Source organism: Cheilinus undulatus, linkage group 21 (assembly GCF_018320785.1).
Source record: "Cheilinus undulatus linkage group 21, ASM1832078v1, whole genome shotgun sequence".
Classification (NCBI taxonomy): domain Eukaryota; kingdom Metazoa; phylum Chordata; class Actinopteri; order Labriformes; family Labridae; genus Cheilinus; species Cheilinus undulatus.
In genome coordinates, this window is record NC_054885.1 from 14,268,943 (window position 1) to 14,324,802 (window position 55,860).

Consider the following 55,860-nt stretch of genomic DNA (forward strand, 5'->3'; position numbering starts at 1 on the left):
ATAAAGCATGCTACATACCTGGCAGGTCAAACTTTCACTTCTCTGTTGCCTTACAATATTATTCCTATTGTCAAGATGATTATTCTTAAACCTGGTCCGAACTACCTTATGACAAAATTTGCCTCTCCTGCATGGCTACAGTAGTGTGTTCAGCTCTCTATCCATCCATAAAGAAATTCATTTCCTTACGTTGGACACCGGAAGGTATCAACTGTGTGTTTACATTTCTCTGAAAAGAAGTCACGTACGGAACTGGGAATGAGGTTTTAAAGTAGCACACTACAGGAAAAAAATGGTGCAAAATATTAAAATGTAAAAGAGCAAATAAAAGGAAGAAAGGAGCAGTAAAAACAGTCAAAGGCAAAAAATAAAAAGAAAAGGGAACATGGCAAAATCAGAAAAAGGAGGACAACAACTGGCAACAAAGCAAATAAAAAGTTGCAAAACAGCAGTAAAGTAGAACTACATACTGGAATTTTTCTACTCAACTACTTTTGATGGTCAGTGAAAAGCAGTGGGCAAGAAAAAATGACTGAGGTGGTTTTTGTGGTAGTGTGACCGGTAGAGATCTTACTCCTTTAATGTGAAGGTACAGTGTGTTTTGTAATGAATGTTGGATTGCAGAGGTATTTCAGAGCATAGGAGTCATTATGATGCATACATGAATGAAAAAGTAAAAGGGATGTTGGATTGGAAAGTGATTGTACAGATGTATAAAGCACCCTGCATTGTCTGCCACATCATCTTTTTGATTTCTCATGGAGGGACTTCTTGGGTCAAAGTGGACCATTTTGCAAAGTTTGAAGAGAATACCTCAAAGCAGTGTTACTTAACCCTGCTCAACCAAAGAGCCAAGCTGTTGAAAAATGCCTTTGTAAGAGCAAAATGATGAAAGGTGGCAAAAATTGGTTAGTGTCAACAAAAATGACTTTTAAGCGGCAAAATGGTCAAAAAGTGGTAACAAATGGTTGGAAAGGGGCAACTTAGGCATAAAATGAACACAATTTGGTGAAAAGTTGCAAAAATGGATGAGAAGTGACCAAAAAATATATGTACAGCTAACAAGAATTGGCAAAATATGGCAAAAATGAGATGAAGGTGACTAAAATGGGTTAAAAAAAATAGCAGCAAAAAGGTGGGTAAATGAGCAAAAAGCAGGAAAGTGTGGCTAAACTGGGGGAAATAATTGCAAATAATAAAAAGCAGGATAAAAGTGGCAAAAACTGGTGAAAAAGGGCAAAAACAGGATGAAATGGGCAAAAAGTGGCAAAAATTGGCTAAAAGCGGCAAAAATTTATTAAAAGTGTAAAAAAAAGTGTAACAAAATTGCAACTAAGGGCAATGGAAATATACAGACATGAATAAAGGTTGACAGTTAAGTTTGACAGTCAAAGCTGTAGTTGTGTGGGGAAAAACAGATTATTGTGACTTGCAAAGGATAATTACTGAGGTCAAAGTTTCCCTTTTTTAAGTTTTTTTTTTTGTGTATGATATATAAAATTAACACATAAAAGAGCCAGAAATCATCACAAAAGAGTCACATGTGGCTCAAGAGCCATGTCTGGAGTGACATGCATTTTTCTTGGCTTTATCTACTTTTAATTGTTCAAGTGTCAATGTGTAAGTGTCTGTATCTTTTTCTGCATTGTATAGTGTCTTTGAGTTTTATGAAAAGCGCTTTATAAATTAACAGTATTATTATTGTTATTATTGTTATTATTGACACTGCCTTAATCCTTGAGATATCCTGTTTACAGCAAAGTAAACATGAGGTCCAATAACCTTAAACTTTGACCAATCACATCCAAAAGGAAATTTGTTCATCTTTGAGTCAGAGTTGGCATTTGTGCAAGATTTGAAGAAAATCCCTCAAAGTATTCTTGAGGTATGGCATTCACAATAGTGGCTAAGAAGTACATTACATTCGTATAATGTCATGAAGACAGTTTTATCCAGGGGACATAAGTAAATCTGTGACACAGGACCTTGCATTGGATACCCACAGTGCCTAACCTTGCAAAGCAGATACACCCATTTCTTTGTTTTTCACTGGCGAATCCATCTTGCAAAGCTCCCATCTGAACCGTTTGGGCCCAGTTAGAAAGTGACAGGACCAATCAGCGATGAGGGGCAGCACTTTCAGGCACAGCAGAGTCGTGACGCAAACAAGCAGCAGCAAGAGCTGGTGCAGTAATGGAGGAAGAGATCAGCAAGGATGCTGCTAAAGCACCAGTTTTATCAGAACTTGATGACAATTCTTCGTTAAAAGAAGAACAAAGAACAGCAGTGAGTTGTTTTCTTTTCAAAAACGACTGAAGTCCAGTACTTACATGTCAATAGTCACCATGTTTCGCATTAGTCCTCAGTAGCTGCGCTCAAGCAGCTTGATAGCGGCTACATCACGTGTTTTGTTGCTCTGATTGGTCCGTAGAGATGTGACAGACAGAACGTTCATCCAATCACACTCCGAGTTTTTTTTGAAATCCTCTGCCTTTTCTCAAATGTTTCCTTAGGGGGTTTCCCAGATGGATGTGTGAAACATATCCATCTGGCCTGTCAGGTTAAACAGTGCCCACACTAGGACTCAAACCCCCCACCTTCCTGTATCAAAGTCAGCGATGTAAACCGCTGGTCTATCCAGGCAGCGTGCTGAAAGACTGATGGATGGATGGTGGGAAGAACAACCTGAAAACATAATGCCTCCAGCCCTCACAATCATTGGCATGGAGGCATAGAAATTGGAAGGAAGCTAAATAAAAGCAGACCAGAGCACACAAAATACAGGCCAGGGATTAAAATAAAAACAGATCAGGGAGCAAAAAAAGAGATTTTATGAGTCAAACGCATTCATCTAAATCAGGTGGATATTGAAACTTTTTGGTTTTATTACACCATTTATGGCTTTTATGTCTGCCGTGACTTTGCTCTTTCTCCTTTGCACAAGATAAGGCCAACACCTAAAATCTGGTAAACATTTGGTTAGCTTTGTTATAACTCTGTTAATGAGAATAAAACAGAAAAAAACAAAGAAAATGCTTAAAAGAATGTGTTTTCCATCTAACCCTGATTTATTCTCTTTTCTTTTCAGCGACCTCCACTACCAAGACTTCTTTCCTCCGGATACTACAGGAGAGATTTCCTGTTATCTCTCTGTTGTTGTCTCTCGCTGATCAGATTCTGATTCATCTACACTTGACAGCTCTTGCCAAGACTCCCACCAGGATTTCAAAATGAAAAAAAAAAGTGGGCTAGAAAAACAATGAGGCCTGGTTTGATTGAGGCTTCATCTTTCTGTCCTGCAGACGCTCTTATTACTCAAACAGGAAACAGCAACTGTGTGAGTCCCAGCCTGGAAAAGAATGATAGAAAATCCTGTGTCCTAATCGAAACAGAATGTATTTTATTGTTTTCTGTTTCACTAGTTCGCTCCATGTTTGAAGTGAAGAAGATTTTCTGTGCCTCTATTTCTGTGACTGTGCGACATGCTTGCTTTGTTATCAATTATGATGGATGGTGTTAAATGTATGTATGAGGACAGGATGAGCTTTGGCTGGATTTATCTGAAGTGACCTCATTAGTAATTAATTAGACCTGTACGTCATGTATTGTACCACATGTGGCAGGTAGAGTTAATCTCTTAAGGGTTGATGCTGATCTCACATGGATCAAATAAAGCACTGAGATGCATTTTCGTTTGCTTCTGGATTCTACCTAAGTGCATTCCTGATGTTATCATGTCCGGTCTGCCTACTATTAAGAGGCTCCATGACTTAGAATGTAGTTTCTGCCTCGATTAAGGCTCCTTTTGAGGAAGTTGGTGTTGATTTTGAGGCTGCCCTTTGGACATCAGCACAAAAGAAATCTCATCCTGTAGTCCTTGAACAGTTTTTATGTCTGCAGCAAATCTACAACAAAGCATACGCCTCAGGTTCGTGTAGTCCTGAACCTTCATGGAAGCCTATGCAGGTAGCCGATGTGCACGTCTCAAAAATGAAACTATGCTTCAAAATAATGAAGATCGCAGGCCCTGTTTTTGGCCCACTGTGTGACTGCCAATCTGAGTATTGTCTACAGGCATGTAGTGTGTACTCTAGAGTGAGATAGTTGGCTGCAGATGACATACCACTTCGTCATATCTATTTGCTAACAGCCCAAATATTGAAAGTGCATTTCCTCATCTACATCTCTCAGTGGCTGAACAAGCACAAAAAAATCCTGTCATTTGCCTTCGCTGCTGTCTCCTCCGATGTCTCCTCTCTTGTATTTTTGCCAAAACTGCTGTGTAATCGCTGCTGCAATATTTATCTTTTCTGGCATAATGTGCTCCGTTTCAGTTGCCATTATATTCTGGAGTCACACAAGCAGAGAATGTAAGGGGTCCAAACTGGCAATAGAAGTAACCTATTGTATGGCCCATTAGTATTTTGGCAGAGTATTGCAGAGCAATGCAGACACACAGTATGTAGTGCTCACAATGGCATTGGCTACAATGCTGTAGATCTAAGGATGTGCATGATCAGCCAGCTAAGCATTTAAAGTCAGATCCCTTGGTATTCCCAATAGAATTACAAGTCTTCAATCTCATGTAAACAATTGCCTACAGATAGCATCGATAGCATCTTGTAGAAACAGTACAGTTTAGCATTGAACTGATGTAGAAAATGGGGATAAAGTAGTTCATCAGCACTGAGTGATGATTTTCAGGTCAGGAATGTAAGCCTGCAAAGAGAATCGAAGGTCAACTGTGCTAAGGTTAGCTAAATTCTGTTACCAACTTCACACTGTTATGGTGTGAAGTTGACTTGTCAGCTACTGTGAATTACCTAACTTTTAGGCATGTAGGGTGCTAAGAATTCACCGCAGAAGGGCGGGCAGAGTCATGTCATGTGTGTCGCTCAGCAGCCAAGGTCGGGCTTGATGGCATGTCTTTTGTCAGGACCGTCTCACCAGTTGTAACACGCCTGGAGACCATCAGGCCATGTTTACTTGCCACATGTACCCCTTATTCTGCTTTAAATGACTTCTCATGCCCCTGGTAATATGCAAGGACATCCGGAGCATGACCAGGGTTGACCCTCCCGACAGTGCCCTCAGGTAGATTAATCACCACAGCTACGCAATGATGTAGTGGTGTGTGCAGAAGTGGGTAGGCCTTGTCCACACGGAGACAAAAACTATATACTGCTGTTTCGTTTTGAAAACGTTTTCCATAAACACAGGATCGTTTCAGGAAAAGTCCACATAAGCAGGGAACCACTGAAAATGGCTGAACTTGTGTAGTATATATGCCAAGCCTGTCAGTGGCGCTGTAACGCTGCCTTGGAAATGCACCAAAAAGAGAGAAGAAGATTACGGAGCATGCATATAAAGCACGAACATAACCCTGTAACCCGCCATTGTTGTTTTGGCTTGACCCCTGATTGCAGCTTAATTGGGCTACACTATGTATGATGTAATAGTTTCAGGAAAGATACGGTTGGCTGTCCACATGGAGACAAAACAGTAGATGAATACAAATTTGTTCAATCTGGGTCCTGGTTACAAGAAGTAGCGTTTACGGCCTCCCAAAACTTGGATTCCATGGGGATGAACTGCCGATACGACAAAAATCTTTTGCGTATACTTCAGAATTAGTCTCCATGTGGACGGGGCCTCAATTTATGCACTCCTTAGAAGTGGGTATACTCGTCATTTTAAAGTGGGTCTACTCAATGGTGACAAAAAATAAGTGGGCATACTCTGTATACCCTGCATATAGCCTGCATTCCATCTACGCTGTACTTCAGCCTCAATTTTTGGCCCAAACATGCCTAAAAGTTCTGCATAGTACTGTAACTGACATTTTTATTTGCATTTAATGACGTGAATTTACTCACCTAGGAACATCCCTTGTAGAATCAATGCAAAAGTACAAGAACCAGGCACTCATTGAAAAAATGTAAATGATGTCATCTACCCCGTGGCAGCATTAACTAACTTTAAAAATGATAATATAACAACAATAAAACTCTTTGCTGCTGCTCTTCTATGCTTTTGTATCACATAAAGACATGTTTATTTCCATCTTAAAGTTTTTTACAGGAGCTTTAAAGAACTTTTTGAAATGGTTGGATTTGCTTAACGGTCTTCAGTCTGAATAAAAGTTTTAAAAAGTAATGATTCACAACATCCCACACTCAGTCCAAAATTTCAGGGGTTAATCCATTTAATTTCCAATCTCATTTGATGGAAACAGTTTTACAAGTCACTAGACAAAGCTAATTTTCTTACAGTAAAGGGTTAATTCATCTCATTATCCTAAGAAAACAAAGGGGTGATTCCCCTGATAATTGGATAATTGAACAAACACTAGGATGCTCCTCTGCAAGTGTTTTCCTCCTTAATGGACTTGGTAATCTTGTCTTCAATCACTTGTTGGTTGGTTTGGTTTTTTAACACTAACATTAAAAGGCATAATTTTCAAGATTATCAGCTTTTTTTATTTTTGCACGGCAAACCTGATCTCTGGAATGAATACTTAAGGTAAAAGAAGAAACAACCGCTGGGGTTGTTTTTAACGATATAAGTTGGTTGTTTCGGATAACAACACTCTTTATTGAAATATTAAAAGTCAAAGAAATCTGTTTAAGGCCTCTGTGGCTAAAATCCAACAGCCACAGTGCTGATGTAAAACTTTTCAAGGAAGCTACAGGTTTATGCACAATGTTTTCATTACACAGTAGACGACAAGGCCTCCCTATACATATGTTGGGCTGAAGCCTGATAAGGAGCAGATTTATAAACTTAAGCTTTTGTTTACTGAGTTACCGATGTGCTAACTTAAAGTGCCCCATCAGGCCTCGACCACAATGAATTTAAGGCGTGATGAGATATATAATTTTGCTCTTCAGTTGACTCTCTTTTACTCTTGCTTAATTTCGAAACTCTGAGGCCACCTGGTGGTTAAACAGTTTGGAGCAGGTGCCAAAAGAAGTTCAAAAATAGCAGCTGCAGTCATTTAGACCAACCTTAATAGAATTTACGAGCTCTATGCTCGGAGTTACCAAGTTGGGAAGTCGAGATTCCGACCTCGGTGTCACGAGCTTGAGCTCCTAATGTGGACACAACCTGACGTAACAGATTGGCTATTTTTAATTTCATAACAGAAAGGGAACCCCACGTTGAAAGCAAGGAATGTTTGTAAGATAACACTGATATTAATTGAGAAATGAAGAATGAAACCATTGGAAAACGTGAATTAGTAGCAAAAAAATGAAAATAAAGCCAAAGTTTACCTTGGTTCGCCATTCAGTTGTACTGATAAAATTTCTAAGATTGTCCCAGCTAATTTCGACACAGGTGAGCTATAAATGTTTGTTTATTCCGACACCACACAAAGTCCGCTCAAAATAAATCAATCTTTCGTACGTTTCATCGATAGCGGTCTAAAAACTACTTTACCCACAATTCACTGCGGACTGTAAACAGGAAATATCAGTCTGTCGCGCTGGTTGGTTCGTTAGTGCTAACGTTACAGTCACATTAAATCACTTAAAAAAAGACCGTTGCGGTACGCTGTTGTTTCATTTGCACTTCAAGGCTAATAGTTTATAATTAGCGTTTTAGTCGTTGCATTTATGTTAACATAACTGAATTAGCAGAGGTGTATAATGTTAACAGCCTCGTCATTAATGCAGGCTAGTATTTGGCGGCGTGATTCGTTTCAAATAGCTTACCGACAACAAACCAGACACCTTGACAGAGCTGACGGTCAGCTGAGTATGGCAGTTTAAAACAATTGAAACACGAACTCCAGGCATGTTAAAAGGCTAAACCCAGACATAGTCGTGTGTTTAATCCTGACATAAACGCTCACAGACCTAACAGGATGGTGGTTACTATTGGAGACAGGAGACGCTTAACGAGATTTAGCTAGTAAGCTAACTAGCTATCCATTCTCAGTCCTGGATGCTACAGGGAAATATTTAACATGGTGAGAATATCTCGTTCTTTCATAACTATGAATGCTGCCATTCTGCCTCCCCACAAAGCAATGAGAAATTTCTGTCCCATTAACTCATTAGTAAGAGAATAAAAGGTACTAAAGCTCAGCATTTCCAGTATTAGGTCCTTTCCATGATTTATCCCAAGCATTATAAGCTGTTGTAAAACCTGGGCTTACTGGTGTATCATGATGAAAATAAAAATGTAAGCTTGTACTTAAATATTCAGCCCTAAAGCTTCTGTTCTTTTAGATAGTAAATAAAGGGAACATAAGCCCTTTCACACATGCAAGCTGCCAATAAAAATTCCTGACTTGCTAAATTCATACTCGTCTGTAACAGCTTGAGTTTTCTTGCTGTTTGCCCATCAGGAAAGGAAAGGGTAGGGGAGACGGGGCTAGCAGGGAAAATTCAGGGAAAGGTGTTTGCACTTAAATATGGTTATTAAGTCCCTTGGACAACAGTTACCAGGGAATTTAAGCTCTAAAATAACTAATTACATCACATTTTTTACAGGCAACAAAGCCAAGGGGCAAACCATCCAAAAGTAAGTTCCTTGAGTGCTGCTTGACACAAACATAGAAACACTTGTATGCCCAAAAATCTCTTTACAGTGTGCACAGCACTGCCAGTGTAGCAGGCACTGACAATTCAAAAACATCACCTTCAAGTGTAAAACTCTTGGTCAAAGTTTCCTCTTGTGTTTCAAAGGTTTCTTTGGAGATGATAAGCTTGACAGCTTATTCAATGATCAGAGTAAGTGGTGCTTCTATAAATCGCACTGATAACATTAAAGTAATATTATGTGAACCTTTAACTTTTCTCCCTGAAATGTACTTCTTAGAACTTCCAATTCAGAGGGGGGCAGCCCGCGGTGGACCGCTGGTTCGGTAAGTTGGAGGAACTGAACAGTGAAACGCTTAAAGATAACACCTTGGTCTTAGAAATGAGACATCGCTACGTCTTTTCTTTGTACCTAGATCTTCTGCTACTAATAACATCTTCAGTATGCTGTCAGAAGAGGTGAAGAGGGACGTTGAGGAATGTGAGGTAGAAAAACAATATGCAATACATTTTCACAGCCATCTGCTAGTTTTAACCGTTGCTAATTGTTTCTTTTAATTTTTTTTCTTTCCTGTTCAAGGACTCTGACATCTCAGCAGCAGATCCAAATGATATACTGAAGGATATGAAGGCAAGACTATAAATTTTGTGGAAATGGGGTTAAGTTTGGCCTTATAGCAGTTGAGACCTGCTTTGTCGTCCACTCACAAATGTGTCTGTTGTGGGTTTTTTTTTCTGTTTTTCCTTGAACAGGACATGGATGATATGGATGCTGAGCTGTTTGGATCCAAGAAGAAGCCAAGTTCAGCTCCTGCTAAAACAATGATGTACGATAATAAAGGGACAAAGAAAGACTCTTCTACCACTGAAACTTACACAAAACCAGTTGAAGAAGGTAATTTTTGTAACATTAGTTTTGTTTTACTGCTGGCTCTATGGTGGCAACAATCAGAGTGAGCATTTTCTTTTTTACTCAGATGAGACCCCCTCTAGATTAAAGAAGCCAAATTCTGCTCCTCCCATGTCAACCTCACAAAACTATAAGAAGTTTAATTTCTCTGGTAAGTGCACCTCCCTTTAAAATGCTTGATGGATGATGGCTTCTAAGGTGACAGAATGTGCAACTGTTCTAGGGTACACTCTCAGTGGACGAAACCTGATAAAGTGCTCCCTATAGGGCATGTTTCCAGTAATGGAGAGTGTGCTATAAGCTTTTCTGCTTGAAGTTCATTTTCACTTACATCGTTCTGCATCTCAGTAAAATAAATGTTTAAGCAGCCCTCAGTCCAGCTCCTCATGTACTAGGTATAATCACTTAATTTAAAAAAATATTTTAATAGAGTCCGCCACGGGTATACCTTATAAAAAAAACTCTGCATTTAAACATGCATAATTTGTTCCATGTCAAAACATGCATCTTACCTTTTTCGCTTTTCATGAAGTATGAAAAAATAAAAATCAACTCTCTACTGCAGATGAAGATGAGCCCCTGGCTGATCTAGATGACCTACTTCCTGATGAGACAAAGTCCAAATCCAAGTCCAGCACACAGCAATCCAAACCTGGAAAGCCTGCACCATCTCCTACTGCATCTCCCATCCTAGAGACTGAAAAACGTGCGTATTAAACAACTATTGGCTGCGTATTTACAAGCAAACTCTAAAGCACTTATTGTTTGTATGTGCATTTTTGTGCTCCAGCTAAGATTGCGAGGAAGCCTGCCGATCTTACATTTGATGACGACGAGGACGACTTCATGAATGCACTTGGACTGGACACAGATAAAAACATTTCTAAGAAAAAAGATAGTGTGCTTTGGCCCAGCAAAGAAAGGTAACAGCTGTTTTCCCTCTTACTGTCACTCCATTGGTTCCTTATTTATAGAGGTCAATGATAAATAACTACTGCTTTAGTGCTTTAGGGTGGAGTACTTTGTTTGACAGAGCAATGTCTTTTTCCATGTGGCATATCTACTGTTTTGCCCTTACCTGTTTGAAAAAATGTCCAACTGTCTAAGGGCTGAGCCATCTCCCAGAGCTCATACGAGACTTGGTGAGATTCTGCAAAATTTGAATTCACCCCGTCTCCTTGAACGACCTCCGACCGGCGAGTTGAAGGACGAGGCACCGCCTCAAGAGGAGCAACAGCGGGAGAAGACTTCGGATGGGAAAGGTAATAGAGCACAATGGTTCACATAAGTGTGCAGTACTGTTTAAAAACAATAAAATATTTAAGGATGTTCCCATTTCTTAGAGCCATTTTTAGACGATGACCTCACGTTTGGTTCCTATCAGCCCACCATGGTGTCCACGCCTGAGGGCCGCCAGTCCCGCAGACAGTCTGTGAGGTGTGTGTGAAGACCAATCTTGTTATTTTATTTTACTTTTCTTACTGGCTGTGGTTGACGGTTTGTTTTCCTGTCCTCAGATTTTCCATGGAGGATGTCAGCTTGACTACCCCAGAGAAAAAAACAAAACCTACCACCACCTCCAGACATCGTAACTCAGCGGACTGGCTAGGCCTTAAGATGGATGATGACGAAACCTTTCTAGAAACGGATACCAAAGACACCAAGACTACAGCCAAGTCCACAAAGGCCCCTTCTTCTCCTGTACTAGAGATGAGACCCTCAATGAGTGGAACTCCTGCTGTATCTGCTACTAAAAAGGCTGAAGACCTCTCCATCCCAGCTGATGATATCAAAAAACATACCAAGCCTGACCTTCCTAAAAGCCAGAAGAGTGGAGCAGAGGAAGATGACTGGTTAGCAGGAGCGCTGAGCAGGAAGAAGGCCCTGTCAGGGCCTCACTCCGACGCTAAACTATCCAAGCAGGAAGACTCTCTCGACCCAGATCAGGATCAGGAGCCAATTTTAAGGTACATTGGAAGGCATCTTAACAAAGAAATGTGGAAGAAGCTGTTTTGTCAGTACTGAATAATGGCCTACCTTTTTTACAGTGAACAAACCACTTCACAACCTCCAAGAGGCAGAGAGAACGCTTTTGCATCTGTCAAAGAAACAAGGTAATTAAACTTTGTGTGAATCTGTCAAACTAATTTACCAAAACAGACCAATTAATTTTTTTCTTTCTCATTGTTCCATTTTTTTATAATCTAGCTCTGCTGCTCACTCTGCTCCTGTTGGAGAAAAGAAGACCAAGCAAGGTATTGTTCACTGTTGCACATCCAATTAACTTCTCTTCCCTAGAAAAGATTGGTATGACAGAATTTCTAAGACCGCTACCGAGATGGAACAGAAAAAAGGCACTCGATATGGTGGCTGATATAGTGAGTTTTTGTGCTGGAGTGCTGATTGATCCATTCAGCGTGAATTCTGCACCAATATGGCTGCACAATAGTGCTCTGGAGACTACTTTTCAAACAGTCCCATAGAGGGATGATAAACACAATTATTCATTGTCAATTCATTTCAGTGCAGATTAGGCCTGCACAGCAGAGATAATCTACTCCATGTCCTGCAGATGTTGTGTAGAATATTGTATTGATTGTAAGCCTTTTGCTTAACAAAGAAAATGTTAATCCAGTTGTAAATAAGCCAGAGCATTTTACTGCATAATAAACCACTATAACATTATTTCATCTATGATAGGCCAATGCCTGTTTGATAATATCCACCAACCCATTTAAAGGTCCAGTAGGCCTGAAAAACTTGCATTGCTATATTTTTTTTTCTTTCTGCAATGTGTGTTGACATATTTTTGATAAAGACAAAATTAAAGGTAATTAATTGCATTTTGTTTTTGTATACAACCACAGTTCCAAAATAAGTTTGGGCACTGTGTGAACAATAAGTTAAACAAAATACAATGATTTTAAAATCTTATAAACCTATATTTTATTCACATAGAACACAAGCAACGTATCAGATGTGGAAACTGAGACATTTTACCATTTCATGAAACATGGGCTCATTTTTCTTAAAAAGGAAGGGACGGGGCTATGTTTACCATTGCGCAGCATCCCTTGCTCTTGTAAAAAAGTCTGTAAATGTGCACCCAATGTTTTCTGTAGGTGAAAGGTCTAGACTGTGGGCAGGCCAGATCAGCACCCAGACTCTTATTCTGCAAAGCCATGCTGTTGTGATGACTGTGGTATGTGGTTTAGCATTGACATGCTGAAATATGTAAAGCCCTCCCTGATAGAGTCGACATCTGGAAGGGAGTATGTGTTGCTCTGTAACCTCTATCTACTTTTCAGCATTGATAGTGTCTTTCCAGATGTGTAAGCTTTCCATGCCATATGCACTGATGTAACACCATGCCATCAGAGATGCAGGCTTTTGAACTGTACAATGATATAAAGCTGGATGGTCCCTCTCTTCTTTAGTCTGTGGTTTTTAAAATGAATTTCAATTGTTGATTCATCTCACCACAGAACAGTTTTCCATTTTGCCTCAGTCCATTTTGAATACAATACAATACAATACAAGAACTTTATTTATCCCAGAAGGGAAATTCAATAATGAATTCAAAAATGACTGCACTTAGGCCCAGAGAACCAAATGTGTGTTGACAGAATGATTTCTGGAAATGTTCCTGAGCCCCTGCAGTGATTTCCAGTGCAGAATCAGGCCTGTTTTAATGCATGAAGCCTGAAGATCATGAGCATCCAGTATTGACCTTTGGCCTTGTCCTTTGCACACACAGATTTCTCCAGATGCTCCCAACCTTTTGATAAACTGTAGATGGTGGGAAATTCTACCTGTCTTTTCTTCAAGAGACTCTGCCTCTCTAAAATGCTCTTTTTATGCCCAGTCATGTTACTGACCTGTCGCCAATCAACATACTTAGTTACAAAATGCTCTTTTTATTAAAACCACTTACCTTTCCAGCCTTTTGTTGCCCTGTCCCTATGTTTTTAGATGTGTTGCTGCCATCAAAATGAGCTATTGTTTTTGATGAAATGGTAAAATATCTCAGCTGTATCATTTTGATTATGTTCTCTGAATAAAATATTGGTTTATGATATTTGCAAATCCTTGTGCTCTGTTTTATTTATATTTTACACAGCACCCCAACTTTTTTTTCTAATTGGGATGTATCCTGACTGTTTACACGCAGCGTTGAATAACCATGTCCTATTCTATTCTACTCCTCCGTTCTCATAGATATTATACCCTCTTACCCGATAATAGTTACAGAGCAGACACCCACCATTCAACCTGTTCCAGCCTCCAACAAACCACCCTCCCCCTTAACATCCGTCCATTCAAATATCAACATTGCACAAACTATTAGTTCCTCTCATCCCTCAGATCCTCCACCTCAGGCTGCTAGTAGTGTTAGCCACTCTGAACCTCAGCCTCAGTCCCAGCACGTACCATCTAATGAGGGACTTGCTGTGCCACGAGGTCCCAGTCAGGCTGAAACCTCCCAACAGCTGCCAGTGCTACCACCCATGTCTGCTATACTTCCAGACAGTCTGCAGCTGCTTCTACAACAGCAGGTTTGGAAAATAAATCCTGTACTCACAGAAACACCCAAAATGCAAGACAGTATTTGTGATGTGGTTTGTTTTTTAAATGCTTACTCCTCATAGGTGATGCAGTCTCAGCTTCTGGGTCTTGGAAGTGTTATGGACACAGGTGACCTGCAGAGAAGCAACAAAAGAGAGAGGCAACATGTTGATTATGAAGCTTTACAGTCTCGTATCATCCAGCTGGAGGGACAGGTGTGTTCAGTTTGCTCTAGTGCTGTAATGTAGGAGGGATAATTAATCTTTCATCTTTACACGCACAGCCTGAGCTTCTTGGCATTGTTGTCCAGGTGAAGACGCTGCAGTTGGAGCGCGACCAGAGCAAATCGTTGCTGGAGCTTATGGACAATACACACAAGTAGTTAATTTTTTAACATGCACATTTATTATGCATAATTCCCTGCATTCTTAGTAGATAACACATGCTAAAAATATGATATCTGTTTTTCTGTGCCTGGCCCAGAGCTCATGTGAAGCGGCTTGAGGAAATGGCAGTCCAGAGGGAGGTACAAGCACGACAGGAGTGTGAAGACCTGATGGATCGTCTGGCTTCTGTTACACGGTCGGGAGAGCAAGAACGATCAGAGCTGCAGGCTCAGCACCAGCGCAGAATAACTCAGATCCAGCAGGAGCGGGACCACGAGGTGGAGAGACTCAAAGATCTCCAGAGGTAAAGAAGACCTGAAATAAAGTAAATGTCGATTCTATAACAATATCAAAACTATTTATGATTTTATTTTATATTTAATTCACTGTTAAGGTGGGTAAGATAATAACATCCAAGTGGGGTTTTTCACATTTCTAAAGTGTCATAGCTTGGAATTCCAGTTCAGTTAATTGTATTTTTATTATTTGGTTCATTAAATTGAATAATTCAACACAAACCACCTGGAATGGTTTCAAAGAATAAATACTCATGCAAGGTACTGAATTATTTAGCGTCATCATGATTTGAAGACACATAGATAAATAACATATCAGAAGACCTACACCTACTCTTGGCTTCACACAACAGTCAATCACTAAACTTATTACCAATTCCAAGATTAAGTATATTTTACATGCCACATCTAGTGATGATGCTCCACTTGGGACCTGGACTCATGTACTGCTACATTCTGCCTCGATTATTGTTGCAAACTGAACCATTTTAAAATTTGTTTGTTCCTAACTCAGTCAAATTTTTTTAAGGATGCAGGTTTGAGCAATAGTGTCCTGGTATTTTTATCTTTTCACTGATAATGTTGTGATTTATGCAGATCTTATCCAATATGATTAATGTGCAATATGATTAATGTGCAATATACTTTGTATTGTGTAATTTGTTGTTTGTGTCTTTGATTTGTTATGTTTTATATCAATTCCAATCTGGAGGCAGCTAAATGCACGCAGCACCTAAACTCAAAGACAGATTTACCAGATATGACAACACAGTGCTGTGTTAGATCAGTTTGGATCATATGGTCTCATCATATGGTTAACTTTAAGATAATTCAATTTAAGTTGACCATGTCTTTTTTTTTTCTTTTTGTCGTTAAGAAAATCAATCTTAGAGATGAAGAAAGACCACGAGGACCAGGTCAGGAGACTTAAAAAATTAAAGGATGACGAGATTGATGCAGTGACGAGTGCAACGTCCCAGACCAGGTATCTTATCATTTTAAACCACATTATTTTTACTGTTTTTCCTTCTTACTGTTGTTACAGACTCAATGATACAGTTGAATTACAATATGTGGGTCATAATTCAATGTGATTGGAAAATTTAACTTTATGTTATATTTTTAATTTTAATGTATTTAATGTTAAATTTTGCATATTGTGATGCACTGTGATTTATTATCTTTGCTCAGTTGTAACTGAAGATGTACTGATTATGGATATAAGGGCCAACACTGATCTCTAACACAACAATTTACCAGATGCTGATAATGATATTTTTACATCACTTTTATTTTTTATCTGCATACACTAGGCAAATTTTAGACAATTCATACGGGGGGGGGGGGGGGGGGTGAGCAGAATCCTCAACTTTGGGTTATTTTTTCCCTAGTAAACTGTTAGACAGCATCCTAAAAAAGCAGGAATGACTTTCTAATTATTTATGGCTTAATGGAATTTTGAAGCGAACTTGACTGGCCAATACCTGAATAAAAAAATCATCATAAGTGTTGTATGCACCTTGAAAACTCAACGTTTATTACAGTCTTTGTAGTTTAGCTAAAGCTAATGCAAATGTATGTACTACTGCTCGGCGTCAGACAATTTAATCAAAGAAACTTTTGCAAAATGTTGTTCAATGGGGTAATTTGAAATTGCTTAAATATAAAAAAATTAAGATGTAGGATCAGTTAAACTCAACTGGTAGAGCTTACACCCATATGTAGAGGATACAGTCCTTGACACCAAGGTTGCTGGTTTGTTTCTTAACTCTGACTCTGTTTTGTGCATGTCTTCCCTTACTCTCTCCATATTGCCTTACTCTCTTCAGCTGTCCTGTCTAACTATGGCTAAAAGCTTGAATCTTAAAAAAAGATGTACACATATAAAAATGATCTTTCTCTTCTAACTGACCATGACTATGTGGACCTCACTAGTAAATACCTCCTATATAAAAAAATATGTATTTATCATCATGCATTTGAAAAAATAACCAGAGAAGACCACGATTTCAGAGATTGTTCTCATATCTCTGAGTGTTCCTATGGCTTTTGTCCAGGTCTCTGACGGTGGTCATCGAGCAGATGGAGCAGTTTTCCTCTCGGCTTGGAGATCTTTCGTCTCGGGTGGAGAGCACTCATGAACACACGACTCAGTGCCTGGAGCAGGGGGCACGGCACAGAGACGAGCAGCTCCGAAGTACCACAGAAACACACACATGCACAATTAGTGTTAATAGCATGCTGTGGTTAGTATCACATTATAAGTAGGTCAAGGTCATTCTTTAAATGTGCGTTCCAGTGACGCAGGACCGCCTGGCTCAGAAGCAGAAAGCAATGGACGAGGAGAGAACATACCTCAAAGAAATCATTTCCAGGATGGACACTCAGCTCAGTGAGCAGCAGAGACAGCTAGAGAAGGTCCGGGTGGAGTCTTTCTTTTACACATGCTTCAGTTGAAGATAACATACTGAGACTGTTTATAGAATTAGGATTTATAACCACTGATGACATCACATAATCCACCTCTATAGTCTATGAATCTAAAGTTGATCATTTTCTCCTCAGGAGCGCTGGAAGATGACAGCAGAGCAGGCCAAAGCAGAGTCGACCCAGAGGGGTTTGGAAGAAGAGCGGCGTGCTCTCAGCATGCAGATCAACATGGAGAGAGAGGAGCTGGAAAGAGCAAAGGTGGGACTGATTATCATGCCATGGAGGGGTTTTGCTTTTTGTTGAGTTCATGAGAACCCCCTTCCTTTTTTACCTCTCCTCCTGCCTGTCTCTGTGTGAACCAGAGTGCCCTACTGGAGGAGCAGAAGTCAGTGATGCAGCACTGTGCTGATGAGAGGAGGAAGCTGGCAGCAGAGTGGGCTCACTTCCACACGCTGGAGAAGCAGAGACACGAGAGGGCTGAGCGGGACGCCAGCAGCCTGCTAGAGAAGAGAGAGGGCTCCATCATCAGTCTGGCACAGGTGAACGAAGAGAGGCCTCTTAAATGAACACCTTTCTTTTAGTTGTTTTTATTAACATTAAACACAGGGTACAGTACATCGGGCCTTTTACATACAGAAAAACTACTATTTAAAGTTTAAATGATTAGAGAAATCGCAGTTTTAATTGTCTCCTGCATCTATTCTTTAGATACTGAAGCACTAAACATGAAGAATAAATAAATATCAGATTTTTGTACTTCTGTGAAACAAAGTGATTTCACTCTCTTTCTGCCATAGGAACAAGCTGACCTGAAGCTTCAAACAGTAGAGCTGAAACAAAAAGAGATGGCTATGGCACAAGAAAAGGAGACTCTAGAGAGGCTGAGAGAAGAACTGGAGAGAGAGAAGGAGAGAATAAGCAGCACAGCTTTGAGACTTAAGACACGAGCCCAGGAGGTGGAGGCCTTTAGTAAGGTGAATATGCACAACACAGACCAGTAAGTCCATTGTGAAGAACATGTAGTGCGAAGTTTGAATACCTCCCTTTCAACTTCACTTCTTTCTTTGTAGTTGGCAGCAGACAAGCACGACGAAGGAGAACGAGCACTGCAGGAGGCAAAACGCATCGAGGCTGAGCATGAGGCAAGGCTGAGAAATATCCACATGCAGACAGAGCGGCTGAGGCAGCAAGAACAACGAATGCTTCAGGTTCATTATTTACATATTTTCTTATAATTAAAATCATTACTTTAAAGGTTGTTGTGTTGTTTACCTGAAAACTACTTGTTACAGGAGAGAATGAGGTTAAATCATCTGCAGAAGGATTTTGAGACCCCCACTACACATTTACCACAAATGATTTCACCAGTTTTACCAGGTGAGTTTAACTCCGCTTAGTGAAACATGTTCAAATACCTTTTCAGTGTTAAGAATAAAGCAGTGTTTTGGGTTTAATTTGCAGCTGCAGGTTCATTCGTGCCAAACCCAGAGCTGACATCAACCATAAATTTTCCTCCTCCTACTTCACTGGCTGATACTCAGGCCATGGCTCTTCAGGCCAGTCTGGCTCTGTGGAGGTACACTGCGGAAAAGGTAACCAAAAACATTTTGTTTTACAGATGAATGCTGTAAATATTAGTGCACCTTTTTAACTTCTGTATCACTGATAATTGATAATTTTGAAAACCAAACTTAAGTTCTGAGTGATCAGAAAATACTTGATTACATGTTAAAATGTTTTTTCAATTCCCAGTAGCTCTTTTAACCATTCTGCTATGCTGCATTCTTACTAGAAAAGGGTATATGGAGTCACAGCACACATTTTAAGAGACTGATATTAAAAAAGGAAATAAAGGTGACTTTGCAGATGCCTTATTAAACAAAGTAAGTGCTGGTGGCTCATTGATTGTACTTAGTGACTATGGCAACACTTTCTGAGGTATTAATGTCTGAAAACTGGGTATTTGTTTTGAAACCCTGTTTGTGAAATAAAAATGAAAGGTAAATACTATGAGTCTCACTTTATGGTTAAATGAAGGGTTTGGTGGTGCACAGAATATTTTCATGGCTCAAATTGAGCCACAGCACACGGAAGCTTGGGAAAAGCTGTTCTCAAGTAACTAAGGTGATGAACAGTTTAAGATGACAGTGAAAAAGAAAAATGGCACTTAGATACTGCTTCTGTGTGATTTTCAAGCAAAACCTCTGAGGAGATAAGAGGAAGATGTTTAATTTGACAAAGAGCATTTATGCAATTTCTGTGTGGTTTGAGGAGATTTATGTTGCAAACTCAGGGTGTGAAACCTGCCAGACATCAGGAGAAATTATGGCCAGTTTTCTCACTTACTTCACACTTTAAAGGCATAAATATCACAGTATAGAACAATGTAGCGCATAATTATTTTATGCAGGCGTAAATGTGTTTCACATTTTTTCAGCCTATGCTGTTTATTTACACAAGTCCAAACTGTAAGGATTACTACATGGTGTATTTTTTGACAGCCAAAAAAAAATTACAAATGATACCACCATAAAATATGCAAATTCTCTATGTTTCAACCTTGATTCAAGTACAGAATCACTTCTGAACACAAAGCATTCCTGGAGCTGTGATTAACAGTAGGTCATTGTCCTGGAAATGCCTGCATCCATAGAAATTAAATTATGTTCTCCTGTTTCACTGTTTAAGTCCTTCATATAGTCCAGAATCAAAGAAAACACTATAATTTCAACTTAATTATTCAAACACACAAGTAGACTTAATATGCTTTAATCAAAAACACATTAACAGCTACTGAAGGTTAAGATTCTGCCTGGACAACGCTGACAATTTTGTGACACTTCCTTCCATTTCCTACACAGGACCGTGAATTCCTTGCGGAGGAGCAGATCTTCTTGGACAGTTTGAAGAAGAAATCTTAAAAGGTCATATTTCAACACAGGCTGACAAGCACATTCTGTTGGATTTACATGTATACTTGAATTTTATACAGCATCTTTTCACTTTATTAAACATGTTTTAGAGCAAACACTTCTTTTGGGTTCCTTTGCCAAGTCTTCTGTGGTCAGTCTGCAACACCAAACTTCTGGGTTATTCCAAGGTTTTTGTCGTGCCTCCTTTCCTTTTTATCCACCATCTGCAAGAGGAAAAGATGGAATCATAACTTTAGTTTCATAGCACTTTGGTTTAGCAAAAGATGCGTCGTGATCCTGCATCTACAGTCAAGCCTCAGGTTACCATGACTCCACACTGAGTTCAGACAGGGATAACTTGTATCATCATTGGCTTGACCTTAAGCGAGGGTATAAAATCACTTGCCTGTTCAATCTTTCAGCACCAATTTCTCCCCTCAGTCTTGCACTGATGTTCACACCTGCAGGGAGAAATGTCAACCTTAGTTTATTGTATGTTCTGTTTTTTGAGTAGAGAGCCAAAAATTAAATATTTCTCAGAACAGCTAATGCCATCGTCAGTTATCGCATCAGACGGCACTTCCTATGCAGCAGTTTTCATCACTGAATCAGCTGAAATCTTCACATGCAGCAGGGCAGCACCCACCTCAATGAATTCAACCTCCCTTTGGGGTTCATTTCATGTAGGTCAGAAAATCCACCGCCCTGCAAAAAAAAAAGCGCATTTCATCAGAGAAAATTCACCAGCAGCTTGTGAAGACAAGCAAATCTGCAGCAAGTCAGATACCATTGCTTTCCACACTGATTTATTCAGACAGGGATAACAAAATCATCATATACTGCATATTAGAAAGGCTAGAGCTCAAACTAGCAGGTTTACCATTTATTAGGATGAAAATCCGGTCCGCGGTCGTTGGATGAGAGATGAAGCTCATTCCAGTATCAACCTGTTAAATAAAATAAATAGATAACGTGTTATAACTTCAATCACTGCCACGAGGAAATCTAGTCCTAACGGGGAAGCCACGTGGTTCTTCAGCCATCTTTCTTGGTCGATTAATTTATCAAAATTCAAGATTATGTCAATCCTGTTCAGTCAAGCTTTCTCTCGTTCTAGTTCTTGAAGAGTAGTGTATATTTTAATGTGTTTTCCCCTGTTACACTTCTTGCACGTGGTAGCAAAAATGCAGGGTTGCTAACTTAACAGCTAACAGTGTTCATAAGGGCGCTTTAAGACGCTCGCGTGCTTTCAGTTATCATTAGCTAATCAAAATAATTACCTTTTCATGGCGGCTCACGCGTAGAAAACTTCTTGTTGAGGCATAAATGTTTTTCGTCGATGAAAGACGACATATTCGAGTTGCTTCCTCACAGCTACTGTCCACGGTGCTGCCGGTGAAAGAGAACGGGGATATGTAAGGAAAGTTAGTTCCTTCGTGTTTTATCCGATACAGTTGGCAAAGCAGCTTAAAGGCGCATTACCGCCACCAACTGGACTGGCGTGCAAATTAAACCGAAAAGACTAGAATTAAATCACCGTCCAAATATTATGATAACCCTGCATTTTGCTTGTTGGATGAGACTGAAATCTCGCGAGTAATCTCCCAAAAATTTTATTTTGAACATGATTTTAAAGAATTTACTGTTTTTTTATTGCTTGCATTTCAAGCTTACTGTTTTATTAGTGCTCTCCTTAATATTTGAGTTATAGCCTAATTGATATGCATGAATTACAAACATATTATTCTGAAGTGTGTAATTATTATTAAAAATGTGCCAAAAATGAAAGAAGAAAAAGACAAACTAAATGGGACTGATAATGTGACAAGAATCAGCCTTAACATTGGCTCTCATATATCCAAATAAATAAGATGTTGTGTTATGTTGTTCTCCATGTCATTAGACATAAGCACACAGATTAATGATGAATAGCAGGCCTATTAAACCTACTTTTTGAAGTTTGTCAGCTCAGTATTTGAGAAATGATTGGCCATAAAGATGAAAACAACGGTGGATTAACACATATATTACCACCCCAGAAATCAGTTGAACTTCACCAAGCAGGCAAGGCCATTATCTTTTATGAGACTCTCAATCAGATCATATGGATTGGTTACAAATATTACATTAATGCATTGTAACATTAAAGTTCATGTAATGTAAGATGTGCTTCTTGAAATTTGCATGTACATTTTATTTCTTTCCATTAGCCTATCAACGTAAATACGTGGCAATGTCTGCTTTCACTTTAGGGATGATCAAAGACCACCAACCTCCTTCACTTGGTGACTTCTGAAGGGCATTTGAAGGGCATACACAAATGGCTTATCTTGGCTATAAACATTAAAAAGAATCAAAACACCACATTAAGCTAACGTAATCATACAAATGCTGATAAGCAGCTGTAATATATGTATAAAATGGGAGTTTAAATCACTAGGTACAAGGTTCACTGTGTACAAATCTGGACTTGAGCTTTCAACCACATTTATAGACTCTATATCTTCAAATTTTGAAAGCAGATAGAAAGCTTATAAGCCTAAAGTAAACTGAGATGAATTAAAACTTCTTCATGTCCATAATGTTAGTGTTTTTTAACTGATTATCATAAATAGTACTTGTAAATTTGAAATTCCCATTGGATTTTTTTCTCAAGCGGCTGATCTTTGAGTCTGGCATTTTCAAAGGGAAGGCTGAGGTTGTGGCAAAAAAGGTCAGCTAAATATGGTTACATGGGCCTTCACCAGGGGGAGAGCCAGAAGAGTTAAATGTATAGGGCTTAGCCCAATTTAGGTAGCTCTGTAGACATGCTACCTTTATATTTCTTATCAGGTAGCAATTTGCACTGTTTTTAAGATCATTTGAAATACAAATGTTGATTTAGAATGCCAAAAAATCCACATCATTTGGACAAAAATGACACAGTTCTACTTCAAAAGCCATCTTAAGAGCCATCATCATTTTTAATATGTTCTCAGTGTCCTAATCCTTTTGTAACCAACACATTTTCTGAATACCGTATTTATGATTAATAATTTTATTTGTGCTGTTAACATATATTGTATACTGTAGGAGTTCGAGTATACTATTGGTCAAAAAAAGTGTATGGCTGCTATTCTTGGTCAAGTTTCCCTTGAAAAAAGAGATCTCTGATCTCAATGGGACAAACCTTGCTAAATGAAGGTCAAAAAATACAAACCTAACACCAGGCTGTAGGAAGATGCAGAACACTGAATCATTTAAATTTATGCCTCCTGAAAAATGCAAATACTGTTTAATTTTAAAGTTATATAACAGGTGGCGGAATTAAGTAGGAAAGTTCATACTGGCACTTGAAGAAGAACATACACTCTAAAACTTCTGTGTTATTTAATCACAATTCTCGGGTTGCAAGGGTTGGGTTGTATTTCTGTGTTAATTCTCAGAAATTAACCCCTTTTCTTGTTGAAAGGGTAATTCCAATTTCTGGGTTGCTTGAGTTGATTATATTTCTGGGTTAACATATCAGAGTATCCCATACTCTGGGTTAACACCCTGTTGCTCAAAATTTTCCAAAACCATGGGTGAGACTGTCGTTGCATCTGTTGGCACCGGCAGGCAATATATTCAACATGTCTTTCACACGTTGCAAAGTCAATCTCTTGTCTCACAGCGTCTCCATCCCACCAGTGACGGCAGTGATCAGCTGAACCTTATTACTGTCTGGGTCCAGTGTTTTTCTATCAGACACCTCACTATTGAGGCACAGAGCTAATGGTGGAAGTCTGCGTTTTCTGGGTGCTTTTGTAGTTTCATCATCCAGACAAGTTGAATGACTTTAGCACACTCTTGCACAGGAAGCATGGGCAGTTATTGTTTATTCTGAACCACAGATACTGTCACATACAGACAGGGTGGCCTGCAACATTGACCCCCTCACTCACGGTGCCACACCTCAACCCATTATTCTGGGTTAAATGAATAACACATTTTTCCTCGTTAAATTAACACCAGGAAAGTGCCGGTCACTTTTACCCCAAGGTTGGGTTAAAAACAACCCAAATTGGGTTGGTTTTAACACAGGAGTTTTTAGTGTGTAAAACACAAGTTGTGCGGTTACAGGAATAGATTTATTTATAAAAATGCAGAAAAAGTTCAAATTTAGTACAGTGTTTTAAAAAAAAAAAAAGGGTAAATTTGGCTACAAGAATGAGTTTTCATGTTGTGACCAGCAAGGTTAATAAAAGTAACTGAAACTAACTTAAACAATACGTTTAAAATTAGTGAAAAATATCTACATTTTCTCTTTTACAGCAGCTGAATGAGTGACATGAACACCCAAACCTAGGGAGTGTAAAGTAGTTTGATTTGACTGAAGATGAATTCACACAATGGTAGTTTTAGGTCTTGCGTTGTATTCAAACATTAACTTTGAAAAAATCAAATGAAAAGTGTAGAGTGGCCCATTTGAATGTGTGTTTTTCAAAAAAACAAACAAATGAGGTTTTCGTTTTCAGGCCCCTTTAGGTCTTGCTCCTGGCAAGTATCGGGAAAAACTAGCACTAAAACTAATACAAACTAAACTAGAACAAATGATTTGTCTAAAATAAATCTAAACTAACAATCAAGCAGTAAAAACTAATAAATACTAAGCCAAAATTGAAAAGAAAACTAATAACGAAATTAAAATTAAAAAGAAAAAAAAAAAACGAATGAAAATTCCAAAACTATTATAACTTTGGTGACCAGCAAGGTTAATTTGTTTTATTATCCGTTTCTTTTGGCAATTATTTATTATTATATTGAGCAGAAAACTACTTTTTACCACCCTAAAAGATTCAGGGCCTCTGAGAAAAGTGTCGGGGCTTTAAACCCGTAAGACACCCTGTTACTCAGTCAATGACCTACACGTTTTTGTTGTGGACTTAATTTATATATTTTTTCCTCTATACCTTCTCTGCATAATTGTGATATCCAGAAACATGAGAGTCTAAAATTTTAGACCAGTTTTGGTAGTATTTTTTAGCTAAATTATCAAATAGCATAACCGAGTAGCCAGCCTATTATGTGCATGTTTAAGGTAAAATAATGGCTAATACTTTTACTTATTGAACACTTTTAGTTATTTATTTTGTATAGGTCCTTTACAACGTATTTTCAGTCTAACTGTAATGATGTGAACAATTTATGCAGCAAATGAACGAGAAACTTGACATCTCGTTTCAACTGCTACTTGGGCTAGCTAGCAGCACATTTAGTTTGAAGACATTAAAGGTCAAATAAGGGTCAAACAACAACGTAAGAAGGTAACATAAGCGTTTGAAGTTAGTATTATAATATTAGGTTTATTGGCCAGAGCTGGGAAACAGCTTTTACAACTGTGTGGAACAATTTTTATCTGACTACAATCAGAGTACGGTGGTTGAACCAGGACCAGAAGAAAAACAAACATGTCGCCCAAATACTGGCTGGATTAAATTTGCTATCCGGGTCTTGTTTTCCAGCAGATGACAGTTTACAGAGAGAGCACAGTGTCTCCTCGGGACAGCCAGCCTCTCCTCCGCTGCTGTTCCTCCTTTCTGTCACTAGGGAGAGACTGTGAACTAGAAAAGCTGCTGTTATCGCACTGAAGGGTCCCACAGACAGCAGACAGGCAGGACCACAGAGCCTGCACCGCTCCGCCATCCGCACACCGGCCTGCGGGACGCGTCGCACTCTCCGTCCGGGATGGAGAAAGACGCCTCTGAACCGGACCCATCCCGTCAGAGGAACGGGGTCGTGGGCGTGTTATATGGGGAGTTCACGGACGCGCTCAACGACCGGGTCCGGTACTCGGTGAGCTTGACGGAGAGCGCCTTGACGATCCAGAGGATCTCTTCGTCCCCCGGCCGGACTAAGGTGGTTTTTAACTTAACCGACTGTATCGGCTGCCGGGCGTACAGAGGGCCGGACAGCGCGGACGTCGGCGCCTACTTTACGGCGTATTTCTACCCCTTCAAGAGGCGCTGGATGAGCGCCGGAGTGGCCCGGCAGAGAGTGGAGCAGTGCTTTCGGGTGGCGCTGGTCCAGGACCCGCTCGCCAACCTCCAGGAGGCTGAGAGATGGGCTCGAGCCATCAGGGAAGCGTCCGTGCTGCAGAAGCCACGAAGAGATGGTGAGCATCATGGGAGAAATGGGTGAAAATTAAATAGCATGTAACTTTTTTTTTATGATAAATACCCCTATGAAGAGAAATATGTCTACCTTTAAATGCCCAAAAGTGCACAATAAGCTCCATCACTGAGCACTCTGGTAGTACCAGCTGATTTGTAGCAAAAAAGTCCTGATAAGGCAGCCAGTGGGACTTTAAAGGACGTCAGACCAGCATTTTAAACTTTAATACAATTACACAATAACAATACCAAGGCAACAACAACCCTGAGCATGAGATATTGGCTTATTTCTTGTTTTTAACAACCAAAAACTGCGTGCAAACCTTTACACACTTTCTAAATTGCACAAATATGTTGACAATTGTGCATTAATAAAGTGCTTTGGCAGCCTTCGATTATAATTTTTCAGCTTAGATATATTTCTATCACTTAGTAAAATCATGGAGATTGTGAAGCTTCAAAAAGTGGTTAAAATTATGACAACCTTGTGAGCTGATAAGATGTATCTAATCTGATCTCACAAACCATTCAGCAGGTTCCTATCCTACAAAAACAGGTTTTTCAGCAAGCGTGCACACATTCCTCCTGCTCTCAGTAACCTGCTCTACCTGCACTGAAAGCTGATCCACCTGCCAGCAGTAATTACAGCCGCCTTGCTCATTCAAACAGCCCACATGAGAGGGATGATTCTGGATCTGGAGTCTTAACACACACTCAAACACAAACTCACCAAACTGATCACTTAAGTAATTAGATTTTCCACTGATCCTCTGTCAGCGCCCAGTCTTTACTCTTCTGCTCAAGCTTCATTGTTTCTGCTCGGTTAAATTCCTGCTGAGGATGTATTGTTTATGAGTGGAGGGGGGGGGGAAAATTACACCAAAACAAAGAGTTTTTCATCCAGAAGCTTGGTCTAATTAGGTCTCATCGTGTCCCGTTCTGTTTAAAACACAGGCTGTCCTCAGGTTCCTTTGTCTTCCAGTCTCATTAGCCTCTCCGTGCTGCACCCTGGTACACAACCACAGAGTCATTAACATGAATACAATATGAGGAGTGTTTATGCAGCTGATTACTCCTCTATCAGTCATTTGGGAGGAAGCAGTGATGATGAGACAAAGCTGTTTTTGGTCCCAACATGAGGATTTATGTTCAGCTTGGCAGAGTTGGGGAATAACTTAGAGGGGATACCAATTCAGGCACCTAGATCTTGAAATTGTATAGTACTTTTTGCCTCCCTAATATACTTATGTGATCAAACATTATGTACATTTGAGAAAAACCACTAGTTATTAGTTTTAAATAACATTACACTCACTATCAACACTGCATTTTTGGTGTTTTTATGGTCTTAAGGTATGGGATAGTATCAAGCACAATTGCTGATACCTGATGCCCCTTTTAGTCCTAATCGAGAGGATAATACTGTCATCAAGGGGCAAAGTATACAGTTACATTTGTGCAATCCAAGGCTTGATCGATAGGCCTGCCTCGGCTCGTTTTTTCTTCTTTAACGTGAGTTCAAACCATTGGTTCAGGTTGGGTGCGTGTTGGCTGCGTGACATCTGCAGTGCATGTTAGCTCTGGCTCGCACCGTCACAGCTTCTACACCAGGTGTGTCCCGCTGTCACAGCCCGATCTTTCTTACCTCAGTAAATCTCCATTCAAGTCATAATGAAAGCCTTCTGTACAAATGAGGAGAGTTTCACTGTAGAAATGCTTAATCAGGCTTTTAATTTGAAAAGCAGAAACCAGAAGTGCAATTGTTCTGTGTTTATCTCCCCTGTGACATATTCTACCGATCTGGATACAGAAAGCTTAATTAACAGTTGAACATCTTTATTAGACTGACATGCTTTGGCTTGTAGCTTTCATCAGGATATCAAGAAACACATTGCCATACAGTGCCTATAAAAAGTACTCCCCCCTTTGAATGTTTAACCCTGTTATTGATTGTATAAAACAATCATGGTCGATATAATTTGGATTTTTGACAGAAAAAAAATACAAAAAACTCTGTTGTCAAAGTGTAGACAGATTTCTATAAAGTTATGCAGTTTAAACAAAAAATATGTAATGCAAAATAATTGACTGCATAAATATTCACCCCCTTTGAAGTTACAGACCAGCAAGTGGTGCTAGTACTCTCACATTTAGGAAATGGGGATCACCTGAGTTCAGTGGATGTGTCTCATGTGATTGTAGTATAAAGACATCTGGTTCTGGAAGGTCCAGTCACTGCTTAATCAGTATTCCTGGCCACCATTACACCATGAAGACAAAAGAACACTCCAAGCAACTCAGAGAAAGGTTATAGAAAAGTATAAGTCAGGGAATAGAATCAAAAATATTTCCAAGGCACTGAAATGAAAGGAATATGGCACATGTTTGAATCTGCCTAGATCAGGCCGTCTTCACAAACTGAGTGACTGTACAAGAAGGAGACAAGTGACAGAGGCAACCAAGACACAGATGATTACTCTGAAGGAGTTACAAGCTCTGTTCGCTTCGTTGTCCAGGTTCTTCACCAGTCAAAGCTTTATGGAAGAGTCCAGCTACATTATCTACTCTGAAGGAGTTGCAAGCTCCATAGCTAATGTAGCATTGTTAGCTTTGGCTTTAGCTACACTAGCTACGCAGCTTAATATTAGTAATTCATGGGTTAATGAGATCTCAAAAACGGTGAACGGTGTACAGTCTTCAGCTATATTACCTACGTTTTTGTTCGCTTTAGCATTAGCTTGTCATGAAGGACAAACTTATTTCTTTTAAGCAGACAGGTTAGTTGGCTTTACCAAGTGTTTTGTAATCATGTTTTTAATTTTAACTTCTGGTATCCTAACCTTTACCTTGACGCTTACCCTAACTCTAACCTATCTTATTTTGAAAGTTTTGCATGTATTTTCATTCTGACAGATTTGGTGTCTCACAGTAGTGGTCTGCAAGAGGGGCGGCTGTGAGAGCTGCAGTCTGCAGCCAGATTGTCTTGGCTCTGTCCAGTACTTAGTACAGTTACAAAAATATTCATATTAGTGATGGAAACACAGCAAATGTTATTAGCATATTTTTTAGCTTACACTGTGCTGTTGTCAGTGTTTTATAATTGTTAACTGAAACCAGTTAATTTCAGCGGTTTGTTAGTTATGGTATTGGACTGTGGTCTGCTTCTCATAGTTTGAGATAAAGAATACTGCATTTTAAGTTTTGGTTTGGTTTTGTTGATGCTGTTATTGTCAACAGAACAACAATAGTAATATCCTTTTCCCTTGTATGGAATTATTAAACATGTTTGAAATCCAAAGCAGGCATGCATGCACTCCTGGGCAGCTCGTCTGAGAGGAGAGAGGCGGATATTTGACTTGACGGTGACTAATTTGGAATGTCTGCTGAAAGATGGAGGTACGTGCTAGCGTAGCAGGCTTAGAAAGAAGGCCTTCCTCTGATTTGCAGTCTGCAGGTGAGTGCTGCAAACAACAAGAGGTGAATAAAAAAAGAGAGGAGAGGTTTCTGTGGGATAAGGAACATCCATAGACTCAGCAGGAGTTTGGGTTTCAGTCCTGGCAGATGGTAACCTGAGAGCTAACCCCCCCCCCCCCCACACACACACACACACTCACGTCACTGTCCTCTTCCTGGACTCATCAAAGAGCTCCAGCTTGGGAGGTTTTCAGATCATACATGCTAATGAACTAGCTAGCCGTCCAACAGATTTTTTTGCCTCCCCGCTCCTTTTGAACACAGCGTCTCAGCCGTGATGTGTTCATATCATTAATTTATAAGCTCTTTTTAGCATTCCACATCCAGGCCAGCCAATAATACAGTATTTAGCAGAATATATTATGGGATTTAAATGAGTAATGTTGTGGTAATAGATGCAAACCCAATTGCTGCTTCATAGAGGGTGTTTGAAAGTCAGTGTGAGTCGCTAATCCCTTATAGAGTATTTACCCCTGAAGTTAATTGCATGGCATCTCATCTGGCATTGCAGATGGAAAGGTTGGATTAAAAGTGCAAGACTGTTATTTTTGTCAAAGTGCTACATCACTGCGACTCACTTTATCTGAAATCTGCAGAGTTGACAATCAGGCAATTTACTGTAATTTTCGATTGGGTGTTGGAGTCTTTCCAGGGTTTTTATTTCCACTGCAGGTTTCATTGGAGTGAATGAGCCGTAAATAATGAAGTGCATACACTATGATACAGCCCTGCACACGCTAATGGTCTGCTAGATTCTGCTTAGATCCACAGTGAGATTGCATGCAGGGGAGAGAGATGATGGTTACTCGCTTTGACTGTTTCTACCAGTGGCCGCCTTCGTTGCTTCTAGCTGTATCCTTTTTTGCTTTTTAAACAGCTTATAGGAGACAAATAACAGATTTGACACATGAGGAATGTAGAATTTTACATTTTTAAAGTCCTGTTCATGCTTCAGACATACTTTGCAGTACCACTTGATAAAAAATTATATTTTAATGATTAAAAGCATCATAAACTACAAAAAAACATTTCACAAGACAGATGCAGAAGAAGGAATGCATTTATATAGAGAGGAAACACCTGCATGCTGTCTAAATTGCGCAAATATGCTGGCAGCATTTTGTGCCAAATGCTAAGAAAAGCTGCAATTAAATTAAAAATGTCTAGGACTTCTTTTTTTATTGAAACAGGTTTCAGTAGTTTTTGTTTTTTTGGATTAGTATTGCGTCTAAGCTTTAAAATCTGGTATCGTGACAACCCATAATACCCAGTGACACCCTAGGGCAACAACAAATAAAATACAAACAAATATAATCCAAATAACATAGAAAAAAACACAAAATCCAACCAATTAAAGAGACAAAACCAAACAAACATTGCCTCTCAGAGAGTTTGTTTAAAGCCTATGTGCATGTGTGTGTGTGTGTTTGTGCTTATGCAAAGATCAAGGGGAAAATAAAAATAATGAAACAAGTCAGCGGATGATATTAAATCAAAGATCTGGGGCAGTATAAGAGCGTGAAAATGAAAGAAGAGAGAGAGGAAAATGACGGGGAAAAACTTTAAAGAGGGGAGAAAGATTTATTAAAGAACCAAATTTTATCAGTGGGGATTTAAGCCGTCTTTGGCAACATTAATGACCTTGTAGGCACTGGTATGAGAACAGGCACGAAAGTAGGCCTATAATAAAGCTGAAATAATAATATTAATATCATAGTTATAACTCCTCTGATGAGTTTTTATCCAGTTATGAAACAGACTGATATTTATACTGATGTCTCTTTAGAAACTATAATATTTGCATTTTGCAACGAATTAGGTCAGCTGGGAACAGGTTAGGAACATGACTGTGTATAAAAGGAGCATATTAGAGAGGCAGAGTCTCTCCAATGTAAAGATGGGCAGAGGTTCACCAATCTGTGAATAAACTATCTGAAAATTATGGAACAATTTCAGAAAATTGTGAGAAAGAGAGAGGGAGAGGGAATGGATTTTTCTGGTACTTGAGGGGATTGTGTACAGGCTAGGGGCACATATTTTTTGTTAAAAAAGCTTGAAAAAGTGATCTTTGCATAATTTGTCCCCTTTAAAGCCGTATCATGCACAGAGGAAGCCATAGGTGAAAATGATCCAGAAACGCTGTGTCTTCTCTCGGTCAAAGCCATTTTCAGTGGACTGAGGCAAATGGAAAACTGTTCTGTGGTCAGATGAATAAAATATGAAATTTTTGTTGGAAACCGTTGAAGCTTTCAGAGAAGACCTGTTGAGACAAGAATGGGACAACATGCTTCTCCCAAAACTCCAGCAACTGGTCTCCTCACTCCCCAGATGTTTACAGACTGTTGTTAAAAGAAGAGGGGAAGCTACACAATGGTAAGCATGGCCCTGCCCAAACTGTTTTGAAATGTGTTCAAATTTCAAAATGAGCCAAAAATATTTATGTAATGATAAAATTTGCAAATCATTGCATCTGGCTCTATTTACATTTTGCACAGCGCCCCAACTTTTTTGGAATTTGGGTTGTAGATTTAAAAATCCCTGTGCCACATGCCATTAAGCACTTTTTTGCACATGGGTTCTGTCATGGGGTAAATGGAGGTCACCCTTTGTTTTGCTCTGCCTCTGTCACCGAAAGAGCTCTCACTTAAATTTAAGTGAGGAGCAGAGTCACACACTCTGATTAGTTTAAAAAACAAGCTAAAGATAACAGAAAGGGAGCCATTGGTTAACAAAAAAGCTAAAACAGCCACTCCGGAGCCACTCCGGTTTTGTGGAGGCAGACCTTGAACAATGCAAAATTAATTGCACTCGATTTGTTACACTCAGATTTATTTATTTGAAGATTCATGCACAGAAGCAGACGTTGTAAAAACCAATGCATAATGTTAACCACAGTCAACGTGATTATGATTTTTGCCATACTTGAACAGCCCTACCAAGTTTACCTAAACTTCAAATCCTTGTGAGTCGTTCTAGTGCAGATGTGATCATGACTGTTACAGCTGCATGGGACTTTGTGCTCTGGGATAATACAGTTCTGGGATAGAAGAGGGAAATGCTGTGGTTTGTGCAGGGTCAGGTGTGTGCCTGTCAGTGTGTGATCTCTCATCCCTAGAGCTTTCAGCTAGCTTCCTCAGTGTGGGAGAGCTACAGTGAGTCACCAGACGACCTCTCACCCCAACCAGCATCTTGGTCCCTGAGGAGTCTTTGTCTCCTGTTCTGTGACACGCGTCTGTGATGGCCTGTCAGCAGCAGTCTCCCTCTCCTCCCAGCCTGGTGATGCCTCAGTAGTGATTTTTTTTTTTTTTTTACTACTTGTGCCATCTTTTCCTTCTCTTCTGCCAGCTCTCTCCACTCTGAGCAGTGGAATTCTGCTTGTTTTAGACACGTCAGTCCAGTCTGGTTGCAGAGTGTCTCCTGGAGAAGACAGCTTTCTGTGGATTTTGTTTATATAGTGTGAGTTTTTTTTTCAGAGACAGAGGAGTAGCAGAAAATTCTGTAGCCTAAGGAATTCTCCCAGAGTCAATAGCTATTATTTCTCTTTGCATGCTCTGCTGACGTAAGGGCCTGGTATACTCACTTGAGTTGGTCTGATACCAACCCTATCCCGTGTCTTTATGTATTTAACCATGGATAAAATAATCTTGTTTCACTGGGCATTAGTTCTTCTTCACTGCTTAAAAATAGTGTCCCACACAGTACTGCTTTCTATTGCTACCATGGAAAAGTTATAGCTGCCTCCACTACATACAATTCAATAAAAACTGCACTATTTATGGTGTATTTATGTAACAGTAAACCACTGGGGAAGTTTTGTGGATGACTTTGGCATAATCAGAGGTAATTTTGGCAACCATTTTGGATTTAGTTTTAATCTTCAGACAAAAACATTGTTTACAGACAGGAAGAAAACTCCAAGGCACTCTCTTTAAGCATTAAAATGCCTTTATTTTCATGGCGTGGTCATGTGTAGACCTTAAACACACACTTCAACGCATTTCAGCATCAAGCTTCATTAGGAAGTCAAACAAAAAGACTTTTAAATAAAGGCACTTTAATGCTTAAAGAGAGTGTCTTGGAGTTTTCTTCCTGTTTGCTATCAACTTTATAAATCCTTTTTCCAAAGAGCACCTCAAACAAACTTTTTATTGAGTCCTAGAAGCACTCCTTCCTATGGGTTTTTAAACATTTTTTATTTAGTTAAAGTCGTATTCTAGTCCTTTTATCCTTCACAGTTTTAGTTGACAAAACAGCCAAACTGTAAAATTAAATGAACACACATTATGCACTGTGACGCTGTAAAATGTCAATAAAAACAAAATGCAATGTTTTTTAAATCTCCTTTAACTCACTTTTTAAACCAGTCAGAGAATGTGCCTCTGCTCCTCACTTAAATTAAAGTGAGAGCTCTTTTGGTGAGAGAGCCAGAACAAGGAAAAAGGGTGACCTCCTTTACCACATGAAAGAACTTATGAACAAAACAAGTGCAAGATGGCATGTGGCAACATCGTTGCTTTATCGACAACACAATTCCGAAAAAGTTGGGGCACTGTGTACAATGTAAATAGAGACAGAATACAACATTTTTTAAATCTCATGAACCCATATTTTATCCACAATAGAATATAAACAACATATCAGACGTTGATGCTGAAAAATATCTGCTCATTTTGAATTTGATGGAGGCAACACATCTCAAAACAGTATGTGCAGGGCCATGTTCATCATTGTGTAGCATCCTCCCTTATGTTAACAGTAAACATCTAGGAAGTGAGGAGACTAGTTGTTGGCGTATTCAGAGAGGAATGTTATCCCATTCTGATGTAAGTTTCTAGCTGCTCACCAGTCCTGGGTCTTCTTAGCTGGGTTTCTTTTATGGTGCGCCAAAGGTTTTTCTATTCATGAAAGAGCTGGACTGTAGAAGGTCCAGTTCAGCACCCGGACTCTTCTACTGCCAAACCATGCTGTTGTGATGGATGCAGTGTGTGGTTTAGCATAGTCTGGCTGATTTGCAACACCTTCCCTGAAGGAGACATTGTTTGGATGGTAGCATATGTTGCTCTAAAACCTCTATCTACTTTTCAGCATTGATAGTACCTTTCCTGATGTCTAAGCTCCCCACACCACATGCACCAATTATGCAACCATAAACCATCAGAGATACAGGCATTGAGGAGCAACCTCCATCATAAAAAGCTTTCAGTGTGGTTCTTTGTTCTTTGTTTGATAAATAAATTCGGTCCAATTCTGATAAAACTGGCACTATACTGCATCTAAGCAAAACGCTACATCAGTGGCAGCCAGTGGCTTCCAGTACTAAACTAAACTAAACTAAACCTCACCTGTAGCTACTGTCTCATTATCCATTCTTAGACCGGGCACAGTCATTTGAGACTGGGGCTTTGCAGGATAAAAAGTTCAGCGGTCAAAGTCACTGGGCCTCATGTTCATGCCTTGCTTATAAGACCCAGCACTGTACTTTCACTCTTCTGTATTGTACACCTCACACAGGCATATAACTGCCAGGCAGTAGTTCTACTTTTTCTTAATTTGCTCCCCCTAATGAGACATAAAGGTTCACTGCATCTTTATTAAATAATTTTAAACAGTCAGTAGTGATACACTTGGGGAAACAAGACAGTACCATTTCTGTCAGATGAGTGCTTGTTAGCACTGACACATTGTCACACCCAGTCAGCCTCCCGTCTGTGTCTGTGTGTTCATCTACATCTAGCTGTGAAATACACACATTGCAGTTTGCTCACCAATTTGACGGGCCGAATCCGCTGGCAGGTATCTGAAGGCACATCACAGTTGGATTTCACACCCAGACACATACACCCACATCCTTTGCATCTGTCTGCGTGTCACGCACATGCAGGAGGATTGTCTTGAGAAACAGTGTCAGAATCTGGGCTCGGTGCATTGAAAAAGGAAGGAAAACAAGTCATGAATTAATAACAGCTTTATGAGCTGCTTAATACTGGGAACCTCTTTAGTTAATCTGTCAACACCGCCCCCTATCTTTTTTCTTTAACCTCTTCAGAGAATACAGTATCTTCCTGATTCCTCTTTTTCAGCATATTTGTCCCACTTTTATGTTTAAGATCATTAAACATACTTTAATATTAGTAGTTAGTTGTATTATATTCATTTATGAAGAAAAAACAATCCAAACTCACCTGGCCCTATGTTTAAAAGAAATGACTCCCCTTAGTTAAATCATAAATTAATTGTGATTAAACCCATTTTTTGGCAAATTCAGGACTGATTACTGTTAGACCTGCTGAATCAAGAAATTACCTAAATAGAATTTGTCTGATGAACTGAAGTAGGTTAAAGATGTAAAAAGCATTGCATCATGTCACCATCTAAAGAAATTCAAGAACAGATGAGAAGCAAAGTCATTGACATCTGTCAGTCTGGAAAGGGTTACAAAGCCATTTCCCAGGCTTTTGGACTCCAGCCAACCAAGCTGAAAGCCGTTATCCACAAATGGAGAAAACTTGGAACAGTGGTGAACCCTTACAGGAGTGGCCAGCCTATCGAATTTACTCAAAGAGTGCATTTATGACTCGTCTAGGAGGTCACAAAAGAACCAAGAACAACATTTAAGGCCTGCAGGCCTCACGTGACTCAGTTAACACCAGTATTCATGAGTCAGCAATAAGACAGAGACTGGGCAAAAATGGCACCAATGGGAGAGTTCCAAGATCAAAACCACTGCTGACCAAAAAGAACACAACAGCTCAACTTAAATTTGACAAAAAAACATTTTGATGATCCCCAAGACTTTTGGGAAAACATTCTGTAGACCAACGAGACAAAAGTTGAACTTTTGAAAGGTGTGCTTCCAGTTATATCTAGTGTAAAAAGAAACAAGATGAAGGTTTCACAGTGGCCTGGTTAGTCTGGACTTGAATCCAACTGAGATGCTGTGGCATGACCTTTAACAGACTGTTCATGCTCCAAAACGCTTGAAAAGTCATCCACAGTGATGTGCAAGACTTATTGCCAGTTTTTGTAAATGCTTTCTTGCAATTGTTGCAGCCAAGGGTGGCACAACCAGTTATTACGTTTTTTACATAGGGCCAGGTAGGTTTGGATGTCTTTTTTCCCTTAATAACAGAAATCATCATTTAAAACTGTGTTCTGTATTTCCTTGGGTGATCTGTGTGTAATATGAAAATTAGTTTGATGATCTGAAACATTTAAGTGTGACAAATATGTAAAAAACACAGCACTGTATAAGATGACTGATGCATATATTTACTGGTTAAGAACAGTTGAAGCCTGGGTGTTTGCTTGTTGTGGGCATAAGATAAAAGAAAAATACACGTTCCTGCAGGTTATCCTTTGACCTCTCATATTTCTCCTGTGACCTTTTGTTGTACACTTATATAGCTTGAGTTGCATGAAAATGGTTGCAGTGACATTTACTATGTAACATTTACATTTATCAAGCACATCAAGCCAAAGTCACATGGCACAGCCTAGGTGCAGAGGGTACACTCTCAGTTTATATAATGCATCTACTCACTGTCCTTTTCTTTTTAGCTTTCATAAGAACTACTTTAGGGGTGTTACAAGGCACTGGACAAAATATCAATATAGCAATATATCATCATTCTTTTCAAATCAAAAAGAATTGCCAGTAGTTTGGTTTTAGTCTTTCAACTGTATATCATCTAATTGACTGTATGTAAAACCTTGTATAAAGTTACATTTCATGCAGTGATTAAAAAGTCTGAAGTGATGTAGACTGGGGGATTACAAGATTTTAAATTCAAATTTCAAACTTTACAGGGATGTCTGTTGATCAGTGGTTTTTATTTTCATAGTTTCCACTCTATTCTGGAAGTGTGGATTGGAGCTTTTGTGTCTGAACGGCTCATTGTGCTCTGATACGAGTGGAAAAACAATGGTAACCTGTGTGTGGGTGAACAGAGGCGGTTTGGCATGTGCCTGTGTGTTTTCGCACTCTCACCTCACTCTTCCGACAGGGTTCGCACCTTCTTCTGTGGCATTTTCATGCCTCTGGTGTCCTGTCATCACGGGCCAAGTGAGGAAGAGGCTGGCAGCTGCAGAAGCAATGCATCACAGGTCACAGACTTCAGAATATGAAGAAGAAAAACAGATAAAATGCAGATGTGTTTTAGGAAAACTTGCATCTCATTTTGAGTCATGGCACAGATTGGGTTTCTGGTAGTTTTGCCAGCCTGATAGCAAAAAGGGCATCAGCAGCAGCAGGATAATTGTGATGGAAACTGATTCTTTCTGTCCTCCATGGGTTCTATTTTCTGTCCTTTCTGATTCATCTGATATGCTCTCCGGTGAGTCTGTTTCAGCTTTAAAGGTCAAAGACATCTACTCAAAAATTTCCATTTTGCACAAACTTCTCTCCAGTCCTAAATTCACTTCAAAATGAAGCAAATACTTTTATGGCCAAAATATGACCAAAATACAAGGAAACCTGGAATATAGAAGTGCAATTTCATGTCAGCATTGCAGATTTCATATGGTAAGTTAAGTGGCTAAATCTGTTTCTATATTTACTTCTGAATGCAGTCCTTAGAAATTAAATCCAGTTTTATTTATATTCATAATTACTGGGTTATTGTAGTCCAGTGTAACTTTAGGAAACTGGTGAGCTTGTTTCCAGACATTGATGCTAACTTTATCACGTTATCCCTCATATTATACTTGTATAAAAACTGCTAGTCATTGCTTTCTTGTGGCCATGTGCCAGACTTGTTTGTAGGTAACACCCTGGAGTCTCACACCCTAGAGTTTTTAGCCGGGCAGCTATTTCTGGATTAAACCAGCAGGATTAATTGTACTTAAATGCTAATGAGTGCATTTAAGAGGTTAAGGGTTGGATTTTGTTACCTTTAGACTGAACTGTGCTAGCTGTTTTCCCTCTGTTTCCAGGCTTTGTGCTAAGCTAAGCTAACCAGCTGCTATCTATTACTACACATTTGCCTTAAATGTCGAAAAATCTTGGTTTCATTCTTTTTTGTCATCTTTTTTTTTTTTGTATTGTTGTGTATTACCCAGGAGAAATATCTAATTCACTCCTAACTGATGGAATTAACAAGTATTCAATTCACTACTCTGTCTTCCCCTGATCCACCTAAGCAACAGGAGGATTTTGTTGTGGGGATTAATAAAATTCATAGAATTGCTATAAATAATCAGTATGATCCGGACTAAGGAGCATGTAAGCCCACCCGCCTAGAAGAAAGCAGCACTTCACATTAACATTAAGCAGTGTCTATCCGAGTGCTGTCACAGCCTATGTCTTCACTGTTTCATGCTCTTTCCTCCCCTGAGGGATGAGCCCGTCCTTATACATTCTTTGAAATATTTGTTCATGCATAAGCAGACCTCCTTCAACCATGTCCTTACCTTCCCTCTCATCCACCTTTCTCTCTCTCTCCACCTCAGGTGTGGTGTATACGGAGGTGTGCCGGCCCTGCAGAGTCATGATCCTGGTGAACCCTCACAGTGGTCGCGGACAGGCGTTACAGCTCTTCACGGGCCATGTACAGGGCATGCTCACAGAAGCCTCCGTTCCTTACACGCTTGTCATTACAGGTCAGTAGCATTTATACATATCTGCATCGTTTGTTGTTTATGTGATTAGTTGGGATTTGTCTATGCCGGGGTGACCTCAAGAGTCACCCATGCATGGAATAGGGCTGGAGGGATTAAACCTATAGTACCAGTGTGGATCAACAATTACAGGTAGCCATCACTTTATCCCTTACTGAGGTCATGCTTACACTGCATACTAATATGCATCATGGGAGCGCTTCTCAGCAGTATGAGTCCTTGAGTATAGCTCTTTAGATCTGGTATTAGTAGGGATGAGGAGGGAAACTTGGTTGTATTAAGGACCTGGTTCCACAATTTTCAACCTCCATGACCAATTGCATCAGCATTGTGCATCAAATTAATCCCCAAAAATGCAGTGCCCATGGCTGTCCTCTGGGTTGAAAAAGCTCTGTCAGCTTGACTGCCTGGGCATTACTGCTCTTCTTCCAACACTTACAATTTCCAGTGTTGATTTAGGTGTTGCAAAAATGACAGAGATTACCGCACAGAGGCAGGAGAGGAGAAGGGAGCGCTAAAGCAATTTTTGCATGTGAAACAACTCCAACATGAGCACAGGCAACCTCGAAGCCCTGACCATCCTTCTTTGTGGTGTTTTATGGCAGGTTGGAAACACTATTTTGGTGGCTACCAATACCAACAGAGTTTTGAAAACAACAGGAAGTTTTATATCATTGACTTGTGGAAATAAATTTGACAATAGACAGAATCAACTAAGCAAGGTTTTTAAAGGAAAAAGAATGATGTGCACATCAAACCGGAGTATTAATGTTGCCTGTATATTCCAGTTATCATAATAATGTGTCATGCAAATGCACTCATTTATCAGATAGCTTCCAAGGTGATTCCTCTAATCAGTTTTCCCATATTATTTTAAAACCAACAAAAGAACCAACTCTTATAAAAAACAGAACTTGGGGTGTCTTCCTATTTATAAAAACAAAAACAGAAAGAGTCATTATACATTGGTGCTTACAGTATAAGATAAATGCATCTGCTCAGCAAATGGCTTTTCATTTTCCCCATAGCTCCTAAAATTTGTTCTTCTGAGTCTGCTATAAAAAATGGATATGTCCCATTACATAAATATGATAAATTACATCATAGCAGTTTTCCATAGATGGAGCTACTGTTTGATTTTTTACTGCCTCTCTGGCAGCAGTGTTCCCTATTCCAAATAAGTACTTTGTAGATGAAGACAAGACACTCACAAGAAGTTTCTCCCAATTAAAGGTAACATTTGTTCCAAATATATTTGTTTATTTTCTGTGAATTTTGCATCAGATCTGTTCGCTGTAGGATAGAACCAAAACAGGTGCTAATGATTTTCTTCCTGGGAGTATCAGTTCCTCCAGCGACTGGAGGAGACTGAGTGATGAGCTTCCTGAACAGGTGTGATAAAATATCAAAGACTCTTCCAGCAAAATGCTCTCCATTTAGTTGAGCTTATTTTTACTGAAACTCAGAGTATTTTCCCAAAGGATTCTTTAGAGATGCATACTTCAGGCTGAAGTCTGTGTTTATGGGGAAAACAACCTGACAGATCCATGATATAAAGGCTTGTCTCCTTAAGAAATGTTTTTTAGTGTCGCTGTACTGAATTTTTATGTAGTATCATTAACTGTTTGTTGCACACGTAAACCATTTCATTCAAATATCCAGAATATCCCCAGAAACTTTGAGGAATTTTCCTCAAAGACTTTGAGAAATTCTCCCCAAAAATGTCTAGGAATTCTTCCCAAAACTTCCTGGAATTTTCCCTGAAAAGTCCAGGAGTTTATGAGTCTTGAATAATTATTTTCTAAATATCAGGCTGGCTGGGCCAGTTTGATAAACTTCGCTTCAGCTGTGTTGAAGTTGATAAAAACAAAACTGATGTAGGTCAATATATGAGTTGTAACTGAATATGCTTGTAGAAAAGAAGCTACAGCTGACAGGAGAAAAGACTACTGATTGTTAAGGATTCAGGGCTGGTTGAGCTGATCTCAGGGGCGGCAATAGTTGGCCCTGGTTACCACTGGATCTAACCATAGTCAAGATGAGAACGACTCTCCGTGCAACAGAGAATGGAAAATTCAATCACAGCAGAGTCTGTGTGGATAGACGTCAATCAAGCTTGCACATCTGGACACTGAAATTTTACTCCATTCTCCTTAGAAAAACTGCTCAAGCTCTGTCAGGGATTGGACATGAATGGCCTGTTCCAAGTCCAGCCACAAATTCTCTATTGGACTAACGTTTGGGCTTTGACTCTGCCACTCCAGATCAAACACCTTCTTGTCTTTAAACCACTTCTGTGTTGCTTTTGCTGTATGCTTCAGGCCATTGTCTTGCTGTAAAATAAATCTTCTCCCAATCTTTAGTTCTCTTTAAGACTGAATAATATTATTCTCCAGGATTTGCCTAGATTGTGCCACATTCATTTTACCCTCTACCTTAAAAAGCCTGAGAAGCACCCCCACAGCATGATGCTGCCACCACCATGCTTCCCAGTGGGGATGGTGTGTTTGTTCTGATTTGTCTTCCAAAGATAGTTTCTTGTCTAATGGCCAGAAAGAACCATTTTGGTCTCATAAGAGCTAAGAACTTTCTTCCACTGCACCATGGAGTCTCCCACATGCCTTTGATGAACTCTAGTCCAGATTTACTGAGTTTTCTTCAACATTGACTTTCTCTTTGCAACACTCCCATAAAGCTTTGACTGGTGACGAACCTGGACAACGAAGCAAACGAAGCTTGTAACTCCTTCAGAGTAGTCATAGGTGTCTTGGTGGCCTCTCTCACCAGTCTCCTTCTTGTACAGTCACTCAGTTTGTGAAAACAGCCTGATCTAGGCAGATTCAAACATATGACATATTCCTTTCATTTCAGTGCCTTGGAAATATTTTTGCATCTATTCCCTGACTTCTATTTTTCTACACAGTCACTCAGTTTGGGGTACGGCCTGATCTAGGCAGATTCACACATATGCACTGTTCCTTCCATTTCTTAATGATGGATTTAACTGAACTCAGGGGATGTTTAGTGCCTTGGACTTTTTAGGTTTCCATTTCCTGACTTGCACTTTTCACTAACCTTTTCTCTTGGCGTAATGGTAGCCAGGAATACTGATTAAGCAGAGACTAGACCTTCCAGACACAGGTGTCTCTACACTACAATCACTTGAGACACATTCGCTGCACCCAGGTGATCCCCATATTACTAATTGTGGGCCTACTAGCACCAACTGGCTGGACCTCTGATGAATTAGGTCAGTCAGGATATTTATGCAGTCAGTTATTTTACATGATACGTTTTATTTAATCAAGCTTTCTTTGTAGAAATTAGTTTACATTTTGACATCAAATGTTTTTCCAATAATTTTTTGTCAAAAAAGCAAATTTTTTTGGCAATGATCATCTGCATCCTAAATGAACAAATTTAAGCCCGTACTGAATGTGTTTTTGAAGTCTTTACACATGGGCTCAGGGCTGTCCTAATGATCGTATTGCTCAGGGTGCATGGTATTTCCAGGTGCAAACAGGGCCCCACACACTTCACCACGGTTTAATCAAGCTTTATTTTTCTCCGTAGTTATTATGCATCCCAAGCCTTATGTTTAGCATGCAAGCAGCGCACTCACTGATCCAGATTAAATGTCAGTCTCTTCAGCTACTAAGCATTCTGTGTGAGTTGCTGGTGGCCTTTTTGTGACCTTAAACACTGTCGTGTGTTGGTAATTGTCATCAGAGGCTCTGAACTCAAAGTGACTTCTTTCTGAATGCCAAACAGAGACAGCAGCATGCACAGAGCATCTCTTCACTTTACAATCCCAGCCCTCCCTGTTTGACTTGACCTTTAGTTTGACAGGTAGCATTAGCATATTAGCTGTCTCAATTCTAGCATCAGTTCAGGAGCTCAAAGTGAAAGAATGACAGTCAAAGCAGAAGAAGAAGAAGAAGAAGAAAGGAATGAAACTTGTTTGTCTAGTAGGAAAAGAGTGCAGATGTGCACTTTTGCAGACTCCTGGTGCTGAAATGAGGGTGAGCAGCTGGACAGTGATGAAAAAAGACGGAGTAATTACTGACGACTCAGACCGAGGAGAAGGGGAGAGTATAAGGGCTTTGAGTGGTCAGATTGGGTAGCGAGTATGGGTGATTAACTGACAGAACTCATTTATAGAGCTGCAGTTCCTTGATAATGTATCACACAGCCTTTGCCTGAGGTCGGACAAGCACCAATCCACGCGCCTCTTGTGCCAGCATGTACCTTTTACATACTGTATGAAGCATCATGAGCAGCAAGCTTTATCTTTACCCTGGTTAACCTCAGGAGATGGCAGCTTGGTGTGCTGCAGGAAGAGTAAAATGCTCAGTTTAAGGTGGATTTACCCAAGATTTTGGCTTAAAAGAGAATATTTAACAATCAGTGCAGCTGAAAGAAGAATCAATGAGGAAACCTCAACTCGTCCTCTTGTTCAGGTTCTAGCCTGATGTGTGTTTGTGTTTGGCAGTGACCCCTTGAATAAGGAAGTGGCAGGGAAGTGAAGCATCAGGCCAAGTACCCCCGTCAGGCTGAAAGTGCTGAGTCAGCTGTGCAGCGCCGTTTCTCTCTCCCCACTCTGCCTCTGTCTGTCAACACGGCACTGCATCACCGCCTCAAGCCTCTCGAGTACACAAGCAAAAACAAACAGCAGCACAACACAGGGAGCACCACTGGGAGAGAGAGAGAGAGAGAGAGTATGGGGACAGGTAGAGGTTGAGCAAAGTGAAAGAGATAAACTTTTTATTTAGGCTCCATCCTCAATCAATACATGAGCTGAAGCAGGAAATATTTCCTCCATGATGGCGCTGCGTGCATGCTCAATAATTCTTTTACCATCAACCTGCCTCTCTCTTCCTCTCCTTCTAATGCTGTCTCTTCTACACACAAACAAACACCACACCACAGGGGAGTCTGGGCTGGCAGGACTGTAGACTTTAATGCTTGCAGTATTAGCCCACCGAGACCCCTTGCAAGGGGACCCACTCAAGGACGGCGTCTATGAAAACAGGCCGATAATGTAGCTCTGTCCTCCAATGGTGCATTATCTGATAACCAACACAGACATGTGGACGATTAACAATCACATGCATCCACTGCACACATGCTTAACGTTCACACACATGCACAGATTTGGCAGTCACAGATGTTTGCATGGCGTCTACTCTGCCTCTGAGCTGTTGAGTAGCCTCTGGCTGGGCTAATGTGAGGGGGGAATTGAATCTCTTTTCTGGCCTAATCCTGCTGATCCTGCCCCAGAGGCTGGTGACAAATGTGTCCATGTCCATTTCTGTTGTTATTATTTTTGCCAGTTTGTTACACGGTTTCTGTGTTGGCTATTTTGTGTGGGGTTTTTCTCTCATCTTTCTTTCAAATGTCTGTCCTTCAGAGCACCAGAACCACGCACGAGAGGTGGTGAAGAAGGCAGACCTGACACAGTGGGACGCCCTGGTTATCATGTCTGGAGATGGACTGCTGTTTGAGGTGCCTGACAGTTTTAGTTTCACATTCATTTGATTAAAAATTAACCTTCTGGTATCACATCAATTTTCTAACATGGCCATTAAAGATAAAAACATCCACTTCTAAAAACAGTCATGAAAATACGTATGAATATTTTTACCAACTTTTTTGATCTTCTGTCCTGATCAAAACTACAAAATATTTGAATATTTTATGGATTTTACCCCTGGATTCATGATGTCACTGTCCAATACACAAAGTGTAAAATTTCACCATCAGGGGGGCTCTCAACCAAAACAACACAATATGGCCAGTACATACCAGTGCCACCCAGCACTGCCCACCTTTGCTGTTTACTTCCTGTTTTGAATTGAGGACTGTGTTCGATAAAAACGGCACCTCATAAGAGAAAGCTGCCATTTTGTTTTCATTCATAAATTTCTCACAATTGTAATGCACTTTAAGAGGCCCTTCCACATTCACGCTGGATGCGGTCCCAAGATGTGCATGCGCTCCTCCAGCACACATGTGCATTCAGACTTCCTGGAAGTGCTTTTTTAAGTGCATGTCTCCCACATTATGAGAAATTTAAGAATGAAAACAAAACATTTTTCTGTTTAGTAAATATGCCTGTCCTGTAAAAAAAGCTTGCTGTGGTAAAATGCCTCACCTCATTCTCTACCTCTTATCTACTTCATGTAAATCTCCCCACATCCTTGCATATTTTACACTCTGATCATGTCTCGTCAGCATTCTCGCATCCTTTGCACATCTTGCAACCATACTATCAATGTACATAGACTTGTATATACTAGAAAAAATACCTTATGATAGCTTGTACATAAGTAAATCTTTTTTATTCAACTTTTGCACTGAAATATCTACAAAAGGCATCAACAGAACAAACATGGCTGATAATGTGAAATTCAATGCATTAGATCAGCTGAGAGAGCAGAAGTGTCAGACAATTGGCAGCACCCATCTGTCCCTTAAAATGGCAACACCCATATTAATAAATTATGTAGGGCTTTATGCGATTCAACTGCTGTCATATAGAGAGATTCAGCTGAAATGTAGGAGAAAGACCTCATACCTTAGATTTAATTTATTACATAGCTGTTCTACATGTTAAATTATGTTTCCAGATTTAGTATATCAGGGAAATTTAAATGCCAATAATGAGAATTTATAAGGGATTTAATGGAATTTTCATGAAGAGATTTTTCCCTGAATTTTTCTTGGGTAACTCTCCCTTTAGAGTTATAGAATTTTTCCCAGTTTTTCCCCCAAGGAATTTTCTTGGCATTTCTTAATCTTGGATTTTCTGAGAATTTTATCGAAAACTTTCAAACGTTTTGGGAGAAAGATGTTCAGATCCATCAGAAAGTTTGGGGAAATGTAATCAGATTTTTAAATATTTTTCTCATCATTCCAAGAAGAAGCCATATGAACATAATCCAGACACACCACCATCTTCTCTGGGCCAGAGCTCATTTAAAACGAGTGAGGCAAATGGAAAATTGTTCTGTGGTCAGATGAATAGAAATGTTAAATTCTTGTTGGAAACCAATGTATTTCACAAAGATCACCCAAGTAAATAGAAAATGCAGTGTCTGATTGATTATTACATTTTTTAAGGGGGGAAGAAATCCAAACCTGTGTGAAAAAGTAATTGCCCCCTGAACCTAGTAACTGGTTGTGCCACCCTTGGCAGCAATAACTGAAATCAAGCGTTTGCGATAACTGGTGATGAGTCTTTCGCATCGCTGTGGAGGAATTTTGGCCCACACTCAGCCCTTTCACCAAAAAAAAGATTAGGTACATCAAAAATAAAAATCCAACAAAGAACACTGAGGACTGTTGAGCAGCTAGAATCCAACATTAGACAAGAATGGGAAAGTGTTCCCCTCCTAGAGCTCCAGCAACAAGACTCCTCACTTGACATTTACATACTGCTGTTAAACGAAGAGGGGATGCTGCACAAGGGTAAACCTGGCGCTGCCCCTACTTTTTTGAGATGTATTTCTGCCATCAAATCCAAAATGAGCGAAAATATTCATGAGATGGTAAACTGTCTCAGTTTCAAGATCTAATGTGTTGTTCCAACATTTTTGGAATTGGGGTTGTATTAACATATTTCAGTGCTCAGGTATAATAGATTCTAATGGGACAATGAGGATTTACCATCTAAAATCAGATGGTTTTCTTCTTAGCGCCCTCTTTAGATGAAAAAAGCTCCCGTGCACTTGAAACACATGGGACGCAGTTGCACGATGCTCTCTGCTGGACAACACCGAAAACAGTTCACCTTTTTTCTCTGTTTTCTTTGCTGTGATTTGATTTCATGTGCCACGGAGAGATTGTGTGGATATAGAATTCACATATTAATGACAAATAGTTAATACAAAAGGCTAATGTTCTTTTTACCTTTTTACCCTATTCATTGTTAAAATTACCAACTTGGATCTTCCAATCAAACATTGATGGAAATGATGTAAACCCTCTTACCCATGTTTCTATTTTTATCTCTTTTCAGCACAGGCCTGTAAAAATTTAATTTGTATGCAGGCATAACAAAAAGCCTGGTGCCTGCATGTAATTCTAGCTCCTAAATCGTCTCATTAGGTCTAATTTTTGCTTTATGGATACATTTCTGCTTTATTATTGAAAATCTGTGTAGACAACATTTTAAATTTTAATCAGGCTACTGAGTTTTATTTTGCTCTCAACCATTATTGTATGAATGAGTTATGAAATTAAATCTTAAGCTAAGATTGTCAAGTTCTCTGGTACACCATACTTGATATAAAACATCTGTAACTTTCAAAAGACCCGTTTTCATCGCCTCAGGCTGTACAGAGACACTACTGTCTCTCAAGGACCGTGGCCTGATTCTGCTATTGTGTTTGTTCTTGTTCATTCAGGTGATAAATGGTCTGATGGAGCGAGAGGACTGGCAAGAGGCCATCCAGACCCCTCTGGGGATCCTACCAGGTGGCTCAGGCAACGCCCTGGCAGCCTCTGTCCACCACTATTCACAGTAAGTCCATCCATTAATGAGTCATTTAAATGCATGGCCCATCAGCACAAAGGAAGAGCAAAGAAGTACCTAAAAATGAACGATTTATCTCCTCTTGGTGTAATTATGGCAAAGGCTGAGTGGGCACATCAGTCCTCAGGAGGGAGCAGAGACAGCAGAGCAGACTGGAACTGCTTGGCTGTGCAGCAGAGGTCATTTCAGGTGGCTGATAACTCTCAAAGGAGTGATGTAATGGGTTTAGAAACTCGTACATTATGAGTGATTATAGTCCAAGGTGCAGCTGCAGAACCAGTAGACCCAGGTCATGAACAAGGTGTTATCTCCATCTGCTGGATAGCTGTAGGTACAACATCACAGAAATTAATTTAATGAAAAAGAATTTTTTCCACCTTTTTAGTACTTTACTTCTCCAACAAGCGCTGTGTGATAAAGGATGGGTCAGAATATAAAGTGTGCAGTTTATTTCTTACAGAAATAAATTTGATGTTCCCCCTGGTAGCCAGTTGTTTTCACTTCTAGTTTTCCAAGTTACCCAAATAAATACCTGTACATCTATCCTGCTCTGTATTTCTACCAAACTCTTCTAGGCCTGTATATGTTTACTAGTTTGGTCTGAGCAGTGTTGCCAAAGCTAAAGCTAGCAAGCTAAGGAATAGTAAAGAAGGGTTTTATGATAGACCAATGACATTACACAGGGAGAAGATGTCGAGGTATAAGGTTGAAACAAGCTTATTATGTGCTGAGGATCTGGTTCTAACAAGATTTGAGTATTTTGATGACTTTGCACTGCCATCAAGTCAACATTTACTCATGTGTTTATCACCAAATACCTTTAACACTACTGGATGTGAAAAAGATAAACATAATACATGCTATATGTGTCGGCATGTTAGCATCACTTGTGGGAATCTTCAAGATAGTCTGGCTGCAGACCACACATCTCTGACGCCCCATCTGGCAGACTGTTACTGTACGCCATACACGTCTTAACAGAAGTGACGTAATTTGTCAGTACAATGTATTTTCAGTTTTATATATTTTTTAATAATACTATATTGAAAAAATGTCTGGTAGTTAAAGTCATGGAACGTTACAGACTAAGCCACATTTCATAAATGAAACTTTCTAGAAGTAGTAACACCAACAGTTGCTTGCTGTAGCTTCCATAGCTTAAGGTAAAGCTAATGTAGCTAAGCTTTCTATATAATTAAAGTAACTACATAAGCCAAACAAGGTAAGTTAGCTGTAGCAACATGTTCTTTAGCAAATGTAGTCAAAGCTTATGTAGCTACGTAGGTAACATATCCACATAGCTGTTTTGTGATCTTAGTTTTTAGTTACATAAGCTACGTAGCTATATTGGCTTCATAGCTACATTGGCTCCATAGCTAGGTTATTTATAGCTAAGTTAGCTTAGCAATGTGAGCTTTAGCAATGTATCTAGAGAGAACTTAAGCTAACATTAGCTATGTAGATAAAGTAGTGATGTAGCTGCTTTGTGGGCTTAGCTTTAGCTATATTAGCTATGTAGCAACATTATCTACATAACTCAGACAGCTAATGGAGCTACATAAGCTATGTTTGGCAGGTTTGGCAGGTTTTGCAGGTCAGGTTTTTAACTTTTGGTATGCCAACCCTTACCCTAACTCTCACCCTAACCCTAAACAGAAGTTCAGTCCGATTCTGTTTTGAAAGTTTTAGCATGCATCGCCTTTCTGACAGAGACAGTGTCTCACATGAACAGTCTGGGTGAAGGGACATCAGAGATGCATGGTCTGCCAGACCCTCTTGAGAATCTTAGCACATAAGACATTAGGAATGTAAGCATTAAGCAGCTTAAACAGGCATCATCAACTTAGGTTGTTGGCTCTACTAGTTATTATTTGTTTTATTTTACAGGCCTGCAAAGTCTGTCAGATGTCAGGTGTATACTGTGCGATTGTAAAATGATTATGACCAAAACTTTGAGTCATTTGCCTGGTTTTGCACTCTGGATTTACAGCCTTATCATATGACATATGTTGTACAGCCTACAGGAATACATGACAGAGGATCACAGCACAATTTGCTGCTCCGGCACAGTCAGATGAATTTCTAACATGTTTGATGTTGTTAGTGTTAGCATTAAGCTCAAAACAGGGCATCACAGACAGCCTACGTGGGTCTGGGTGCTGATTTTTTATAAGTTCGATTTTACCCAGTCACATGCAGAAGTTACATTGCTTAATTATGGATGTAATAGCACAAACATTTAGTGTTGTTTCACACTGTAATTACTGTCAATATTCTGATGTGTGTAACCATCTCTCAGGTCGCCTCCAGCGTGGAATGAGGAGCTCCTCCTAAGCTGTGGTTTCATGCTTTGTAAAGGTCTGGTTGGTTCGATGGATCTGGTGTCAATCCACTTGGCCTCTGGACGGCGCCTCTTCTCCTTCCTCTCCCTGGCCTGGGGCTTTGTTGCCGACGTTGACATTGAGAGTGAGAAGTACCGCCACGTGGGAGCGATCCGCTTCCTAATGGGCACCCTGGTGCGCCTGGCCTCTCTCAGAACCTACCAGGGCAGGTTAGCGTATCTGCCTGTTAAGGAGGCGCCCAAACCTCCAAAAGGAAGCATCAAGGCGAACCTCCCGCCCTCTTCGGCACCTCAGCAGCCTTTGCTCTGCTCGTCTCTTCCCTGCCGACTTTTCCCAAACCCCTCGCCGAACCAAAACTCTCTCCATAATCACATTAGCACAAACTCCAACCACAACACCATCACCAACTCCTCCAACAACGTCATCATGACGAAGAAACCTGAGACTCAGGTTGATGGCAAGACTAGAGAACCTGTGGACTCTCTTCTCCCTGGCATCGATCAGCCAGTTCCAGAGAGCTGGACGGTGGTCAAGGAGGAGGACTTTGTCTTGGTGCTGGCTATTTACCAGTCCCACCTGGCTGAGGACCTGTGGACCGCTCCTGGTGCAATGGCAGACGACGGAGTGATTCATTTGTACTATGTGACAGCTGGGATCTCCCGTCCTGCCCTCCTGCGCCTTTTCCTCGCCATGGAGAAGGGAGCCCACTTAGCATGTGGCTGCCCCTACCTGGTGTATGAGAGGGTGAAGGCCCTGCGTCTGGAGCCCATCTCTCCACAAGGCATGATCACTGTGGATGGAGAGATGGTGGAGTATGGGCCCATTCAGGCTCAAATCCACCCCAGCTTGGCCAGACTCATATGTGGATAAACTTGGATTATCATAATCTGTTTTCTGGCTGCACAGCTTTCTAGTTTGGCCTTTTCTACTCGCTGTCAATTTCTGTGAATATGCTGTGTTTTACAGAAGTGCCAAAGACATTTTATCAGCCTCTGGAAATTCCTCTATTTTTCTACTGAAACAAGTCGTCCTATTTTTATGCCCCTGGTTTCTTTCTCCTGCTGTTTTCTTCAGGGTCAAAACCGAGGATGGTTGTCCCTGCTGCTGGCTGGTCCCAGCTTAGAGAAATGGGGAGGGACTGTGAGTGTGAGAGGATAGTTATGCATGTTTGTGTGAATGTGTGAGCTTTGGTGGTGCATCAGCTGAGGAGTGCATCGTGCACTCTGCTGTCTGACCTCATAAGCATGTCGCATGTGAAGAGAAGCACATTTTCCTGTCCTGGGAGGCCCCTGAAGTAGCCCCGCCCCTCCTTGTCCCACTGTCCACACACAGGGGCCGACAATCTCCCTCCTGGGCGCCCGCTCTTACAACATCACCTCCCCCTCAGCCTGCTGTAGAGGAGCTTTCTTACTGAGGAGATATAAATCCCCCTGGGGATTTGATGCAGAAAAATCTTTAATCTTTGCATAGCTTACATAAAAAAATCGGATCCAAACTGGAATCTGGAAACTGGATCTAGTCAGAGAGTTTAACCACCATTTTTTCTTTCCAGAGTGAAAACGTCCTCCAGCTGAGAGTGCATGAATTACGGGTGGAGCAGAGTCAAACCTAGCCAGCTGAACTTCATTTCCTGTCCTGTCCATTCTCTTACCCTACTTCATCATCAGACTGTAGCCTCCACTCACTCATAAATACACACTTTCTTCTCCCCATCCCCCTTCCTCCTCTACCAGCTCCTCACTTGCCCTCATACCCACACATTCCCTCACATCTCTGCAGCACTTAGCGAGGGGGAGGGGCACGGTCTACTACTGTGCATATGATCCCCTCTCCTCTTGCTATCTTAAGATTGTATTCTCTCTCTCTCTCCCTCCCTTGGTTTAACAAGCCATTAGCACCTAATGTGTCCTTATTATCAAGCTTTACGTCTGGAGCAGCATGCAAACGAGAGATGGCGAGGCTTTTTTGTTCTAATCATATGAAAGCTTTTTAGTGAGTTTAAGTGCTTAACACTTATGAGACTTGTCGAGGGCAGGTTTCACACCGGGTCAGTCAGGCGAGCATATTGAGCGGCATGGGATCAATGAGAGCTGGAAGGAGTCAAGTGCTCTGCTCCCATGTGTGCCACTGCTGTAGTGTTTGGAATCAGAGCACTAGAGCATAAAGAAGTGCGAATTGAGGTTGTCCAATTTTTCTTTGTATGTTTTAAAATAATACAATCTCTGTAACTGTGAAGATTGAGAGGATCATAAAGTTACAGATCTTTAGAAAATTCTGGCTATGTCATAAGACAGGTGCATGGTAGAGGCGTAAATCCATTCATTGAAGGCAAAATTCAAGAGGATCACAGATCTGAGACACTGTGTATCTCAGACAGGAAGTGCTGTGATTTGCCTGTACATTGTATTTCCAGTTTTTGTTAAAAAAAACCAACTTTATTCTCCAACAAAGTCTTGCAGTCCAACATGAAATAACCAAATTGCAAACATTACAGAATAAGCAACATTTCATTTAAAAAAGCAGGGAAAAAGGTCAGCAGTCTAATCTGGGATTAAATAATGTATAGACCTGTTATAAACATAGTTACACCAATGGCGGCTCACTGTGAACATAGCTATGCTAGCTACGTAATAACGTGACTGAATAAACCAATGTAACAACATAGCTATACCAGCCAGTTTATACGCCAGTTTAGCTAAGTAAACTTTAGCAACTCAAGCTTTTAAAATTGTATCTACGTAGCTAACATAGTTGTTATGTGATCTTAGCATAAGATACGTAGGTACATTAGCTTCTTAGCTTCATTATCTATAGCTATCTTAGCTTTAGCAATGTGAGCTTAAAAACATAGCTAAAGCTAACTTTGCTACGTAAATATGTAGCTGCTTTGTGAGCTTAGCTTTCGCTATGTTTGCTATGTAGCCATGTTAGCTACATAGCTATGCCACCTACATAATCAACATTACTACATAAGCCAGTTTAGCTAAGTGAGCTTTATCAACTCCAGCTTTTACAAATGTATCTATGTAGCTAACATAGTTCCTTTTTAATCTTAGCATAAGATATGTAGGTATATTAGCTCCATAACTTATATCTATAGCTTAGCTTTGTGCAGTGTGAGCTTAAAAACATACTAAAGCTAACTTAGCTACATAGATACATAGCTGCGTTGTGAGCTTAGCTTTAGCTACATAGCTCTGTTATCTAGGTAGCTTATGCAGCTAACAGAGCTATGTAATGTAAATCTGCTGCTTTAGAATGTTTTCATGAAGGACAAGCTTTTCTTCCTGTAAGCAGACTGTTTACTTGGCTTTATCAAACGTTTTGTAATAAGTTTTGCAGGTCAAGTTTTAAACTTTTAACTTTTGGTATCCAAACCTTTACCTTAATCCTTACCCTACAGAAGTTTAACCTAATTTTATTTAGGTGTTAGTGTTAGCATGGGCTTTCAGTCTGAGGTACACAGTGTCTCATTACATCATCGCTGCACATTTCCGAACATCAGGAAGAAAAAGCTCTTATAAATTGACAAAATCATTGATACTGAACTATGCTACCACTTTTAGGGGAGCTCACATAATCTCACAACAAACTGCATTACTGTAAATCCATGAGTGTAATGTTGCCTCGTCACAAATGACACATTTATGAGCTTTAAAAGGCCAGTCATCAGTTAAATATTCACCACTTACAGCTGATAACAACACTACATTGTTACAATTGAGCTAGGCTTACTGGGCTAATTTTATTGACATGTTATAACATTCGTACCTCAATTTTCACTTCAAGGATAGCTAGTATGGAGTCATTATCGCAGCAAAACTCGAGAGCACATTTTAAGGTTTTGAGGGTATGACTTGTTAAAATTGATTTTTCAGCCAACTGTCCATCAAAACCTGCCTTTGCTCAAAACAGCCTGCTTGTGCTTAGATTATCTCTGTTTATACTTTAAATGTCTGCATGGTCCAAACTTTCTCTGCCCTCAAAACTCTCTGCGTGCGCTCAAACAATATCAGCATGCTCCAAACGTATTTTTGCTCTTGCATTTTTTCTTTTTTTGTTAACTAACAAAATGGAAACAGGAACAAAATCGATCAATCATGTTTATCTGCCTGTTGTTGGTGTGTTGTTTTTCAGGAGACATTTGCTTTGATATCACTAAGACGGTTCCAACATTCTACCACATACATACATTGTAAAAGTCTGACAGCCATAAATCATCACAATATTTAACAGTAATTAATAAAAATCGTTTAAAGATAGCAACAACGTGAATATTTCAAAAATAACTGAGTGGTCTGTCGTCCTTTTACAGCAAATAATGAAGACTATAAAAATAACTTGGTTGAAATATAGTTCATGGAAGTTGACTGAGATGGTTTGTACGTATGTGATTGAAAACTGTGATTCTCTTGTTAAGGTAGAAGAAAATGTCTCCTAGAGAACATCGCAGGAAAATCCAAGACACATTTGGAGCATGCAAACAAAGTTTCATACGCAAGCAGAGAAAGCTTTGTGCACAAGCAGAGAAAGTTTCGTACGTGCACAGAAATAAACTGTGGTAGTTTCACATGCACGTACAAGCAACTTAAATGAGAGGTGAATTGTTGGAGCACAAGTGCAGGAAATTTGGACATGTCAAAGGAATGAGTCCTGTTGTTTTTCTTTAACCTTGCAAATCTCATGGATTTGCCTGTTTGCATTGCTGTCATCAGGCAGATCCAACTTGCAAAGCTTCGATCTGAAATGTTTGTTTGTTGTGAGAATGGATGGACCAATATGAGTTAGCTGCGGGCTTGGTGCAGATATACTATAAGATGTATCTCATAACTTAGTCTGCTTTCTACTTAGATGAAGAAAAAGCTGGATACATTTTGATAACAAGGAACTAAATACCAGATTTGTTGAATGCATACAGTGTGAATGCTGATGCATCTGCATAAAACAAAACCTCCTCTGCTGGGAGTGAAAGCTACAATGCTGGCTGACTGATTGGCTTAAAATAAATGCTGATTATTAGCTTTCTGATGTTCTGTTGAGTCCATCACTATCATCCTGAGTTCATCACAGTCAGTAAATGAGCTGATAAGGCATATTGTTATCCTGCTGATTTTTCTCTGGCTTGTGCAAGGTGAAGGTGTTTGCCTATAGGGAGAAGCCTTGAAATGAAAAATTATTCACATAATTCAAGGAGGAAAAGGTCTCTTCAGGGACTATATGAAAGTTCCTGGATTCTTGACTATATACTTCACATTGTAAAAAAAAAACAAAAAACACAAAAACACATGAATTAAATTCATATTTTTGAACTTCAGGTGAACCACAGTTGAGCGTTAATAATTTAAAAAACTGCACAGCCTACATGGATGTGTCACAAGACACATAAAACAGCATCCAGGGTATTCCTTTCAGCGGTAGACCGTGAGCGCCAGATGCATTAGAGGTAGGAGACAGATGTTAATTATCACTTTCAGCAGAGGTAGAGCAGAAAAAATCTGCATACAAGTTCACCTCCAGCTGTTAATGCCTCTCGACAAGATCTCCCAGGTCAGACGCTGCTAGACAGGCTTAAAAATGTATAATACATTCTGACTCCTTGTTCAAAATGATAATATCTAATGAGGAAGAAAGGTTCGTTTGCATGCAGAATATATTTTGGACTTCTCCACAAACGTGACTAGATCGAATTCATTATGAAAAAGCCTTTGCAAGATGG

At 39.9% G+C, this 55,860-nt stretch overlaps 2 protein-coding genes, 1 long non-coding RNA gene and 2 other non-coding genes across 7 annotated transcripts; 2 read left to right on the plus strand and 3 right to left on the minus strand.

Moving 5' to 3' along the window:
• The first annotated feature begins 7,515 nt into the window (after positions 1 to 7,515).
• On the plus strand, positions 7,516 to 20,162 carry LOC121504007 (fas-binding factor 1 homolog). 3 transcript variants are annotated; one of them, XM_041778631.1, is made up of 30 exons: positions 7,516 to 7,758; positions 7,858 to 7,972; positions 8,499 to 8,529; positions 8,694 to 8,738; positions 8,827 to 8,872; positions 8,963 to 9,032; positions 9,127 to 9,177; positions 9,300 to 9,441; positions 9,524 to 9,607; positions 10,022 to 10,162; positions 10,247 to 10,379; positions 10,564 to 10,718; positions 10,800 to 10,893; positions 10,974 to 11,423; positions 11,505 to 11,570; positions 11,665 to 11,711; positions 13,822 to 14,012; positions 14,106 to 14,237; positions 14,333 to 14,400; positions 14,506 to 14,712; positions 15,582 to 15,689; positions 16,762 to 16,901; positions 17,004 to 17,122; positions 17,270 to 17,392; positions 17,497 to 17,673; positions 17,932 to 18,108; positions 18,205 to 18,342; positions 18,427 to 18,511; positions 18,596 to 18,726; positions 19,996 to 20,162. In XM_041778631.1, exons 2-30 carry the CDS (start codon positions 7,970 to 7,972, stop codon positions 20,053 to 20,055), a joined length of 3,414 nt encoding a protein of 1,137 aa, XP_041634565.1. In that variant the 5' UTR covers positions 7,516 to 7,758; positions 7,858 to 7,969; the 3' UTR covers positions 20,056 to 20,162. The 3 variants fall into 3 exon arrangements, with proteins under 3 accessions (XP_041634565.1, XP_041634567.1, XP_041634568.1); XM_041778633.1 differs by lacking the exon at positions 9,524 to 9,607 and having other exon boundaries at positions 7,516 to 7,972; XM_041778634.1 differs by lacking the exons at positions 7,516 to 7,758; positions 7,858 to 7,972; positions 8,499 to 8,529; positions 8,694 to 8,738; positions 8,827 to 8,872 and having other exon boundaries at positions 8,974 to 9,027.
• Positions 20,163 to 20,355: 193 nt separating this feature from the next.
• Positions 20,356 to 20,424, minus strand: LOC121504038. Its single transcript, XR_005991420.1, has one exon. It is a non-coding gene; the product is annotated as a small nucleolar RNA R38 (small nucleolar RNA).
• Positions 20,425 to 20,452: 28 nt separating this feature from the next.
• Positions 20,453 to 21,469, minus strand: LOC121504008. The gene is made up of 4 exons (XR_005991406.1): positions 21,327 to 21,469; positions 20,927 to 20,993; positions 20,693 to 20,751; positions 20,453 to 20,507 (listed from the first exon to the last, which is right to left on the minus strand). It is a non-coding gene; the product is annotated as an uncharacterized LOC121504008 (long non-coding RNA).
• LOC121504024 lies at positions 20,581 to 20,654 on the minus strand. Its single transcript, XR_005991408.1, has one exon. It is a non-coding gene; the product is annotated as a small nucleolar RNA SNORD49 (small nucleolar RNA).
• A 4,247-nt stretch (positions 21,470 to 25,716) lies between the features above and the next one.
• Positions 25,717 to 51,014, plus strand: LOC121503886 (sphingosine kinase 1). Its single transcript, XM_041778472.1, has 5 exons — positions 25,717 to 26,179; positions 39,099 to 39,248; positions 44,677 to 44,771; positions 47,675 to 47,790; positions 50,102 to 51,014. The coding sequence occupies exons 1-5, from the start codon at positions 25,753 to 25,755 to the stop codon at positions 51,012 to 51,014; spliced, it is 1,701 nt and encodes a 566-aa protein (XP_041634406.1). The 5' UTR covers positions 25,717 to 25,752.
• Positions 51,015 to 55,860: the final 4,846 nt, after the last annotated feature.

What these genes read in the sequence shown, in the direction of transcription:
- LOC121503886 (XM_041778472.1), top strand. Translation starts at nt 25,753, where the DNA reads ATGGAGAAAGACGCCTCTGAACCGGACCCATCCCGTCAGAGGAACGGG. An exon ending in GCAGAAGCCACGAAGAGATG is followed by an intron (nt 26,180 to 39,098) that starts GTGAGCATCATG and finishes TCTCCACCTCAG; the next exon opens with GTGTGGTGTATACGGAGGTG. An exon ending in GAGATGGACTGCTGTTTGAG is followed by an intron (nt 44,772 to 47,674) that starts GTGCCTGACAGT and finishes TTGTTCATTCAG; the next exon opens with GTGATAAATGGTCTGATGGA.
- LOC121504007 (XM_041778631.1), top strand. An exon ending in CATCCTAGAGACTGAAAAAC is followed by an intron (nt 10,163 to 10,246) that starts GTGCGTATTAAA and finishes TTTGTGCTCCAG; the next exon opens with CTAAGATTGCGAGGAAGCCT. An exon ending in GAAGACTTCGGATGGGAAAG is followed by an intron (nt 10,719 to 10,799) that starts GTAATAGAGCAC and finishes CCCATTTCTTAG; the next exon opens with AGCCATTTTTAGACGATGAC.